Source organism: Oncorhynchus clarkii, chromosome 33 (genome assembly GCF_045791955.1).
Source record: "Oncorhynchus clarkii lewisi isolate Uvic-CL-2024 chromosome 33, UVic_Ocla_1.0, whole genome shotgun sequence".
Taxonomy (NCBI): Eukaryota; Metazoa; Chordata; class Actinopteri; order Salmoniformes; family Salmonidae; genus Oncorhynchus; species Oncorhynchus clarkii.
This window is the reverse complement of record NC_092179.1, coordinates 9417931-9479902: the sequence shown is the minus strand read 5'-3', so window position 1 is coordinate 9479902 and position 61972 is coordinate 9417931. Positions and strand designations below refer to the sequence as shown.

Genomic DNA, 61972 nt, shown 5'->3' with positions numbered 1-61972 from the left:
TATTTTAGTGTTCCCTTTATTTGAGCAGTGTATTAAGTATAGTTTTACCTTTATTTAACTAGGCAAGTCAGTTAAGAACAAATTCCTATATTCAATGAAGGCCTAGGAACAGTGGGTTAGCTGCTTTGTTCAGGGGCAGAACAACAGATGTTTACCTTGTCAGCTCGGGGATTCGATCTTGCAACCTTTCGTTTACTAGTCCAATGCTCTAACCACTAGGCTACCTGCCACATAATAATAATTAATAATGATACATTTTTGAATGTTTTACTATTAATGAAATCACTGAGGAGGATGGTCCTCCCCTTCCTCAGTGGAACCTCCACTGATACAAAAGTATGTGGACACCCCTTCAAGTTAGTGGATTTGACTAATTCAACCACACCCGTTGCTATTAAATCGAGCACACAGCCGTGCAATCGCCATAGACAAACATTGGCAGTAGAATAGCCTTACTGAAGAGCTCAGTGACTTTCAACTTGGCACCATCACAGGATGCCATCTTTCCAACAAGTCAGTTCATCAAATTTTTGCCCTGCTAGAGCTGCATCGGTCACCTGTAAGTTCTGTTATTGTGAAGTAGAAACTTCTAGGAGCAACAACGGCTCAGCTGCGAAGTGGTAGGCCACACAAGCTCACAGATCTGGACTACCAAGTGCTGAAGCGCATAGCGTGTAAAAATCATATGTCCTCGGTTGCAACACTCACTACTTAGTTCCAAACTGCCTCTGGAAGCAACATCAGCACAAGAACTGTTCACTGGGAGCTTCATGAAATGGGTTTCCATGGCCGAGCAGCCGCACACAAGCCTAAGATCACTGTGCGTAATGCCAAGCGTCGGCTGGAGTGGTGTAAAGCTCGCCGCCATTGGACTCTGGAGCAGTGGAAAGGCGTTCACCATCTGGCAGTCCGACGAATTAATCTGTGTTTGGCAGATGGCAGGAGAACACACTCTGCCCCTATTCATAGTGCCAACTGAAAAGTTTGGTGGAGGAGAAATAATGGTCTGGGGCAGTCTTTCATGGTTCGGGCTAGGCCCTTTAGTTCCAATATAGGGAAATCTTAGCACTACAGCATACAATGACATTCTAGACAATTCTATGCCTCTAACTTTGTGGCAAAAGTTAGGTGAAGGCTCTTTCCCGTTTCAGAATGACAATGCCCCCATGCACAAAGCGAGGTCCATACAGAAATAGTTTGTTGAGATCGTTGTGGAAGAACTTGATTGGCCTGCACAGAGCCCTGATCTCAACTCCATCGAATACCTTTGGGATGAATTGGAACGCAGACTGCAAAAGCCAGGCCTAATCAGCCAACATCAGTGCCAGACCTCACTAATGCTCTTGTGGCTGAATGGAAGCATGTCCCTGCAGTAATATTCCAACATCTAGTGGAAAGCCTTCCCAGAAGAGTGGAGGCTGTTATAGCAGCAAAGGGGGGACCAACGACATATCAATGCCCATGATTTTGGAATGAGATGTTTGATAAGCAGGTATCCACATACTTTTGGTCATGTAGCGTATATATACACTACCGGTCAAAAGTTTTAGAACACCTACTTATTCAAGAGTTTTTCTTTTTTTGTACTATTTTGTACATTGTAGAATAATAGGGAAGTCATGAACTGTGAAATACCACATATGGAATCATGTAGTAACCAAAAAATTGTTAAACAAATCAAAATATATTTTAGATTTTAGATTCTTCAAAGTAGCCACCCTTTGCCTTGATGACAGCTTTACACACTCTTGGCATTCCCTCAACCAGCTTCACCTGGAATGCTTTTCCAACAGTCTTGAAGTGGTTCCCACATGCTGAGCACTTGTTGGCTGCTTTTCCTTCACTCCAACTCATCCCAAACCATCTCAATTTGGTTGAAGTCGGGTTATTGTGGAGGCCAGGTCAACTGATGCAGCTCTCCTTCTTGGTCAAATAGCCCGTACAAAGCCTGGAGGTGTGTTGGGTCATTGTCCTGTTGAAAAACAAATGATAGTTACACTAAGCGCAAACCAGATGGGATGGCGTATTGCTGCAGAATGCTGTGGTAGCCATGCTGGTTAAGTGTGCCTTGATTTCTAAATAAATCACAGTGTCACCAGCAAAGCACCCCCACACCATCACACCACTTCCTCCATGCTTCACGTGGGAACCACATGTGGAGCTCATTCGTTCACCTACTCTGTCTCAAAGACACGGCAGTTGGAACCAAAAATCTCAAATTTGGACTCATCAGACCAAAGGACAGATTTCCACCGGTCTAATGTTCATTGCTCGTGTTTCTTGGCCCAAGCAAGTCTCTTCTTATTATTGGTGTCCTTTAGTAGTGGTTTCTTTGCAGCAATTTGACCATGAAGGCCTGATTCACGCAGTTGATGTTGAGATGTGTCTGTTACTTGAACTCTGTGAAGCATTTATTTGGGCTGCAATTGCTGAGGCTGAACTTATCCTCTGCAGCAGAGGTAACTCTGGGTCTTCCATTCCTGTGGCAGTCCTCATGAGAGCCAGATTCATCATAACACTTGATGGTTTTTGCGACTGCACTTGAAGAAACGTTCAAATTTTCCAAATTGACTGACCTTCATGACTTAAAGTAATGATGAACTGTCGTTTCTCTTTGCTTATTTGAGCTGTTCTTGCCATAATATGGACAAGTAGGGCTATCTTCTGTTTACCACCCCTACCCTGTCATAAAACCAACTGTTAGGCTCAAATGCATTAAGAAGGAAAGAAATTCCACAATTGAACATTTTAACAAGGCAGACCTGTTAATTGCAATGCATTCCAGGTGACTACCTCCATGAAGCTGTCATCAAGGCAAAGGGTGGCTACTTTGAAGAATCTCAAATCTAAAATATATTTTGATTTTTTTTAACACTTTTTTGGTTACTACATGATTCCTTATGTGTTATTTCATAGTTTTGTTGCCTTTTATTATTCTACAATGTAGAAAATAGTAAACAAATAAAGAAAACTCTTGAATGAGTAGGCGTGTCAACTTTTGACTGGTACTGTATATGTTAAATGTTGGCTACAGGAGCATTAGATAATTAGCTATGAATGTATTTAATTTTTGGGGGGTGGCACTTTAAGCACCTGCCCCTCCAAAGGTCTGTGCCTGGCCCTGCTCATATGGTTCTACAGTTATTGTATCTGAATATAAAGCTAGAATTCTGACCAATAGGGTTGCTCTCTATATCGCCAGTCTGGTGGACTTTGGAGAAAATGGTTCCTCTCACCCACACTGATGATCACTGTGGGCCAGGGAATGTGGAAAAATATCAAATAGCCCTCTTTTTCTCGCAAACTGCACAACAGATCTCAAATGGAAAGGCCACCTTATTTACAAAGCCTTTATCAACTCTTTATGCAAAAAAATATATATAAGCAAAGGAAACTAACTAAGGATTCTGTTGATATGAAATCTTTGGACAGGTCAATGGACATTTCCTCTCAGACCAATTTACAGCCAATGACATTTAAAATGTTCAAATCCATCCGACCTCAGTAAGATCAACCTTATCCAAATAGTGTGCACATAACAATATCATATACTTTACATATTTTGTACATATATGTTTTATTTAACCGTTATTTAACAATGACGGCCCACCAAAAGGCAAAAGGCCTCCTGCAGGGAGGGGGGCTGGGATTAAAAGTTTAAAAATTTATAAAATATAAATCTAGGACAAAGCACAGACATAATAAGACCACAACGTAGCAAGGCAGCAACACATGACAACACAGCATGGTAGCGACACAACATAACAACAACATGGTACAAACATTATTGGGCACAGACAACAGCACAAAGGGCAAGAAGGTAGAACATCTGATTATCTGACTAAGATTGCTGCATTTTTTGTTGATGTGATAAAATTAGGCTACAGAGAGAGAGAGAGAGACTATGCTCTTGCACTTGTCCGCAATCTGTCTTAAAATAGTAACCAATCATTACTTTCAATACAATACCATGATATAGCAATTGATTATTCAAATGACATTGTAACCTAATTACTTATTTGTTCACCTTTTGAGTCTAGCCTACGGTGTTTTATTTCATTTTAATGACGGTAGAGGGCCCTAGTGTCTTCCGCTTCCATCTGCATCAAATGCAACGGTATGCAGCGCGCCAATATGCTATCAAAAACAGAAGTTCAGCAGCTCCACTCCGTGTCTTGCAGCTGACCCTCGTTTGGCGATACCTTGACAGTGCGGGTGGTTGACCACAGTTCAGTCTGCTTGGATCAGAGGACAAGTAGATGTGTCCACCTTGCGCTCCTAAGACTCTTCGGGAACGCTGGGTCCGAATCTGTTGGATTCGAGTGAAGACATCGCCTCTCCTTGTCACAAGCTGTAGAAACATTGATGAACTTTTGTTCCTCCATCGCAGCTGTTTTCAGAACAAGGATTGTTTTACATTGACCAGTCGTTTGGTGAGTCAATCTTTTATTATGAGATTAAGATTTTTTGTTTCAGAATGGAATGACATTGGTCTCCAAAAGTAACCTAACTGAAGTCACTTGGTTGTTCATATGGCTACATTAAATGAGAGCTAAAACTGTAAAAACGACGTTAAGTAAGTCAGCTTACTTTATTTAGTTTCATATCTATTTATCATTATTTTTCTAAAGTAATTATGCAATCTCCCGTTCTATTTCACGTCAGTAGCATGTCAATGTCACCTGTAGACTAATGATGTGACACATCTCCTACCTACTTGTAGCCGACAACTATGATATGTTTTCTGCGGCTCATATTGGATAGGAACAAATAATTCAAGCACAATCTGTCACATGCAGCCTAGTGGTTAGAGTGTTGGGCTAATAACCAACCGAGAGGTCGCTGTTTCGGATGCCCGAGCTGACAAAGTGAAAATCTGTCGCTGTGCTCTTGAGCAATAGGCGCAGTGAATCAAATTAGGGTTATGTGACAATAAAACATCTATACACTAAAGAAAGGGCCAAACGCATAAACAATGGATCAAATTCAGCCCATTATATTTTCACATGCAAAGAGAACGGGGTTTCTATTATATCTGTAGGCCAATTAAAATGCTCAAGGAAAGACATTACTTGAAGCTGTACTTTGTTTGTTCATAATATAAAACATGAGCAATGGAGTAAACTTGTTTTTTTGTTTGGTAATAATAAGGCAAGACAGTTGTAGTAAGCCCAAAAAGGAATGTTTAAGTCATATTCTTCCAAAAACAATGGGTATGTCATTAATTGAAACAACTAGAAATGTTACATACTGTGGCTGTTAATGTAGAAGATAGTCTAATATGTCAGTTACCCCCATTCCCTGTGCAAGCCAAGCAGTGAGAATTATCACATTGCTGCTGCTCATTTCACATTCATGTCATCTAGGACTTGAGCTGGCTGTGTGGAGTGTTGTGTAACAGATCTGATGTTCTCAGAGTACACACACACACACACACACACACACTCAGACCAGGGTTTGCACAGGATTGGCGAGGGGACTGCCGAGAGGCAGCCACTGCTTAATACCATAAGCTCAATGTGACAGAATGAAATAATGGAATTTTACATTGTGAGATCTTTCAATGTGATGTGCCCTTCAACTTACCACCTGGAAAGATTGGAATGTTATTGTATTATATTATCCAGGCAGGGTGCAGCCTACTGAAATACACACAATTAGTGTTGAACCTTTTCACCAGCTTCTTCAACAGGTACGGAAAAGTGAACATTGAAAATACATCTTTGCTAATGTCATTTGCCACATTGACTCTGATAAAACAGTGCACACATCAGGCAGGTTTTTAGTGTCCCTTTGAAAAAGCGGTGGTTTTTGGAGGTCTTTCTTTAGCGTGTGGTGCACTATGCTCAAAGCACTGACTCAGGTCTCCACCCAGGGTTTGGAAGCATTCAGCCTGTAATTCCATCTACTGAAGTAACTACGACACCACCCACATTCACTGCTGACTCAACATTAAATGACATAAATGGCACTGGGGACTGGGCATGGGCACAGAGCTCTGGCTTTGGCGTGGAAAGAAAAATAAATGTGCTTATTTGGAGTGTTTAGGCAAGGTCTCGAGTGTACAGCCCTCAGGTGAAACACCAGCACGTTGTATTTTCCTCGTCCTCGCTTTTAACAGGCTTTGATGGTTCTTAAGCAATGAATCTTAAAGTTGTGTAGAGCATAGATTTACAGAGAGGCAATGCACCTATCGCCCATATATCTCCCCTCCCCTCCCCTCTCTCTCACACACATCACCATACAGTATGCTCAGATCTCACTATCGCCCAAGGCTCTTTGCGGCAGGATTCGTTATTATTTTTTAAACTCCAGATGTGTTTAATTTGTCACCAAGTCTGCCCCGGGCCTCATTCTCCCCTGACCACTTAGCAGCCACTTAACGCAATCCATCACAGGACTTATTGAGCCTATTCATCTGGCCTCCCCTTTATTACAGATAGAGTGTGGGCCAAGGGAAGTGGCAATGACGTTAGCAGGATGAGGAAGTGTGTGTGTGTGTGTGTGTGTGTGTGTGTGTGTGTGTGTGTGTGTGTGTGTGTGTGTGTGTGTGTGTGTGTGTGTGTGTGTGTGTGTGTGTGTGTGTGTGTGTGTGTGTGTGTGTGTGTGTGTGTGTGTGTGTGTGTGTGTGTGTGTGTGTGTGTGTGTGTGTGTGTAAGTGTGTCCGTCCCGCCTTGGTTCTACTTGACCAAGGTAGGTGCTCGGAAGAGCTCTAGCCTCACGGATGGGGAATATTGTTTAAATGTTGTTGCAACGTTGTGATACATGTGTCTCCAAAGCGAGACAGCCGTTGAAGCCAGACGGATAGACCGGGGTGTTCCAGTCTAGAACCTTCAGCTTCCCTTGGCAGGAGAGAAACATTGTGAGATAGATGATGCTAATTTCTCACTCTGGAAAGAGAGAGAGAGACGGAGCTTGGCACTGCAGCCCATGGTGCAGCAGCATAAGGCTGTATAAACCCAGAGTGGTGGTGTGGCCTCAGAAAGAGGTCTCCTGGGTCTCTCTGTTTATTGGGTCTGGATGGGGAAATGGGGGGATAGATGATGGGAGGGGAGCGATGGAGAGGATGACCTCAGCAATGTTGACTGAGACACTCGTTTGCCACTCAAGCCCCTTCGGGAGGCTAGGACAGGGCACAGACGGTGCACAATCATACCATATAAGGGCTCAATTTGAGAGGGAAGGCTAGGAGAGTGCTGTGTGACTGTACACAACAAGACAGTGAGGGGGTGAGTGTTATTGAGGGATGGCTGTCGATGGCACCAGTGCCAGGGTCTGAGAGAGATTGTGATTGGATAATGGGAGGTAATTCACCGCACTTCGTGATCTCAGCCAACCTGGAGTGAAATAAGCTGGCTGTGTCTCAAATGACACTACTCTAGTCAAAAGTGGTTCTCTATGTATGGAATAGGGTTCCATTTGGAACGCAGACAATTTCACTCAGTATATATGGTGTACTGAGCAGCACCCATTTTCTAAAGGAGGGGGAAAAACAACGCAATTGGAGCTGCCAGCCCAGGACGTAGACATACATTTGTACGGTGTTAATTAAACAGTGTTCATTTCGTAGTTGAAGAGAAAATGTGCAGTCGTTTCCCGTCATTCCTCATAAAAAGGTGAACGCATAGTACATCTATGCGTGATGTTTGGAGTTTATTTCTGTCCGTTATCTTCAGCGCCAGCAGCAACACAGATCGGCTGGTTTCTCGCTAAACAGATTAGTGCTGAATTGACTGTTATTTAGAGAACGGAATCATTGGCTTTATTTCTGAATGAATAATTTCAGAAGACTGCCCTCCCACATATGCGCGCGCTCTCTCTCTCTCGCTCTCTCTCTCTCTCTCTCTCTCTCCCAGATATTAATGCACCTGCTAACAGCCTGCCACGCAAAAAAAGGTGTATGTGACGCATATCAGTGGTGATGCTGTTGCTCGCGGTAACGCTTCTGCAGATGGGCCTCATCCATCCTTCAGTTGGTGTGAGCGTGTGTGTGTGTGTGTGTGTGTGTGTGTGTGTGTGTGTGTGTGTGTGTGTGTGTGTGTGTGTGTGTGTGTGTGTGTGTGTGTGTGTGTGTGTGTGTGTGTGTGTGTGTGTGTCAGGGCTAAGCCATTGATAAACAGGAGCCACAGCACCCTGACACATCCACAGCTTCTCGGAGAGGTTCACATTGCCTCTCCCTCCCCAGTGATATGGAGCTCCTTTTATATAATAAGAGATTATCAGAATGATGAACTGCCTGTCAGCACGAGGATGGCCAGAAAGACCTGCAGCCACCTGTTCCCCTGAGCCAAAATGGCTTACAGCGCATTGAGGGTCTTTAAATTAGCACACCATTGACAGCCATTTGACAGCCTCAAAGTACATTACACCTGATTTCTCATTACGAAGAAAACTACAGAGAATATAACACTTATACCCATTATACATTTATTTCCTGCATTAGACATAAACATGCTTTTCTCGGATCCAGAGACCTCATCCCACATAAACCGGACAACCACGAATCGCGTGCCTTTTCCATTTTTACGACTCACTGCCTTGGGAATTGTATATTATAGGCTTCTCGTCTGTCATTTCACATAGCTTCAGATCCCAGCAGGAAATAAACTACCGGTCAAAAGTTTGAGAACACCTACTCATCCAAGGGTTTTTCTTTATTCTTTACGATTTTCTACATTGTAGAATAATAGTGAAGACATCAAAACTATGACATAACACATATGGAATCATGTAGTGGTTTCTTTGCAGCAATTCAACCATGAAGGCCTAATTCAGTCAGTCTCCTCTGAACGGTTGATGTTGAGATGTGTCTGTTACTTGAACTCTGTGAAGCATTTATTTGGGCTGCAATTTCTGAGGCTGGTAACTGTAATGACCTTATCCTCTGCAGCAGAGGTAACTGTGGCTCTTCCATTCCTGTGGCGGTCCTAATGAGAGCCAGTTTCATCATAGCGCTTGATGGTTTTTGCGACTGCACTTGAAGAAACGTTAAAAGTTCTTGAAATGTTCAGCATTGACTGACCTTCACATCTTAAAGTAGTGATGGACTGTCGTTTCTCTTTGCTTATTTGAGCTGTTCTTGCCATAATATGGACATGGTCTTTTACCAAATAGGGCTATCTTCTGTATACCCCCTACTTTGTCACATCACAACTGATTGGCTCAAACGAATTAAGAAGGAAAGAAATTCCACAAATTAACTTTCAAGAAGGCACACCTGTTAATTTAAATTCCAGGTGAATCATGAAGCTGGTTGAGAAAATGCCAAGAGTGTGCAAAGCTGTCATCAAGGCAAAGGGTGGCTATTTGAAGAATCTCAAATATAAAATATATATATATTTTTTTTTGTTAACATTTTTTTGGTTACTGCATGATTCCATATGTGTTATTTCATAGTTGTGATGTCTTCACTGTTATTCTACAGTGTAGAAAAGAAAAACCCTTGAATGGTGTTCTAAAACTTTTGACCGGTAGTGTACATCTAAGTTGATTTGTGACAAGCTGTTTCATATTAAAGCCTTAAAGCCGTATTTGATGGTTTGCTTTCCCAGACATCCCAGCTCCCGTGTCTTGAACTGAGGATGGGTCGCTGATCCCGGAACACGCTGTGCGATCTATCAGCTCTGTGATTGGTCCGTTCTGGTTCCGGTCACTACCTGCTGCCATGGCGAAGAGCCCTGAGGTGAAGCTGGCCGTTTTCGGAAGAGCAGGAGTGGGTAAATCAGGTAGGAGGACCGCTATCTGTCTGCTTGCCTGCCTCCCTGCCTGTCCGTTCGCTGTACAGCACAGTATGTGTATGTGCCTAATGCCTATCTGTTGGACTGTCTACACGATTTTCTGTCTGTTTCTCTCTGTCTGTCTTCCGGCTGTCTGTCTTTCCATGTTTGTGTCTTTGTCTTTGTTCATCTATTGGAGTGCATCAGTGAGCTATGGCTTGTGGGCTTATTTTTGTTAGAAGAGCAGTATTTGTTTTAGTTCCCATGTTTCAGTGATGTTTACACTAGAAACAATCTACTAAAATAACCGCTGATTGTTGTTCTGGTCTGAAGTACCCTTACTTTACCCAAGCCAATTCAACACATTCTGAATCACCGTTGCAAACTGCCTGAACGCTCCTGTATAGACTAATGCACATGGCAAACGGGGCACCATATGTAGTATGCTGTTTAGGACGATGTCTGCAGTAGCTAACAAGATAATGAAGAGCATATGTCTCTTGCACGGCACAAATGAAGACCGATTGCTCTCCATGGCGTTTGAAAATATTTCTTTGAATGTTATCCATGTTTAATCATCCCATTATGTAACACTGATGTCTGTGAAGGTCAAATCAGGGACTGTTTTCCATGATAACCCATATAGTATTGTACACTGTACAGGCAGGCAACAGGATGTACTTCGCAATGGACACGTGTTATTAACCACTAATAGGTCATGTGGAATAAGGAGTACCACTTCTATAAAAGGGAAGTACGCGTTTTACAGCCCAGCCCTGTACCTTGCAAGACTATACACACATCATCCAACTATGACAGAGCGTGGTCGTGGTCCAGACCCAGAGAAGGGTCAATACGGACCGAACAACATCTCATTTAGTTATATAAAAGTAAATACATCATTTTTAGACCGCTTTCAAAAATCACACCGGGTGCCGCGGCCTCTCTAACTCAGCAACCTCTCGTTCTCTCTCGACGCAACGCTCACCTCTACCAGTGCCCCCCGTCTATTCCAATCGCGAGGTTATATGCAAATACATGAGGCTACGGAACCTCGGGACAAGCAGGCAGACAGAAACAGAAGAATTTGACCGCGGTTTAACTGTTAATAACGCAGATAGGAGCTTAGTTACAAGTATCTTTAGTAATATGGCTTTTTTTTAAATTATTTTTTTATACACATTTTCGCCGAAAACAGTATTTCCAAAGACGTGTAGACAAAACGTAATTCTTCCCACCACCAGCACAAAACCAATGTGCCTGATATGCATTGAGTCCGTAGCCCTCGTGAAAAGTGCCAATGTTGCATAGTAATATCGATCCAGTGTATACCCTAACCACGGAGGTGAGAACAAACAAGGTTAACCAACTCAAAGTCCTTGTCAATTCCCTGACAGCCCAACTACATTTATTGGGAGTGTTCACTGAGGATAGCCTGGGTTTTGTAAAAACACAACAACAACAAAATTCTGAGCTTATTTGGTTAAAGAATGCATGCATGAAGTTGCTGACACCTTGCTTGAAGCTAAAACAAAAAGATGAGCTCAGAGAAAAGATCAAACAGATCCCACCGTCACCGTTCCACACCAATGAGGAGAATGACATTTTAGCTGAAGATTTATTAACTTCATAACTTGGATGAGGCCATTCAGAATGCATCATGCATTTCATTAGCTGTGGATGAATCAACAGATAATACTGATAATGCCCAGCTTCTGGTGTTTGTCAGATTGTATAATGAAACGAAGAAGGAATCCTGTGAGGAGCTGTTGGGCTTAACAAATCTAGAAACACACACACACACACACACACACGATACCCCATAAGGGATGCTGACAAAAAGGGGGAGAGATCTGAAGTCAGTGGTCTCTATCAGTACAGACGGAGCTCCCGCCTTGATAGGAAAAGAGAGGGGACTGTTTGCACGTTTGAAAAAGGACCACCCTAAACCTGACATTATACCACTGCATCACCCATCAATCTGTGCTGTGTGCCAGTCTGGGAAAAGAGTATTCTGAGGTCATGACAACGATGATGAAACTTTTGAGAGCAACATCATCCCGATAACACCGCCTGCTACGAGGCTTTCTAACAGAGGCCAATGCCAGTTTTGCACAACAATATCATATTGCTCAGTGAAGGCAGGGTTTTGGAATGCTTTTGGGCCATTCGGGAGGAAATCAAAGCCTTTCTTATCAGCGCAAAAGAGTGATAAGGCAACCCAGTTTCCTGAGTTTTTGGAAGATGAGGAAAAGATGGAAACAGTTGCATTTTTGACAGACATCACATCACACCTTAATCAACCATGTTAAGCTGCAGGGACAGAACAACACAGTGTGTGATATGATAACAGCAGTCCGGGCTTTCCGGGAGAAATTGGAGCTTTGATGACTCACTGTTGGAAGAGAACTGCTGCTGCTCATCCAGAACCCCTTCATGGTCACAAATGTGACAACGTTGTCAGATAAGCAAAACAAATCAGATGGGTAGATGTTGCAAAACGACAAAATGGAGTTGATTGCGCTGCAATAAAATGTGTCTTTGAAGGAGCAGGCTGGTGGTTGTGACCCTGTTACTTTCTGGGGGAAAGCCGGTGCCTGCAGCTGATGTCCATGTTCTCAAGAAACTGGCACTACACATCCTGACCATGTTTGGCTCCACATACAGCTGTGAATCAGCCTTCTCCACAATGAACTTTATTTTTTTTAAACAAATACCACACCGGGCTCACCGATGAACACCTGCAACGTTATCTGAGTTGCCCGCACACCATTTGTGCCAAAGTTCAAAGCATTGGCAGGAGACAGAAAGCACAATTTCTCTCATTGATGCAAGAGCCAGGCCCAGAGTGGCATACACATGAATATTGCATGGCCCACAGTGACTTTCTGATCATTCAGATGATTATCTTCAGTTCTCCAGAAAACATGCAGTGTGTTACATGTAAGTATTATTTAATCATTCAAGGCCCATGTACAATGGTTCACAGTGCTTAGACAACTGTGCAACCATTTTTGTTCTTCAGCAATGATGCGCATGTTTACATTCAAAATAAAGAAGTTGTAATTCGTTTTATCGTCTCATTTCATGTATTTAATGCACATTTTACATAGCAACATGTTTCGTAACGCTGTAGACGACTCTGTTTGTTACTACGCTGTACCACAGTGCCAATAAAGAGCGATATCCATCCGGACCTTTGCCACCGAGGGAAATTTGTGTCACTGGACCTCCTGAAGTAGTCGTTGAGTAGCCCTGTCCTGTGACGTTCTTGTTGCCATTGCTAACCTGATGAATTAGACATGTGCACAAGAGATTTACATCTGATCATGGCTCGCAGAAACAAATGTTCAAAACCACATGACTCTCAACACAATAAATGAGAGAGACGTACTGCTCTCCAGCACAGAGTGTACTGATAAAAGTCTGAGGAAATTGGGGGCGAGGAGACGTTTAGGCTAGCAGCTTTGTGGCGTATCAGGCACCAGTTTGTACAACATTTTCATTTGAAGATTCCATCCAAACTTGAAAGAAGAGGTCAGACGGATCAGTGTGGTTCTCAGAAGTCCAGCCGTTGCAACTCTCAAACTGACGTCTTTGACCAAACAGTTTGCGGATGACAGCTTTAAATTGGTGACAGCCGCCTCCAACGTCAATTACAAGAGAAAGTTACTGCCTAGTGAAAGGAATATGACGAAACAATGGCACTTGGCCATTGATTGGCCAGATTCCGATGTCAAATATACGTGTTATGTTTTTCAACCATATCGGCTTACTTACATTCAGAAAGACAGGGGTTATTAGTGGATAAGGAGAGCGTTTGAGTCAGAGAGAAGGTGGGTGTGATTGCTTTCGGAGAATTTATCGATAGCCAGGTTTAACCTGACAGAACCACTGCGGTGTTTTCCGGAAGCTAAGACCCGGAGCTTAATTGCAAATTGACACTTGCATTAAGGATTTTAGGGTTAGAGTAGAACGTGCAGTAGGCCATTATTCTACTTTTTTTAAATTTTATTTATTTATTTAACCTTTATTTAACTGGGCAAGTCAGTTAAGAACCAATTCTTATTTACAATGTTGGCCTACCCCGGCCAGACCCTAACACGGACGACGCTGGGCCAATTGTGCGCCACCCTATGGGACACCCAATCACGTCCGGTTGTGATACAGCCTAGTTACCAACGTAATTAGGGCAATAAAAATCTATGTTTTGTCATACCCTTGGTATACGGTCTGGTATACCACAGCCGTCAGCCAATCAGCATTCAGTGCTCGAACCACCCAGTTAATAATACATGTAAATATGATAAATATTACCACATTTGCAAGGGGATGATTCATCTTGTCTCTTCAATAAGTAACATAGATTCTCGATGTGGTACATAACATCAGATTACTCAAACCTCGTTCAGGGCTCACAAATATGGCTGTTTATGATGACGTTAGTCAGGATGACATACACAGTTACACACATCCCACAGACTATATGGCTGTTTATGATGACGTTAGTCAGGATGACATACACAGTTACACACATCCCACAGACTATATGGCTGTTTATGATGACGTTAGTCAGGATGACATACACAGTTACACACATCCCACAGACTATATGGCTGTTTATGATGACGTTAGTCAGGATGACATACACAGTTACACACATCCCACAGACTATATGGCTGTTTATGATGACGTTAGTCAGGATGACATACACAGTTACACACATCCCACAGACTATATGTCTGTTTATGATGACGTTAGTCAGGATGACATACACAGTTACACACATCCCACAGACTATATGTCTGTTTATGATGACGTTAGTCAGGATGACATACACAGTTACACACATCCCACAGACTATATGTCTGTTTATGATGACGTTAGTCAGGATGACATACACAGTTACACACATCCCACAGACTATATGGCTGTTTATGATGACGTTAGTCAGGATGACATACACAGTTACACACATCCCACAGACTATATGTCTGTTTATGATGACGTTAGTCAGGATGACATACACAGTTACACACATCCCACAGACTATATGGATGTTTATTTTTTAAGCCACAGTGCTTGTTGACACAATGCCCACTTAACCCGGAAGCCAGCCGCACCAATGTGTCGGAGGAAACACTGTGCGCCAGGCGACCATGTGAGCGTGCACTGCCCCCAGCCCACCACAGGAGTCGCTAGTGCGCGATGGGACAAGGACATCCCTGCCGGCCAAACCAAATCCTAACCCGGTCGACGCTGGGCCAATTGTGCGCCGCCCCATGGGTCTCCCGGTCGCGGCTGGCTGCGACAATGCCTGGACTTGAACCTAGAATCTCTAGTGGCACAGCTAGCACTGCGATTTAGTGCCTTAAACCACTGCATCACTCGAGAGGCCTTCATAAGGTACTTTATTAGAGTTATTGCAGTATGAGTTGGCACAAAAACATTCTGGCTTCAGTGCAAACCTATCGCCCCCTTCCTCAAAAGGAATCTCCTTACATTGGAGTGCACAGTACGTCTTCTGCCTCTGTTTCCAATAGATTAATGTTTTCCGTGGTGACTTTCAGACTGTCAGCATCACCTCCTTTTCCTTCTTGGTTTCCTGGAGACAGGATGATATTAATGGGCACTATTTCTGTAAGGGAATGGGAGCGTGACTGCATATTAAAGTTACACATGCACAATCACTGGATTGTTGGCCAGCAGAAAACATTTACTATGATAAACAGAAGATTGGTTGGTTCAGGAAAGGGAAGTTTCTTGGCTTGAAAAGGACGGTGTGTGTACATGTTTGTGAGACTTGGTCGGTTTGGATTGGTTGGTAAGACCCGGGTTTAAGTATTGTCTATCCCTGATTGGTTGGTTCAGGGAATGGCAAGGGACATTTCTTGGCTTGAGAACTCTGTGTGTTCGTGAGACTTAGTTTTGATTGGTAGGAAAGATGTCTTGACTTCCTTAGACACACATAGACCAAGGTCTAATAAAGCAACAGAGTATATTGACAGACTGTGTGGATGGAGTCTGTTCCAGGACTTCTCAGACTTTGGTATATTGACTCATTGGAGAGATGCTGGAGTCTGGAGATGCTATTTGTCAAACACACACACACTGGCAATCACACAAACTGGCACACACACACACACACACACACACACACACACACACACACACACACACACACACACACACACACTCTTGTGTGATGTGAGGTGTCAGCGTGGCTCCGGCAGCGTGGTGTGTTTTTTGGGGGAGTCCAAATAAAGTGGAAACAAGGTTTATTGAGTGCGAAATGTGGCCCCATAAAAGGGCCCGTCGGCTAGCCCCCCGAACATCCTGCCTCTCTCTCCCTCCGCTCCCTCCATCCCTGCCTAATGGAGAAGAAAAGATAACAATAATGAAGTCTCCTGCTCGCTGCTCTCCTCTTCTCCTCTCAGCCCAGAAATATTGCTGTTTATGGTTTCCAACCCAACACCTCAAGGAGACCATGAATCAGCTTAATGCAAGTGTCTTGTATAAGAGATATATATGTAAACAGTCTTTCACATCGAAAGGGCAAGGATGAGGAGTTGGGCCTTTGGAAAACAAAGAAACTGGCAGGTATTGCTGCCCCGAAGATGAACGCTCACCATATTTTAGGTGGTTATATTATAGACCACACAGTCAGTCTGTTGCTCAGCACTGAGTGTGTGTTATTTTGTTGTAGTCAGATTTTTTTTACGACATTCTGGGAACAGGACCCCCCACAGGTCTTCATGACATGTCCTTCTAACACACATACATACAGTACCAGTCAAAAGTTTGGACACACTTCAAGGGTTTTTCTTAATTTTTGACTATTTTATACATTGTAGAATAATAGTGAAGACATCAAAACTATGAAATAACACATATGGAATCATGTAATAATTATTATATTCAGCCCAAGGGCACAACGGCCACTTTGGCTGCAAAAGGCCTGGATTTTTTTTTTAAAGGGCATTATGGCCACACAAGAGGGATGCCGCCGGGAAATTCGAGGCCTGGTGAGAGTATTATCATGGGTTTAGTTGTCAAATTGTGAATGAGAGACTGATGAAGTGTGTGCAGCCTGCGCAAGAAACAAAGCAGAGCTCATGCCTTTCATGCAACTTTTTTCAAATCATCATTAGAGTCTCGTCATGTAGCCTTAGAATGTCATAAAAATCTAAACATATAGCCCGACATTTGTATAACAACTAAACTTGCATAAATAAATTAAGCATATAGGAGGACCCGTTTATTTGTTCACCGCTCAACACAGAATAGCTGCATGTACACACTCCCTCTGAAACCATTTGGAGAAAATATCCTTTCTATTTTATTCAGCTATGTTCAATTGTATTCTTCAAACTATAAAATAACATAAAAATAATGCCACAGAATTCTAAACTAATCTTGTCTGCTAAATTAACTAGTGTAGACCACAGCCATATGGCATACCCAGATCAGGGACAACTCAAGAGTAGGCTGAAATAGACTGCATTTTCTTTGTATCATGTTTCTTTAGACCTGTCTAAAATAAATAATGGATTTATTGTGATGGTGTAGGCTATATTCAATAGATTTATTAGATTACTGGTTGCAGCACCGCCTGGTATGGCAACTGCTCGGCCTCCGATCACATGGCACTACAGAGGGTAGTGCGAAAGGCCCAGTACATCACTGGGGCCAAGCTTCCTGCCATCCAGGACCTCTATACCAGGCGGTGTCAGAAAATTGTCAAAGACTCCAGACACCCTAGTCATAGACTGTTCTCTCTGCTACCGCACGGCAAGCGACACCGGAGTGCCAAGTCTAGGCCCAAGAGGCTTCTAAATAGCTTCTACCCCAAAGCCATAAGACTCCTGAACATCTAGTCAAATGGCTACCCAGACTATTCACATTGCCCCCCCCCCCCCCCCCCCCCCCCTCTCCACAACACTGCCACTCTGTTGTCATCGATGCATAGTCACTTTAATTAACTCTACCTACATGTACATACTACCTCAACTAACCGGTGCCCCCGCACATTGACTCTGTACCGGCACCCCCCTGTATATATTGTTATTTCTTACTGCTCCTCTTTAATTACGTGTTACTTTTATCTCTTATTCTTATCCATATTTTTTTTAACTGCACTGTCGGTTAGGGGCTCGTAAGTAAGCATTTCACTATAAGGTAATGCCTGTTGTATTCTGCGCATGTGACTAATAACATTTGATTGTATTTTGATTTGATTTGACTCTTTAAAATGTAGAGGTTCCTAAGGTCTGCATCAGTGGAAGCCAGGAGATGCTAAATGTGTTTATGTTAGTTAATTAATGGTCAATTACCATGAGACCGGCAGTGATTTGCTTGACAATCTCTGGCTGACAAAATGTAATGACGGCCACAGCCCTACCAATAGCTCTTTGGTGTGCACTGAACAGCCCTGTGCAAGAACCTACAAGAAAGTGTGGACCGGTTTGCATGCTGTTTGGAATACCCTCATTATATTTAGGATGGCACAGTGGGTAATAAGCTGTGATTCATCATGGACATTATTCCACTGCACAGGTGCACTAATTACCAATCATTGCTGGAATTTTCATTCCTGAGATAAGAACCTCGGAGAGGTTTACAGGTGTCTCTTAAAAAAACAGGCGTGATTAGAAGTTTCGGGCATACTTCTAAAATCGAGAGGCGAGCTAAGTTCCTTCAAGGCTTTCAGTGATATGTACCCCATACGTGTTGGCACAGCTACAGAAACAGTGCAATGCTGATCCATGTAGTGTGTTTATGCGACTTATGCATCCAGTATGTTATCTAGGCATTTAGATTTAGGGGCTAAAAGAGATCAGAGGGTGGTTATGGGAAATGTGGGAATTTGGTAAGCTGGTCTGTTTATTAAATGGTGTGTTTTCCAGAACCCTGACAAACAAAGCAAATGAATGCATTATTTATGTTTGTTTTTAATGTCCAACCATCGCTTCATCATTTGGTCAAGTGGTCTTTATCGCACTTTATCTCACAAAACACCTAAACCCTACACAGTTCATACAAACACAGAGTGCACTAAGTACTGTAAGTAAATTGTATCTCAAGGAGTGTTGTTGCCAAAGGACTGAGATTTACAGTAGTCCTACAAATGTGATACATCGATTGACTCCACAGGTAACTTGAGTTCAGACAGACAATGCTACATAAGCTTTTAGAATGTGAAAAACATTTCATAGAAAGTTCTGGCATTTCGGACCCACTCACACCACTCCTGTTCTGTTGATTTACAGCCATAGCGATTTGTAGCATAGACACATAACAGGGAGTAAATATTCTACAGTAGCCTATCTTCCAGACAGAGGGATTCATATTCAGGTTACATGCTGTAAGGCTAGATATACTTTGCAGGCGAATGAAGATGTCATTCGCATGCTATGGGTTGTTAAGGCCCTCCATTAATAACGTAAGACATTGTATTGCCAGTTATTCATTATGTAGCTCCTTGTTTAGCTTCACAGGTGTCGCGAGGGCTTGCAAAATTGCCTTTCTGCTGGCGAAAGCTCAAACAAAATATATGACTAAATCTTAGGAAACAGGATCCTGCTATTCCTTTGGTAAGCAAGTAAAACCAGAAGACTGTACTGTATGACTCGACACAGACCGTCAGTGCTTCTTCTGTCACCTATTTCTCCTCGGTAAGTAAAGGGACTGAGCCGGGCCAGCTAACATTACCATCCGTCATTTGTCCTGGTAAGAGATTGATTTGGCGAGAGAAAATGGGCCAAAGAAAAGAAGTGTAAATGAGGAGTGATGGGAAATGATTTCGGGTTAGACAGGCGAAATGAGGGTAGTCAGCCTGTTGGGCGTTGTTTGTATACAGTGCTGGAGTGTTAAGAAACTGAGAGGGGGAAGATACTGCAAGTGTGGCCAGGTGATACAGGTGCGTGCGTGTCTGCCTGCTTAGGAAGATCTGATCACAATGTGTATTTTAATCGTCTACACCTGTCCAAAAAATGTGAGCACAATCAGAATGTGGACAAGATCAGGACAAAGGGTTAGTAGCAGGTATAAACAAGGCTTACAGTATATGTATGCTTGCCACATATTGTCACACATGTTGCATCGACAATTCCAACCGCATCTCCTCTCCTCTTTCCTTCCTCCCTTTTGCTCTCTCTCTCTCTCTCTGAGCGTATTATCTACACCCCAGAGCATCATTTTGACCTCACAGTGGAACAGGATGTCCTCGGCGCTTACATCTATTTGAGCTGTCAAAAGACCTTGCTTTTCTTCTGTCTACCTCAGCATTCACACACACTTCCACTGAACCCACTCATCTCGCTCCTATTCTCTCTCTCTCTCTCTCTCGCTCTCTCTCTGGCGCAATTGCGTCGCAGGAAGATGGGCTTTTTGTACATGATTTATTTATTTATTAATCTATTTATGTATTTATTTTTTAGACCATGCACTAAAATGCTCTCTCAGACTATTTGTCCATATGTACGTAGGTCTACCCACTCCTCACTCCCTCGCCTTGCTTGCCTCCAGTTCGTCACGCGTTCTCTATGCCGCTGGTCTCCTTAGTGGCGAGTGAGTCATCGTTAGCATTTCGCTCCCTTTTAACAGCCTTCCCTGCTGTGTCTCGGGAGAGTAGAACGGCTTTTAAAATGTAATGGTGGATCTATTAAGCATTTTCTTGTTGCTTTCTTTTGCTTTTTAAAGACGCAGGGCTTGTGAGGAAACGCTCGAGTAAATGTATTTGTTTTCCTGTGGCACGCTTTTGGCAAATTGAGTGGCTGTGAATGGCTGAGTTCCTAAGTGGATCTGTCCACCCTCTCAATAACACACTACACACACTCTAATGCTTGTCTTCAAGTGGGCACAACACACTCTAATGCTTGTCTTCAGGTGGGCACAACACACTCTAATGCTTGTCTTCAGGTGGGCACAACACACTCTAATGCTTGTCTTCAGGTGGGCACAACACACTCTAATGCTTGTCTTCAGGTGGACACAACACACTCTAATGCTTGTCTTCAGGTGGCCACAACACACTCTAATGCTTGTCTTCAGGTGGGCACAACACACTCTAATGCTTGTCTTCAGGTGGGCACAACACACTCTAATGCTTGTCTTCAGGTGGGCACAACACACTCTAATGCTTGTCTTCAGGTGGGCACAACACACTCTAATGCTTGTCTTCAGGTGGACACAACACACTCTAATGCTTGTCTTCAGGTGGCCACAACACACTCTAATGCTTGTCTTCAGGTGGCCACAACACACTCTAATGCTTGTCTTCAGGTGGGCACAACACACTCTAATGCTTGTCTTCAGGTGGGCACAACACACTCTAATGCTTGTCTTCAGGTGGGCACAACACACTCTAATGCTTGTCTTCAGGTGGACACAACACACTCTAATGCTTGTCTTCAGGTGGACACAACACACTCTAATGCTTGTCTTCAGGTGGGCACAACACACTCTAATGCTTGTCTTCAGGTGGACACAACACACTCTAATGCTTGTCTTCAGGTGGGCACAACACACTCTAATGCTTGTCTTCAGGTGGGCACAACACACTCTAATGCTTGTCTTCAGGTGGGCACAACACACTCTAATGCTTGTCTTCAGGTGGGCACAACACACTCTAATGCTTGTCTTCAGGTGGGCACAACACACTCTAATGATACACTCTAAAAAAAAAAAAGGGTTCCAAAAGGCTTTTTTCTGTCCCCATAAGTAGAACCCTTTTTGCTTCCAGGTAGAACTCTTTTGGGTACCTGGATCCAAAAGGGTTCTTCTAGCTGAATCCAAAAAAACGTTCTTTAAAGGGTTCTCCTATGGGGACAGCCATAGAACCCTTTTAGGTTATAGATTACACTCTGTCATTAGGTGCTGTCATTAAGTAGACAGAAAGATCTGTTCAGATCTCTCCTCTGGATAAATGTTTTAAGCTGATTTAATACATCACTAAATGTTTCCAGGTGTTGTCCGTAACACAATGCAGAACTGAAATATTTGAAGTCCAGTGTAACACAAGACAAAATCATAGGATTATGCAATTATGCATCATCCGTAGTAGGGTTATTTTTGGCTAAACATCTGGTTAAAGTTAGGAATAGTTGAGCAGTAGAATGAGCAGTAGAACACCCACTTTGTTTTTCGGTATTCTCTCTTTAAGTGTTCAAAAATGTATATCTAAGCTCAAGTATTTTTTAAATAAATAAACAATTGCATTCCTTGCCATCCATTTCCTGTGAAGTCATCTGTTTAGTAACCTCCGTGTCACAGGTAATATTCAAACGCCGATCAACTCATGCGTCTCAAATATTTCACACAATGTCAAATCATGTGTACTTAATCACCTGGGACAAACGTTAGCCAGGGTGAATACGAGTCGAACCCCATTGTTCATTGGCCAGATTAGAGATTCAATGGAGTATCAGAAACATTACGTCCTTCCCAAAACCGACAATATCCCGGGTTTTGGTCCTTTTGCGCCCTTAGAAAAGGGAGAAATCGTACTCTCCCAAGTGTCCTACTTTACGTTGCCGTAGGGGCCAGGAGTGAAAGGCTCTTTTTCTCATGCCCCCATTGTTTGTATGGTAATAAAGAGCTGGAACAGGTACAAAGTTGAGCGACACTGGTCAGACCCTCCTTCGGGGGATCTCCCAGTCATTCAAAGTAAACGTGAGAGCTTTCCTATACAGCGACCTGTTTTAATACAATCAAAAGCAATCTCCATTGACCTCCATGGTCCTTTAGGCCCATGAAGGAGTATTGAAAGAATCTGAGTTCTATTTGACTGAACAAGTGAGTAATTACACACCCATTTAAGGATATACAGTATATGCTACAATAAGGGATGAGGTGTATCAGGTTGAATAGAGTGCATGGTTATTTTTCATGTCCCGTGGCTAAACATTAACATCATTCTGTGCATTAAGCACTTCTTTAATAGGTCTACATGCTGTGATCAAACAGGAATGATTTAGCCTGAGGCCTAATCACCAGCTATTGCAGAGATAGCACGATTTATCTTTGCCTCTTCTGTGACCTCAGACTGTCTACGGAAAAGTACAGAGGTAGTGTATATCTATCTATAGTGTACGCCTGCTCTATTACAGTACACACAGTATAAGCCATATTTTCTAGACTGGTCAGGTTCTGATTGCAGTTGATAGAGAGCCAAACTTTCGTCATTGACTATCCTCCCATTGAAGAACATGTCCAAAAAAGTTTTTTCAAAAATGATCTGGCTTTCATTCGAACACTGTTGTCCAAAATGTTGTAAAACATTCCTCTCCTCTGTGATCGACTGCCTGCTCCGGGTTGCCGTGTCTGTCAGGCCGAGTGTGGTGCGTTCGATTGGATGATTTTTCTGTCCCTTCCTCCGATGAAGGTCAGGAAGCGTAGGTGTTGGTCTCCGTCTCCGAATTATATATAGCTTTCCTAAGAAATCCAACTTGGAAAATAGTTTGAGGTGCAGTATAGTGTCCATTTGTCAGGTGTTTTTTTGCTAGCTATCCAGCTTTGTTCAGTTCAAGGGACGCGAGCGGAAAAGTATGTAGGCACGGCCAAAGCTTACCCACACACCATGTTTAGGCAATACGCACGTGCAGAATATGTCAGGAACGGCCGCACGCGTCAACGATTTGAATGGATGTGAAGGAAGGCATGAATACCCTGGCGCCTTTATGAGGTTTTGATGTAGTTTTAGCACATTTTGGGATTTGAGGCATACAGAACATCATTAGATAACAAAAACATTTTTTGTTGATATTTTAGATTATACACACACCCTGACTGCACATCACTGGTGTGTGTAAACAAACACAGCATTTACATGATGTGCCAGTTTTGGAGGCAGGCTGCTCACACAGGTATTTAAAGGGTAGTATTAATTTTCCCCAGCTGCAGCTTTCAGGGGGGACATGCTGTGATTCATGATGGTTTTAAATGAAAGGAAGGATTTGCTTATCTTAGTGTTGTGAGATTGTGCAGCGCTTTGGAGTAACAGAGGTCATTTATTAGCTCTGTTTTTGGAAGATGATTGGTTTCAGAGTCTGGGGAAATGGCAGAGAAGGCAGTGCGTCACTCAGCGAGACATACTGTAGCTCAAATTAGTAATGAACAAATGTGTGTTGTTTGCACTTGATAGGATTGGCACTTCTTCTGTAAATATTAAGCCTACTAATTTAGCATGGTATGAAATGAGAGATTAATCAAATATCAATCACCTACCCTAATTTCTCATCTCTTTGGAGTTTGACTGTTTGGGGATTTGCACATTGTCATTATATTTGTTTGGGCCCCTATTAGTTATAGTGTACACGTTCTTATCACGAAACCAGGGACATGATACCCACTGATGAGCAGAGAGGTCCTGGAAAGAAAAGTGTTGACTCATGCAAATACAACTCTAGCTAGGGCCACTACAGTTAATTGGCAATAATGATTTACAAAATAATCCGAACCAGGATCTTCTTACTAGGGCTACAAACCATCATTGTCGCTGCCAACGACATTTGGCGAAGATGTAGACTGTCGTGGAAGTCAGCCATGTCTCTGTCCGATGAGGCTCTTGACTTTATAAGTTCCCTTGGCGTATCAATTTCCGTTTATCTAGCAACGCTGTAGTTGATGTCCCTACAAATCTTGTTTACCAATGTCTCTGGAGAGCCTTGTTACCCAGGAAACACAAACATGCCCAAGAGAGCGTCTGGCGGTGAAAGGGGCTCTGGGAAAGCTTCCGCTGGACGCTGAGACTGACACAGAGCGATGACCTCGTGTTCACAGGAAGTATTTTTTTTGCAGCATGGCTCGAGTCGGTCCCGACTCCTGCAGTCTATGATGTCGGAAAGGCTTGCTAACTCGAGCTGTCACTGTATCGCTGTGCGTATCTCTGTGTGTTGCCCATTTACCCACAATTACAGTATCATTTGTCTATTGAATAAAGAAACAAGCCTTGAGTGCCACTAATGGATTTCCAACTGCTCTTTACAATATAAAGGTCAGTCCAGTTCACTATATCCACCTTGTTAAAATGCCTGCTACATTTAGCTCAAGCTGCATATAAAGAGGCAGACAACACAAAGTGTTATAAATAGAAGCATAAACATGCAGTGTTTAATGGTAGTGTACAGGTTTGTGTTATTCAAAGGATAAATGAACTTGAGACGTACTACGAGACCGCATATTGGAATATTTCTACAGTATCCTGTACAGTTGAATTCTACCTTTACATTCCATACCATATATTTCCCGTAAAGCTGGTGACACGCCTGCTCGCATACTGTAGTTGTAATCATCATCCGCACAGTGGGCATTAGGTTTGTAAGTTCTTAGAGGATCAAATTGAATGAGCCCAGTCTATATTTGCCAGAACACACTTAGATAAATCGTAATTTTTGCTCTTTTTCTCTGAAATAAGTAATTGTAGCTACAGGCAGTTTCTCAAGAGTAAGACAGCACTTTCTTCAGATCATATTTGATGAACGGGCTATTCCAACTCAAACCGACTTTTGGCACTGCACGTACTGTCAAAGACCGACGACTGGTGCGATGGGATTGGACAATGGGAGAACAAGTGTGTATGAAAAAGCACACCTCCTCTGTTACACCTCGTACTAAATCGACAGTTATTTGATTTCCACCAGCTCTGGTTCCTCTGTAGGGCAGATCTGCTGGACAACAGCAATCAATCGTCATGGGGATCGCTGTAAGATCTATGGGGCCCGGCCTACATGCAACCCTAGCCATAATTGATCTAGAAATCCATTTGTCACATGAGAGGCGGATGGAATGTCACGGGGGGGGGGGGGGGGGGGGGGGTGCATGACGCATTGGACCTGCACCGTAGCCAGTGAGTTTTATTTTTCACATTCCATACAGTCATCAGTAGTGCTAAAGAATACATTTGTTTCCATGGTTGTGACCGCATACATTTTGAGATTGCTGAACACATTTGATGTGGGTTTTATATAGCTGAGGAACATTGTCTATTTTCTGGAGGAGTTAATTATAGGATATATATATATATTGGATGCTGTGTAGAGGAATGCTATTAAAACTACCCAAACAGTCACTCCAGTTAATGACTTACTTCCACTTTGATTGGATCTCAGCGCCAGGCCAGTTAATGTAAACCCTGAGAAAGCAGTGTCCCAAGTGGACCTGCAACAAGCATGACAGCTCTGTAGTCCTAAAACATCAAGAACTGAATGAAAGATTCATCTCAAACACAGAGGGGCGAAATGAATTATAAATACTTATACTGTGGAGGCTTAGCCTGGTAAAACCAGGCTTGTTAATAAACCAAGCTAGTGTAGACTACCCACCAGACAAGGCAGTTAACCCACCGTTCCTAGGCCGTCATTGTAAATAAGAATTTGTTCTTAACTGACTTGCCTAGTTAAATAAAGGTTAAAAATATATATATATATATTTTTAAACAGAGCTGGAACCCCGGGGCTGTGGGGTGTCTGTTTGGTGGCTGTGGTTGAATCAATAGGGACCTGTTCAATAAGTAACACTGGCACTGGTCTAGAACAAAGTCTTGGGAGCTGCTAATTGCTTCTGCTTTGTTTGTTATGAGATGAACATTCTCCCTCTGATGTTACAAAGGCAATTAGTTCAACCCGAGACAAAAGGAACCTGTAGCTAATCACTTCCCATGGTTGCTATGTTGACACGGGACAGCACACTTAAACTTAAAGGTCCTCCTCTCTCTGTTTGTCTTGGGCCCGTGGAGTAGGAGTGCTGATCTACGATCAGTTTAGCCTTTTAGATGATAATGAATAAGATTACATGGGACAGAGGGGACCTTTATCCTAGCACTCCTACTCTGACGCTTAGGCCCATGTTATAAAAACTGGTCATTTCTTTTTTGATCACTGCCCCGAGACTACATGTTGGGTGAATTCTCGAACAAGTCTGGGCTTGTTTTGTTTTTCAGTTTTATTGTGAAATCTGCCCTGATCTTCTTCTTTCCCAAGGCTCAGCCATTGATCTTAACGACAGCCCAGATGTAACAGTCCACAGTCCTCGCTCCTCAGCGGCTATTGATCTAGTAGTCAGTGTTGTCGGACTAATAGTGACTAGATATTGTGTAGCAGCCGCCGCAACATTCAGATGGGGAGGATTAAGCTCTTCTCCCCTTGGCCTGTGCTAATAAAATGCAGGTTTATAAGAGCTTTATCATCTACTGAATCACAGCCTGGCAGGAAAAGAGCGGAGTAGCCATTATTGTGTTTTTGAGCCCTGCACCATGTTTTTCATTAAGCTTGTGGTTTTAGACTAGGACTGATAAGAGACATTTACAGTGACACACTCTTGCTTTGAAAGGCGCTCTAATGGAAGCACACTGTCTGTAAAAGCTCTACTTTTCTAGGAATTCATCCGAAGCCTTTGGAGCATTTTGAGTCAGGTTAAATTTGAACAGTACGGACTTCAGATATTGTATCTTACCTCGAACAAGTCTTCACACTCCATTGCTTGTTCTTTCTACCTGGAATCCCAAGTGCTAAAAGGCACAATTACTTTGACCTAGACGCTCCCCGGGGAATTTCAGGCGAACAAGAGAAGAAGAATGTGTCTGTAGCCTAGTTGGACATCTCTGGCTACCTGCTGTTTTAAAATGACAAATGATCTTGTGCTCTGCGTTGATTGCTAGCTGCATGACTCTAGCGGCATGACTCTAGCTGCTGTTTGAGTTTACCTTAACCACATCAGTGGCAAAATGTGTTGCTTCCAAGCAGAGCCGAAGTAAGTCGAACCAGGTATTGAAAAGCCCAATTTAGTGAAGAACCACTCAATTACGTGACCGTTGAGAGTTCTTGTGAAACATACAGTAGATGTATTACATCGTGGCACATTGTGGCTGCGCTTTCACTAATGAAGGAAGGCTTTGTCAGAAGCTTCGGTGTTGCTTTCTGTAACACAATCGCCCCAACTGGTAATGTGTTGATTGTTTACTGTCTTCAACATGATGAAACTAATGAGAGGACAATTTAGTTTGGAATGGAGTGAAAATATTTAAATTAAATAAATGGTCAGTCAAAAGTGTCCCACAATTCATGCCCGTGAAATGACAAACTGTGAAACCTAATATTCAAGTAACTAACCATCTACAAACATCAAATAATCATTCGTAGGTCAAAATAACTGACTCCTAGTTTAGTTATAGGGGCTAAAAGAAGCGTGTCGGCGACACTCAACCTCAACATAATAGCCTTTCTATTATCCCCCTTTCAAAAGCAGGGGCTCTGTCGCTTGACAGGAGGAAACCGATACCCTCTGAGACTCAAGTAGGCCATCTGGGCCTATTTGAAGTCACTCAGGCACAAGACAGCCACAGAGAGAAGAGCAGTGCCACTTACACAATAAATCACAACCTGGGAGGGAGGCAAGTGATGCAAGGCACGCAGATACATACAGAACAAACAACCCTTTAATGCCTCAGCAACAGCAACATCATGCTAGCAACAATGCAACCTGTTGGCTGTGGATGGGAGTGCCTGAGTAGATGTACATATCCAAGCAATATTTCAAGACTTTGCTTCGTCACTATGCAACTGAGGGCATTGGGATCTGATTGAGTGCCTGGTAGGGGTGAGATCAGATCCTGAATAATGCAGGGCTTTGTAACCTTTCTCCATGTACAGTACATTATGAGATTCTGTGGCTCTGTGCTGGCGGGACCACGGGTGGGTGCCCTGGATTACAAGTTAGGCTTTTTGGGGGCTAATGGAAAAGCGAGGGGAAAAGCCTGTTTGTACCTGTCGTTTGGTCTGAAACGCTAATGAGGGCTCGAGTGAGGCCCAGGCAAGGGAAAGGAAAGGAGAGGAGAAAGGAAACCATGGGCCCACCCACCGCAGAGTTCCAGTGGGTATGGCTACCGGCAGACAGACCACACAGAGCGAGCTCTGGTTTCTCCCAGTCTTAATTGGATTACACGTTGGTGTGTGACGCTAAATTACCGGGGATAGATAACGGTATCAGCGAGGAAGCACAGTGGGAGCGTGTGGCCTGTTTAATGCAAATCAGACTGCAGTAAGCCAGGTTTGCAGTTCTGCACAGTGAGGTGGCGTCACTCGGTCATGAGTCTAAAGACACTTACAGACCCGCAGTAAACGGCAATAGAACCACGATGAAAATTCACCTACCGTGTGGAGAGGTTTGCAGTTCTGCACAGTGAGGTGGCGTCACTCGGTCATGAGTCTAAAGGCACTTACAGGCCCGCAGTAAACGGCAATAGAACCACGAGAAAATTCACCTACCGTGTGGAGAGACCAGTAGTCCCTGTGGTTGTCAGCTCGAATGTTGTCGTTAAAGCATTGTTTGTTTGACAAGAGGAACTCTGCACATTGGTCAACAATGTGTGGCGGCCACTCAAGACTACAGCTAATTTAATAGCTGGAGTGAGCATCACGAACCGTGGCGCTTGCAAAACTACTTGCATTGTACCGCCTGCCGCCATTCTCCCATTGAACTCTTGAGACCTTCGCCTTACAGTGGGTTTTCACTACCAACGAATTTGGCAGGAGAATTTCTGCCCCCATTAATTTTCAACAAGGGCATGCAGAGAAATGTGCAGGGGATTGTGGGAAGGTGAGCGGCGAGAGCCCTGCTAGTGGAGCGGTAGAAAAAGGTTCAGCTCTGCTCTACTTTATGCAAATTTCAAGCAAAACGTTGGAGCGAAGCGTTGTCAAGAGGAGGCAAATGGAATAAATGAGGGACAGTTGAAGGCGTCGTAAAAAAAGAAATGCGCCCCCCTCCCCAACATGAAACATATTTTCACCCTCCCCTTGTACTGTAAAAAACATTGAACACCCTCCCTCCTCATAGAATTAAGTCATAATAATGTTTACGACCACAAATAACAACAACTGTAGCAACGTTTAGAAATGTGGATATCGACTTTGCCTCTTCAGCATGCTTTTGTGGCACAGTCGATGCCTCGCAGGGATACGGGCCAGAAGGTTGAGGGTTTGCCGACCACTACAGACAAGCTCACTCTCCCTGCCTGTTTCATTAGGCGTACACTACGATCAGAGCAGGCTGCAGACAATGATCAGCTAGGGGGAAATGATATTTGTCAAAATAAATATATATATATATATATATATATATATATATATATATATATATATATATATATACACACAGTACACAGCTTAAAAGTGACTGGGATTGCACAATAAAGTTGGGGACTAATTTCCGTTGTGTTCCTATTTTCCACATAGATACATATACAATTACATAGACACATTACAGAGATACAGACAAATTAAAAGGTTATACTGTTCACACATTAGCTAGCTTTTGACATGCTTCTTAAAGGGGGTTATGGTTGGTATGGTTTTGATTTGCTGTGGTAGTTTGTTCCACTCAACAGTACCCGTGTTTAAAAATGTGTTCTTACCAGGTACTCTTTTTTAAACAATACCGGAGCCAGAGACTCTAATATTCACTATTTTAAATAATAATAATTTTGCACGCCCAATTTTTCAGTTTTTGATTTGTTAAAAAAGTTTGAAATATCCAATAAATGTCGTTCCACTTCATGATTATGTCCCACTTGTTGTTGATTCTTCACAAAAAATACAGTTTTATATCTTTATGTTTGAAGCCTGAAATATTGCAAAAGGTCGCAAAGTTCAAGGGGGCCGAATACTTTCGCAAGGCACTGTATGTACATGTAGGTAGAGTTAAATGAACAGAGAGTAGTAGCAGCATAAAAGAGGGGTCTGGGTAGCCTTTTGATGAGCTGTTCAGGAGTCTTATGGCTTGGGGGTAGAGAATGTTAAAAAGCCTTTTGGACCTAGACTTGGTGCTCCGGTACCGCTTGCCATGCGGTAGCAGAGAGAACAGTCTATGACTAGGGTGGCTTTAGGGCTTTCCTCTGACACCGCCTGGTATAGAGGTCCTGGATGACAGGAAGTTTGGCCCCAGTGAAGTACTGGGCCGTACGCACTACCCTCTGTAGTGCCTTGCGGTCGGAGGCCGAGCAGTTTCCATACCAGGCAGTGATGCTCTCAATGGTGCAGTCTTTTCAGTCTCACGATGGGGAATAGGCTTTGTCGTGCCCTCTTCACGGCTGTCTTAGTTAGTGTGTTTGGACCATGATAGTTTGTTGGTGATGTGGACAACAAGGAACTTGAAGCTCTCAACCTGCTCCACTACAGCCCCGTCGATGAGAATGGGGGTGTGCTCCTTCCTCCTTTTCCTGTAGTCCACAATCATCTCCTTTGTCTTGATCACGTTGCGGTAGAGGTTGTCCTAGAACCACACGGCCAGGTCTCTGACCTCCTCCCTATAGGCTGTCTCATCGTTGTCTGTGATCAGGCCTACCACTGTTGTGGTGTCATTGGCCATCTTGATGAATGTGTTGGAGCCTGGCCATGCAGTCATGAGTGAACAGGGAGTACAGGCGGGGACTGAGCACGCACCCCCGAGGGGCACCTGTGTTGAGGATCAGCATGGTGGATGTGTTGTTACCTACCCTTAACACCTGGGAGCGGCCCGTCAGGAAGTCCAGGATCCAGTTGCAGAGGGAGGTGTTTAGTCCCATGGTCCTTAGCTTAGTGATGAGCTTTGAGGGCACGATGATGTTGAACACTGACCTCTAGTCAATGAATAGCATTCTCACATAGGTGTTCCTTTTGTCCAGGTGGGAAGGGCAGTGTGGAGTGCAATAGAGATTGCATCATCTGTGGAGCTGTTGGACCCGTATGCAAATTGGAGTGGGTCTAGGATTTATGGGATAATGGTGTTGATGTGAGCTATGACCAGCCTTTCAAAGCACTTCATGGCCACAGCCGTGAGTCCTGCGGGTCGGTAGTCATTTAGGCAGGTTACCTTAGTTTTCTTGGGCACAGGGACTATGGTGGTCTGCTTGAAACATGTTGGTATTACAGACTCAGTCAGGGACAGATTGAAAATGTCAGTGAAGACACTTGCCAGTTGGTCAGCGCATGCTCGGAGTACACGCCCTGGCAATCCGTCTGGCCCTGCGGCCTTGTGAATGTCCTGTTTTAAAGGTCTCGCTCATCACATTGGCTACGGAAATCGTGATCACACAGGAACAGAATAAGACCCTCAATGTTTATTTAAAGGAGCATCAACCTCATCACCGTGCACTTTCCCCACCCTGTGACGTCCATAATAGTGTATTTCATCTAGCCTAATAAAATGCGTTCTTTCCCATGATATGAAAAAAAAAGTGCAACATACTTTACTTGCATAGAAAGGTTTCGAATTGGAGAGGAGGCAAAACACTTTTCTGAAGAACTGGGCCTGACAGGAGCATATGTGACCCACAACTGATCCAAATAGAATGACACGTTCAAATCACAGGGCTTTTGCGCATTCGTTCAAATGACAATTTTCACTGCTGCCTAGAGTAGAATTTTATACTCACTTGAAAACAATAATGCAATTATTCATTGTATTGTGGTGTTGTAGTCTAGTCTAGATATGATAATTATATTGTCCCTAAACAAGATCAATAGGGGAGCTTTTTGAGCTGCGTGTCTCATGTCTTCACTGTTCTTCATGCGCAATGATGCACCTGGCCTCTCCGCTGCCTTAAAGCTATTCCTATTTGTTGTTGTGGATTCATATTGAAAATGGATTAAATACTTTTATGTGGGGTGTGATGGCTAGTTAGACTATTGCAGATCTGTACAAATGATCTACCTACCAATATCACTATGAATGGTGGATAGAAGGCAGGATAGACAGACTAGTAGGCAATATTGATCTGTGGTATAGTAAAAGTTAGCGTGCGGAAAAGCATAGTGCATAAGGGAAATACCAAAAAACCTTGACAACGGGGAGGAGCATGCAAGCAAATGAGGAAATGTGGCTAGGATGGAATACATTGATATAGTAAAGCCTGCAAAAGAGCTCATGTAAACCAGGGGAAAAAAACATACTAGCCTCCCCTGTGCACAATATTTAAAAAAAACACACAACCCTGCACAAAGCTTGGCAATTTAAGATAGATGCATGAAATGTGTTGTTTCACAGGGTCAGCCATCGTAGTACAGTGCCCCTGGAGCAAATTAGGGTTAAGTGCCGTGCTCAAGGACACAGGCAGATTTTTCACCTTGACGGGTCAGTTATTCAAACCAACAACCGTTCAGTTGCTGGCCCACCGCTCTAACCGCTAGGCTACCTGCCACCCTACCCTATTTTGGACCACCCCAGTAAATTTAGAACTGTCCCTAACTGTTTTGACTGAGTGGACATCAAGTTGACAGATTTGAAAGCTTGCTGTGATTTGGAGCAGTGTTTTCCATTAGCGGCTGTCATTGGCTAATCAGCTGGGTAGTGTATACAGACTCAAGGCATTAGAATGTACCAGAGGCTACCAAAATAGAGCTCCTTCGGAAAAACATTTTGAACCCTGGTCGGGGGCCGCCTGGCTATTTTTATTTGGATGGCTACTCTATGTACTTGTGGAAAACACTTTTCTTTAATGATTTGAATACCTATTACATAGATAACATATTGGATGGAATTACCAAGTACTTAGTATATATTATGTACTGCCCAATACATCACTGGGGCCAAGCTTCCTGCCATCCAGGACACTCTACACCAGGCAGTGTCAGAGGAAGGCCCTAAAGCCACCCTAGTCATAGACTGTTGTCTCTGCTACCACACGGCAAGCGTTAACGGAGCGCCAAGTCTAGTTCCAAAAGGCTCTCAACAGCTTCTACCTCCAAGCCATAAGACTCCTGAACAGCTCATCAAATGGCTACCCAGAATATTTGCATTGACCCCCACCCCGCCCTTTTACGCTGCTGCTACTCTCTGTTTATTATCCATGCATAGTCACTTTCACTCTACCTACATGTACATATTACTTAAATTACCTCGACTAACCGGTGCCCCCGCACATTGACTTTGTACCCCTGTATATAGCTTCGGCATTGTTATTTTACTGCTGCTCTTTAATTATTTGTTACTTTTATTTCATATTTTTCACTTAACACGTATTTTTCTTAAAACGGCATTGTTGGTTAAGGGCTTATAAGTCAGCATTTCACTGTAAAGGTCTACACCAGTTGTATTTGGCGAATGTGACAAATAAAGTTTGATTTGATTTTGATTTGATCGTCACATCTCAACCTAATTGAATGGCAATTAGGTCTGCAGTGTCCCCGGTTATTGTCCCCAATTAGGTCTGCAGTGTCCCCGGTTATTGTCCCCAATTAGGTCTGCAGTGTCCCCGGTTATTGTCCCCAATTAGGTCTGCAGTGTCCCCGGTTATTGTCCCCAATTAGGTCTGCAGTGTCCCCGGTTATTGTCCCCAATTAGGTCTGCAGTGTCCCCGGTTATTGTATTTACTTGGAGTTACTCGACTGTCAACTGACAAATGGTAACACTATAAATAACACACTCTACAACATGTATTTTATCTCTCTTAATGTCAAATAAAGGCCTACATGCACTTAAAGTATCAGATCACAATCAACAGCCCTTCAGTAGCCTAATAAAGAGAGGAATGGCGTTTGCTGAACTTTTATGACGACCGTTTATTGCGCAGCCATAAAACATCAATCATTTAAAGTATTTTCCAACTGAAGTGAGGAGCGGGATTAATCATAGGTAGAAACCTAATCGTCCTCTGAAGCGGTTTTTACCTTTGTAAGACAACACTCTTCTAAACCACAGGGAAGTGGCTACAGCGACTACAGCCAATGGGCTTATCATTCTACAATAAGGACAGGAGGTCAGTGTTCCAATCCCGTGGCACATAAGGATATTTAATCATTTGAACTGGGACTCTACCTTCCGAATGACGATAGCGCTACCGTTCTACACGCTTTAAAAGGCTGGGTTATTTGGTGACCCTGCGCTGGGTAAATATTGGACAGAACACACGCTGGGTTAGCAGCTAGGGATTTTTTAATGTAGTCCATAGGTTATATTCAGGAGGCATGGCCTATTAGGGGCGTGGCTTTCACACGTGAGAGCAAATGTAATTCCTTTTCATGTTAAATTTGTACACTGAAAATACCAACAAATCGTGAATATTTTTGCACATTACATATTCTAATATACATTTCACAACATTATTATTTACATATCACAACATTGAGATGCAATATTAGGATATCTGTTATCCCAACATTGGGAAATGCATAGGCTCTTTAGGAACTCAAACACTTGTAATCCTCATTTAAGCCACAAAGGTATCAGTGTTCAACCTTAACATGTGATAACAATACAACAGAACAGATTCACATTTACTCTCACGGGTGGCCAAAAATAATTATCTGAAAAACACACCCCTACTAAGCCACCCCTCCAGTCTTCTGATCTGACCCACTGGGTCATATCTCAATAACCCAGCATCAATAACCCAGCACCCAGCATCAATAACCCATCAGTTATTAAAGAAAACAACCCAACTAAGTGTCCTAATGCCTGCAACCCAGCAATTGGGTCATCCAAACAACCCAGCATTTTTTAGAGTGTAGTGTTCTATTCCATTTCTATGGGAATGACTATCATTGGATAAAATGGCTTTTCACAATTATGACAACAAAGACACAAAGTGACTCTATATGGTAAAGATAGGGGTGAATGGTCATTAGATATTTGGGGAAGAGATGTTTGGTCTAGCAGGCTGAGTCTCTGAAACACACGGCATTTGAGGATGTAAAACAATTCAGACAACTAATACATATTTGTATTCAGATGACATGCTGCTGTATCTGTATGCACATGGTCCCTTTCAGGCCTACAATCATCTGTCTCTAATATATTCCTGCTTGTAAGTGGCTCTGATTAGATGTGCATATCAGAGCGAGGTTGTTGTTCCTCTGAACTGAAGAAATTGTTGCGTAATCAGATGAGCACTCTGTGCATCTGATACTGAGTGGGGAGAGTGTTCCATCCCATCCAAACTGATTATCTCTGTCTGTCAAGACATAATCCTATCTTCATGTTTTTGCTTGCTCTATATTTAAGTTAATTGAACGAATTTGATTACAGCGCAGTATGTTAATCTCTCTCTCTCTCTTCCTCCCTCCCATCTATCCCTCTCTCTACAGCTCTAGTGGTGAGGTTTCTGACCAGACGTTTCATCTGGGAGTATGACCCAACGCTTGGTAAGACACCCAACCTACTCATCCTGCTATCATAGGCAGCATTGAAAATAACCTGCACAACACTAGTCTTAGTGTGTTTTGTGCAGCCAGTAAAGCACTCTCCCTATGATTTTGGGTATCAAAGGCTTTATCTGACCTCAAAGGCTGTTTTGATCCGGAGATGGCTGTGCTGCGTTGGTCAAAGCCTTCTATCTCTGCGATTTATCATATCAAGATAGCAACCGAAATAATAATAATAATAATCACTCCCCATGGGGTAATATATTTCCCCCATAGCTCCTCCACACATCATACAGATTAATTTCCTGACAATATGCCTTTTAAGTCAGGCCTGTCCTCTCTGGTTTTTGTTTAAAGGAGAACAACATCACAACCCTAGCCTGGGTCGGGGATTTAAAATGCTATGAATGCTATGTGATTATGAGACAGGGAGAGAGGCGATGCCTTAAGTTTAAGGTTTAAGAGCGAAGCACCATTCATTCACGCCAGTCGTCGGTTTTACACTTTTCCAGAGAAATGTGTTTGACTATGACTAAGTCAAGGTGTGCCCATTGCAGTGTGTGGAAAGTAAGCGCTAATCTAAGGGAATGCACTCACTGCAGGAAGGCTACAGAAGATTTACAATCTAGATCTGTAGACGGTAGCATTTGATAGTAGCCACAGGCTAATCAGGTTCATATTTAGGCTAACTGACCACAGCGACCGTGCAAGGGGAAGGTCGTGTAGTAGGCCTACATCCTGTCATTGGCAGGAAAAGCCTATTGTGGCATGTTTTGCTTGAAGCTAGAACAATATTGGGGTTGTCCGGTTCATGGTTCGATGGCATGCTATGTACAGAGTCAGCCTCATTAGAAGTGGCACAGACCCAACTGTTGGCATGGGAAGCAGTAACATGATATAGGCATCAAGCCTCATTGCATGCAGACATTTCAATGTTATAGATGCTATATATACATACAGTATACTCCTACAAATACCAATGGTCTAAGATATGCTCATAGCATGCTGTCAAACAATTAGCTGGAAAAAGAATTGGATCCTGCAGATATTTCATATATTTTTTTCTCACTGCAAGCCAAGTCTCTGATTCCCATTGACAGTTTCCCCATTTTCCCTCTGAATGTGGTGTTCTTTTTGGTGCAGGCTCAAGTGCTTGTTATTCGAACAGCATTCAGGAGTATAAACCTAGTACCCACCACAGCTTATTTCCTGACATCATCACACAAGGGTTGAATGAAAGATGAAGGCTTTGGGCTGAGAGAAAGAGAGAGAGAGAGAGAGAGAGAGAGAGAGAGCTCACAGCTCTGTAAGAAACATGGACGTTGAGGAGAATATTGAATTACCACGCCGACAGATTAATTTCATGAAGTTTCAGAACAGGGTCTGGAAGCAATTTAATCATGTTTTTGCGAACAGTACCCAGTGTGTGTGTTTTGTAGGTTACACATATCCTTTGGTGGTTTATGTGAGTCCAGAAAAGTAACGTGATTTTAATAACGTGCCTTGTAGTCTGCTAAATTGGTTATTTCATAATATGATGATACAGTATAACAATGGAGCTCTCTGATTAAATCAACACCATGCGGCCATCTCAAAATGCCTGTCATGAAATGAACAGCAATCTGTTTCGATTGACATTCAAGAAGCACTTCGTTTGCGTACAGTAGGCGCAGTCTGCACACACAAACGGATTTGATGAAGCTATGATAGAAAGAGGAAATCTGGAGGAAATCTCGACCACATCTTTCTCTTGACTTCTAAGAGACGCCATCTGCTTTTTGTTTTATCAGCCGTGCAAAATGAAGCTGTTTTTTAACGACAGAGCTTTCCATTTCATCATCATGTTGGTAAATAATTCAACTGTAGGAATATGATGATCGCTGTTGAAACCTTGTGTTCTTTTTTTGGGTGTTTCCTCAATTGTGATCTGTATTGTCAGAGGTTAGGAGTTAGGATTAGGATTTAACCTGCACAAGGGGGATCAATGAAATATGAATCAGGAAAAGCATTTTTGGGATGGAATTTACACAATTGAATATACAAATACATGAACACACAGTATAAGCATACCCCTTTCTTTCCCATAATCATAGAATCTATGTGGGTGTATGCATTTTCCTGGCTCTGAAGCATTGTCATGCTTGTTGCCATGACACCGATATTTTGACAATGGCGGCATACCCTGCTCATTGCGGCAGTCTCGTCAGGAGACTCCCCCCCCCCAATAAAAAATTCAGAGTAATGCATTTCTATGGGTTTTCATATTTGATGGTCCTCTGTTATTGTTGAATTGTAAGCTATTTAGTTCTCTGACTCCACTCTGCCCAGCTAACACACGCAACCGCTAATATTATCTCCTCTCTACTGTAGAAAAGGAATGAGAGAATTCCATTCATTGTCACTCGCTGGGAGACATGTCAGCAGTGTAATTATGTAAATTGGCTTGTCATTAATACAAGAGGATACCTTTAGGTTCATGCATATTCCGAAAGTAGCTGTGAACAACAATGTATACCCCCTCTGATCTAATCTTATTTACCTCATGGAATGAACTCTTACCAAGTCAATCCTCAATAAAAACGGGCAGAGGAATCTACTATATAACTACTACCTCCTGGAAATCTACTATTAATCTCATTTATTGAGGTCATATGACATTGCACAATTAGGGGAATAAATAGCACAGATAGAAACAAATAGGAAAGCAGCTGCTTGGCTGAATCATATCATGGATGTTTGGCAATCCAGTGAGTTAAGTGAGCGGAACAAGAAAAACATTTCTACGAGTCGTAGTAGTTAACAAGTACAAACAGCTTGAGACGGGGGCTGATAGAAGTTGCTATTGACAGATCTGCTGATGTTTCCACTTAATATTCTGGTATGAGACGTTCTCTTTCGGCATTCTAAAATAACAACAGCAGCAGCTAGAGGCTCCAGGTTCTCGCTAGGAAATGAGTTATTCGCTGCCAGGAAAATGACTGTGGTGTTGGCCCTCCTTAAGATCTTCAGATATGTAGGGTGGACCATTAAATCATCCACAAGCCCTCCTGTCCATGCTGTCAATACACAAAAACACATAGTAGGTGTGTGTACTTGCGTGTGTGTGTGTGTGCAGGTGTGCGCTTGCACGTGTGTGGATGTGTGGCAGCTGAAATGGAACGTCCCGTGAGACTGAGTGTGAGACCCAGGCTTTCGCCCCTCGGAAAGGTGCTACCCTCCGACTATAGAAGGCAGTAAATCAACACCCTCACTCGGTTCTCGGTGACTAGCGGTCACTCGGTTCGGTGACATCTCACACGGACACAGCGTTTTGCGTCCCAGAGGGCGCCTGGGTAGAGGCAGGGATGATGACATGCACAGCTAGCTAACACCCCAACAGCACGTTCTGGTGTTACTGACTGTCATACTCCAGACCCCCGCCATCTTGAATAGTAGCCACCCACCATGCTTGAAGAAGTTTTGATGAGACACTGAGTAACAATCTGAAACTGAGCAAAATATGAGATTTACAAACACAACAGGCTTGCTAAATAATGCCGTGTTCTCCGGTGGAGACAGCAGTGAAATCTCTCTCTACAGGGAGATCTAAAGTGCCTTTTAGGGTTTTCGTGAGTTTACACAGATGTTTTTGTTTTTTACAAGAGGCAATTCAGGTGAATGACTCCTGATCGAGTTAAAAACAAAGAGGGTCATAGCCAGCGTTCACACCTCTATCTTTCAGCCACGTGTGTAAGACCTGACCACCTCTCGTCCTCTTGGTAAAGCTGCCCTGAAGCAAACCAGAGGTAATTCAACTTAATGGAGTTCATTGACCACCTAAACAACCAGGTGGGCTCAACTGTGCATGATAGACATAAACATGTTACCATCTTCTAAATGGGGTTTCCCATTTTTGTCCTTTCCAGAATCAACATATCGCCATCAAGCAACCATAGACGATGAGGTTGTGACCATGGAGATCCTTGACACAGCCGGACAGGTAGGAGCTTCAGCAACTTTGCACAGAAAACAACAACGTTTGTGTAGAGAAATGTTTATACTGTGACTGGCAATAGAATAAGAATCATTCATAGCCAATTGAAAATCCCAATTCAATCCTACTGTATAATGATGACTTCAGGGATTATTCTCAGTAGAGGTCCTAGCTAGACTAAGTCCTCGCTAGCGTTGCTCTGTGCTGTTCTAATCAGCCGTTGGGGTAAACACATTATACTTTCCATCTGGGAGAGAACCCAGCAGCATAGGCCTTCCATCCCAAGATAAATGTGCTGCCGCTGCTGCTAGTTTGAGTACGTAGGTGTTCTGCCTGCTGCTAATTTCCCCGTGACACGTCCAGTCAAGTCATCCTTCTCTCATTACATTGTATTCTATTTTGAGAGAGCAGGGAGTGGGAGTTTAGGTGAGGGCCTAACCGAACGTTGCTAGACCTGTCTTTCTTCAAGTTCAAAAGTCGGTCAGTTATATAGATGTCAAGTATCACTGTGTTTCATGTGAGTTATGCAACAGTTATTGTAACAGGGTTATTATTGCCAATAACAGTTGGTCAAGAATATCTCGGGCTCCTGCTTGCGCAAGTTTAAGACTTTTTTTCCTCACATGACCAGTAAGTTTTGTTACAGGACTGGCTGTTCCGACTTGATGAAATCAGGAGCAGCTGCTGAAATTTGCACCCAGTTCAGAAGGGTAGCCGATTGTTCAAATCTGGGGGATTTAACAAGTATTATGTTGAGAAAGGAGAAATAAAGCATTTGAATTCATTAGAAACATGTGCAGTCAATCATTTGCAGCTGAAAACTTAGTGGAAGTTTTTTTTAAAATAAAAAGCTCTGTTCAGTTCAGATGCCTCAATTGTCCATCACTTGTTCAATGAAGGCCCACATAGAGCTATTCTTTCTTTTCCTTGTGGATATGCCAGACAACAAGTGGGCCTATTGGTCAACATCAAATGTCAATAGTATTCTAATTAGCTAGCTAGTTGCCAAAAGATTGTTTCTAAAAAGATCCTTCCCTCCTGTATCTTTACCTCAGGAGGACACGCAGCAGAAGGAGAGCCACATGCGCTGGGGCGACGGCTTTGTTATCGTATATGACATCACTGACAGGGGCAGCTTCGACGAAGTGGCTCCTTTGCGGGGCCTCCTAGAGGAAGTCAAGAAACCCAAGAATGTCCCGTTGGTTTTGGTGGGCAACAAGGCCGACCTAGACCATGCCCGGCAGGTGGGCACAGAGGAGGGCGAGCGGCTGGCCGCCGAGATGGCGTGCGCCTTCTACGAGTGCTCGGCATGCGCCGACGAAGGCGGCATGGTGGCGGAAGCATTCCATGAGCTGTGTCGCGAGTTGAGGCGCCGCAAGGCGGTCCAGGGCAAGGCCAGGCGCCGTAGCTCCACCACCCACGTCAAGCAGGCCATCAACAAGATGCTGACCAAGATCAGCAGCTAGGGGGAGCCCGTGAGCACACTCCACAAAGAGGATAAACTCAAGACGAACTAAAAAACAAAGTGACTGATTTCAAGGGTTTAGATGTGTGGAAATATATCCTACAGCCATCCAACAGCCATCCAAGCTGCTAAGGAGCAGGAATATTAAATATATAATATTAAATTAAATTATGAATGAGTATCAATGCACAATCAACGAAGATTTGCATTGATACGGAGTGTGTCGAAAATCGCTCTTCATTCAATACTGATTCTAAAGGGGAATGCTTTTGGCTATTTTTACTTGCTCTTTGACCATGCTCCACAATTAAGGTCAGAAACACAAAGGGGAACATAATAATCACATGATGGAAACTACTTTGTCCCTGAGGGAGGTGAAGATGCTTTTGTTTCATAGCCAACTAGGACATTTCTGTATGCTGCCAAGGAAGAAGGTAGAGTCCATTATTCAGAAGTCCCAATTCTCTGAAATTCACTCTTCCTTCTTGAGCGGCATGGTGAATACCCCAGTTGTGTCCATAGCTCCACCAACTTTAAACAAAATATACAAAATAATGTCCGTCATGAACCCACCCTTTGTTTATCAGAAATGATGAACAAACGAGTTGTAGTTTCCTCTCCCTGTAGTTTGTTTGTGGGATAATGTTTTGATATGCTCTAGGCCAGTGTTTCCCAACCCTGGTCCTCCAGTACCCCCAACAGTACACATGTTTATTGTAGACCTAGACAACCACATCTGATTCAACTTGTCAACTAATCATCAAGCTCTCAATAAGTTGAATAAGGTGCTTTAGTCCAAGGCTACAAGGAAAACGTGTACTGTACACGAAGACCAGTGTTGGGGAAAATGTACCTTTAAATTGTAAACTATGTATAATATTGCCTTTATCATTGGTCTCAAAGGAGTGTACAGTACATAACCCAGAGGCATACAAAATGGTGGACATGTCTCCTGTATTTTAACCAAATGCTGTTTCTTCTCCAATGTACCCGACCTGTCTCTGAGTTTTGAGAATGGGGATAAAATGGACAAATTTGCTGTGCAATTTTAATAAACATTAGATACATGCATATCCAAAACGAGTTTGAAAATGTATCTTTTCTGATTCATCTTCAACAGTATGTTGTCATGCAATAACAAATGTCATTGTTTGTTATTTTGACAGTCTAACAAAGAGCAGGTATTTTAGAGCAGGTACGCCAAATAAAAATGTTTTTTTTCCTTCACATTTTCAAACAGTCCATCTATGTTTTCCAATGGAGCTATACATTTGGGTGAGGCTTTTTTCTCGACCTGAGTAGCCTCGTTTCACTGCCAAAAATCCAATTAAACCATCAAGTGTTCAGCGAAATAACACAATGTCAAATACAGGTAGCCTAGTCAAATAATTAACATCCAATCACATCAATCAAATGTATTTATAAAGCCCTTTTTACATCAGCTGATGTCACAAAGTGCTGTACAGAAACCCAGCCTAAAACCCCAAACCGCAAGCAATGCAGATGTAGAAGCACGGTGGCTAGGAAAAACTCCCTAGAACAGTAGGAACCTAGGAAGAAGCCTAGAGAGGAACCAGGCTCTGAGGGGTGGCCAGTCCTCTTCTGGCAGTGCCGGGTGGAGATTATAACAGTACATGGTCAAGATGTTCAATCGTTCATAGATGACCAGCAGGGTCTAATAATAATAATCACAGTGGTTGTAGAGGGTGCAACAGGTCAGCACCTCAGGAGTAAATATCGTTTGGCTTTTCATAGCCGATCATTCAGAGTTAGACAGCAGGTGCAGTGGAGAGAGAGAGAGTCGAAAACAGCAGGTCCGGGACAAGGTAGCACGTCCGGTGAACAGGTCAGGGTTCCATAGCCACAGGCAGAACAGTTGAAACTGGAGCAGAAGCACGACCAGGGAGACTGGGGACAGCAAGGCGTCATCAGGCCAGGTAGTCCTGAGGCATGGACCTAGGGCTCAGGTCCTCCGAGAGAAGAGAAAGAGAGAGACAGAAAGAGAGAAAGAAAGAATAGTTAAATTCACACAGGACATCGGATAAGACAGGAAAAATACTCCAGATATAACAAACTGACCCTAGCCTCCACATAAACTATTGCAGCATAATTACTGGAGGCTGAGACAGGAGGGGTTGGGAGACACTGTGGCCAACCAGGCAGGATATAACCTCACCCACTTTGCCAAAGCACAGCCCCCACACCACTAGAGGGATATTTTCAACCACCAACGTACTACCCTGACGCAAGGCCGAGTATAGCCCACGAAGATCTTCCCAATGGCACAAACCCGAGGGGGGCGCCAACCCAGACAGGAAGATCACGTCAGAGACTCAACCCACTAAAGTGACGCACCCCTCCTAGGGACGGCATGGAAGAGCACCAGTAAGCCAGTGACTCTGCCCCCATAATAGGGTTAGAGGAAGAAGAGAGAGGGGAACTGGCCAGGCAGAGACAGCAAGGGTGGTTTGTCACTCCAGTGCCTTTCCGTTCACCTTCACACCCCTGGGCCAGACTACACTCAATCATTGGACCTACTGAAGAGATAAGTCTTCAATAAATACTTAAAGGTCGAGACCGAGTCTGTCTCTCTCACATGGATAGGCAGACCATTCCATAAAAATGGAGCTCTATAGGAGAAAGCCCTGTCTCCAGCTGTTTGCTTAGAAATTCTAGGGACAATAAGGCCTGCGTCTTGGGATCGTAGCGAACGTGTAAGTATGTACGGCAGGACCAAATCGTAAAGATACAGTGAGGGGAAAAAAGTATTTGAGGACTGAAATCCTGCAGCGCCCGCAAGGTCCCCCTGCTCAAGAAAGCCCATATACATGCCCGTCTGAAGTTTGCCAATGAACATCTGAATGATTCAGAAGACAACTGGGTGAAAGTGTTGTGGTCAGATGAGACCAAAATGGAGCTCTTTGGCATCAACTCAACTCGCCGTGTTTGGAGGAGGCTGCCTATGACCCCAAGAACACCATCCCCACCGTCAAACATGGAGGTGGAAACATTATGCTTTGGGGGTGTTTTTCTGCTAAGTGGACAGGACAACTTCACCGCATCAAAGGGACGATTGACGGGGCCATGTATCGTCAAATCTTGGGTGAGAACCTCTTTCCCTCAGCCGGGGCATTGAAAATGGATTGTGGATGGGTATTCCAGCATGACAATGACCCAAAACACACGGCCAAGGCAACAAAGGAGTGGCTCAAGAAGAAGCACATTAAGGTCCTGGAGTGGCCTAGCCAGTCACCAGACCTTAATCCCATAGAAAATCTGTGGAGGGAGCTGAAGGTTCGAGTTGCCAAACGTCAGCCTCGAAACCTTAATAACTTGGAGAAGATCTGCAAAGATCTGTAAAATCCCTCCTGAGATGTGTGCAAACCTGGTGGCCAACTACAAGAAACGTCTGACCTCTGTGATTGCCAACAAGAGTTTTGCCACCAAGTACTAAGTCATGTTTTGCAGAGGGGTCAAATACTTATTTCCCTCATTAAAATGTAAATAAATTTATAACATTTTTGACATGCGTTTTTCTGGATTTTTTTGTTGTTGTTATTCTGTCTCTCGCTGTTAAAATAAACCTACCATTAAAATTATAGACTGATCATTTCTTTGTCAGTGGGCAAACGTACAAAATCAGCAGGTGATCAAGTACTTTTTTCCCTCACTGTAGATAGGAGCAAGCCCATGTAATGCTTTGTAGGTTCGCAGTAAAACCTTGAAATCAGCCCAAGCCTTAACAGGAAGCCAGTGTAGGGAGGCTAGCACTGGAGTAATATGATCAAATTTTGGCGTTCTAGTCAAGATTCTAGCAGCCGTGGTTATCACTAACTGAAGCTTATTAGGTGCTTTATCCGGGTAGCCGTAAAGTAGAGCATTGCAGTAGTCTAATCTAGAAGTGACAAAAGCATGGATACATTTTTCTCAATTTTTTGACAGAAAGTTTCAGATTTTTGCAATGTTACGTAGATGGAAAAAATCTGTCCTTGAAACAGTCTTGATATGTTCGTCAAAAGAGAGTTCAGGGTCCAGAGTAACGCTGAGGTCCTTCACAGTTTCTTTTGAGACAACTGTACAACCATCAAGGTTGTCAGATCCAACAGAAGATCTCTTTGTTTCTTGTTTCTTGTTCTCTTTTTTCTGTTTTGTCCGAGTTTAAAAGTGAAACATTTGCGTCCATACACTTCCTTATGTCTGAAACACAGGCTTCCAGTGAGGGCAATTTTGGGTTTTCACCATGTTTCATCGCAATGTACAGCTGTGTATCGTCCGCATAGCAGTTACTCTCTTGCTGGAATCCACTAATGGTCCATATGTAGCCAAACGTAGCTGCTGCTCATTCCATTTGCTCAAAAATTTATAAATGGTTAAAAAAGTAAGGCCCGCGTCCATAGAGACACATACCAGCTCAACTGGCAGCACTGCTACTACCAGCAGTACTACACCTGCACCAGTTGATGATACAAGTTGTTCTGCTTCCACGAGCACATCCAATGCTATCATCAGTAATTCTTCAGTTGTTGTTAGCCCAGACCATGGAAGAGGCGCAAATATGATGAGAACTACATTGATTTGTGGTTCACTTATATTGGGAGTAGTGCCTTTCCTCAGCCACAGTGTGTTATATGTGCAAAGTACTATCTCACAACTCGATGAAACAAAACATGCCAATTTGAAAAATAAGCCACAGGAGTTTGAGCGAGAATTAAGATGGCTTTCGAGTAGTAAGACATGTATAAAAGGGCTAGAAGCATCTTATATGGTTGGTTACCGAGTGGCTAGGACAGGCAAGCCCCATACTATTGTGGAGGACTTAATTCTTCCTGCTGCCGCGGATAATACTGGGACAATGCTGGGGGAAAGGCCAAAAACTATACAGACAATGCCTTCATCAAACAACACTGTTTCACGATGCATCAGTGACATGGCAGGATATGTTTTGAAACAATTACTGCTTCGCATACAAGCCAATGAATTCTAAGCGTTATAGCTGGATGAGTCAACAGACGTGGCGGGCCTGACACAGCTCCTGGTATATGTCTGTTATGTTTATGGGGGGTCAATTAAGGAAGACATCCTCTTCTGCAAACCAATGGAAACCAGAACAAAAGGAGAGAATATTTTTTAAAGTACTGGACAGCTTTGTGACATCAAATGGACTTTGGTGGTCTAGATGTGTTGGTATCTGTACTGATGGAGCAAAAGCCATGACAGGGAGACATAGTGGAGTGGGAATGTGCGCGCAAGCAGTTGCTCCGGACACCGGAGTGTCCTGCAGCATCCACTGAGAGGCTCTTGCTGCCAAGGGAATGCCTGACAGCTTGAAAGACGTTTTGGACACTACAGTGACAATGGTTAACTTTGTTAAAGCAAGATTTCTGCACTATGCAATGATATGGGCAGCGACCATGTAACGCTTTTACAACATACAGAAGTGTGCTGGTTATCAAGGGGCAAAGTACTGACAGTTTTTTTTAATTGAGAGACGTTCTTAAAGTTTTCTTTACTGACCATCATTTTCACTTGTCTGACCGCTTGCATGATGGCGAGTTTCTCACACGACTGGCCTATCTGGGTGGTGTTTTTTCTAGGATAACAGGGACTCTCCGTAACTATATTCAATGTGCGGGACAAAATTGAGGCTATGATTAAGAAGTTGGAGCTCTTCTCTGTCTGCAAGGACAACACACAGGTCTTTCCATAATTTTATGATTTGTTTGTGTGCAAATGAACTCAAGCTTACGGGCAACGTCAAATGTGATATAGCAAAGCACCTGAATGAGTTGGATGCTTAATTACACAGGTACTTTCCAGAAACTGATGACACAAACAACTGGATTCATTATCCCTTTCATGCCCTGCCTCCAGTCCACTTACCGATATCTGAACAAGAGAGCCTCATCGAAATTGCAACAAGCGGTTCTGTGAAAATATAATTTAATCAGAAGCCACTGCCAGATTTCTGGATTGGGTTGCACTCAGAGTATACTGCATTGGCAAATCTTGCTGTTAAGACACTGATGCCCTTTGCAACCACGATTCTCGGCCCTCCCTAGCATGAAAACTAAATACAGGCACAGACTGAGACTCTCTCCAATACAACCCAACATTGCAGAGTTATGTGCATCCTTTCAAGCACACCCTTCTCATTAACCTGTGGTGAGTTATTGATGAACAAATAAGGTTTTATACGTAAGAAGACTAAACAAAGACAAAATGATTGATTATTATTATATTATTATTTGTGCCCTGCTCCTATAAAGCTCTTTGTCACTTCCCACGAGCTGGGTTGTGACAAAAACTCACACTCATTCTTATGTTTAATAAATGTATTGTATAGTGTGTGTGTGTGTGTGGCAGGCTTACGATGATGGCAAAAAAACAACATTTGAGAGTGGTGCTATAGGGGTTCACTCATGCTGACCCTGGTGCTAGAGGGGTTACGCAGCTGGATGTTGAATGTTTGAACGGGGTACGGGACTATAAAAAGTCCTGGGAAATGTGAAGGGAAATGGTACATTTGCATAATACATGTCAATCATAATGAAAGGTGCCCTCCATGAATCGAACCACAAGGGAGCCACTCTGGAAGGCTACAGGGCAAAGGGCTATTTATGTTAATGTTACTTCAAACACTGCAATCCATTTCCCAATACGTTAAATATGTCAAAAACATGACCACTTTTACCACAAAGTAATGTGTAATTCAAGTGACCCAAACTACATTTTATTGCTTGGGCAGTTAAGGAAACACAATACAAAACGCAAACCCTGTAGTCCTCAGAGAGAAAACACACAAGTCTTGAAGAGTTTGGGTGGTGTTTAGTCTCAGGGCGGACAGGCCTAATTACAACGTAGTGAATCTCTCAAAATAACTACACCAGAGGACCACAACAACCCCAGTGCTCCTCTCTCTGGAGTGCCTAACAAGTAGCACACATCTGGAGACAGTTAGCTTCTCATCACGTGACAGGTATAGGCCTAAAGATAGATTTATAGATCGCAGACATATGTACATTTGTCCATCCAATGACTGGTTGAATACTGCAGGCCTGTAGAGAGATTCATAGTTTGCAGATCAAATCAAATCAAACTTTATTTGCCACATGTGCTGAATACAACAAGTGTAGACTTTACCGTGAAATGCTTACTTACAAGCCCTTAACCAACAGTGCAGTTCAAGAAGAAGAAAATATTTACCAGGTAGACTAAAATAAAAAGTAACTATAAAAAGTAATACAATAAGAATAAGAATAACTACTATATACAGGGGGCACCGGTGCCGAGTCAGTGTGCAGGAGTGCAGGCTGGTTGAGGTAATCTGTACATATAGGTGAGGGCGAACTGACTATACATAAGTGTTAAGGGAATTTTTATCAATGATGACTAATTATGTATACATTTCAATCAGGACTGACTAGTCCAAATGCTATTATGTACTGTACATATATGAATTTTCTCTCTTGCTCCCATTCCCAGTTGTATATAATATAGTCAGGAGTTTAGTAACAATGACGGTCTGTTTCTTTGTACAAATGAATGAACTATCTCCAGACTGTCTAGAATGCTGATTTACAATGACTGACCTTGGCTTCAGGCGAGGAGGGAAGGCTCGAGAACTATATCAAATCAAATCAAATCAAATTTTATTTGTCACATACACATGGTTAGCAGATGTTAATGCGAGTGTAGCGAAATGCTTGTGCTTCTAGTTCCGACAATGCAGTAATAACCAACAAGTAATCTAACTAACAATTCCAAAACTACTGTCTTGTACACAGTGTAAGGGGATAAAGAATATGTACATAAGGATATATGAATGAGTGATGGTACAGAGCAGCATAGGCAAGATACAGTAGAGGGTATCGAGTACAGTATATACATATGAGATGAGTATGTAAACAAAGTGGCATAGTTAAAGTGGCTAGTGATACATGTATTACATAAGAATACAGTCGATGGTATAGAGTACAGTATATACGTATGCATATGAGATGAATAATGTAGGGTAAGTAACATTATATAAGGTAGCATTGTTTAAAGTGGCTAGTGATATATTTACATCATTTCCCATCAATTCCCATTATTAAAGTGGCTAGAGTTGAGTCAGTGTCAGTGTGTTGGCAGCAGCCACTCAATGTTAGTGGTGGCTGTTTAACAGTCTGATGGCCTTGAGATAGAAGCTGTTTTTCAGTCTCTCGGTCCCAGCTTTGATGCACCTGTACTGACCTCGCCTTCTGGATGATAGCGGGGTGAACAGGCAGTGGCTCGGGTGGTTGATGTCCTTGATGATCTTTATGGCCTTCCTGTGACATCGGGTGGTGTAGGTGTCCTGGAGGGCAGGTAGTTTGCCCCCGGTGATGCGTTGTGCAGACCTCACTACCCTCTGGAGAGCCTTACGGTTGAGGGCGGAGCAGTTGCCGTACCAGGCGGTGATACAGCCCGCCAGGATGCTCTCGATTGTGCATCTGTAGAAGTTTGTGAGTGCTTTTGGTGACAAGCCGAATTTCTTCAGCCTTCTGAGGTTGAAGAGGCGCTGCTGCGCCTTCTTCACAATGCTGTCTGTGTGAGTGGACCAATTCAGTTTGTCTGTGATGTGTATGCCGAGGAACTTAAAACTTGCTACCCTCTCCACTACTGTTCCATCGATGTGGATAGGGGGGTGTTCCCTCTGCTGTTTCCTGAAGTCCACAATCATCTCCTTAGTTTTGTTGACGTTGAGTGTGAGGTTATTTTCCTGACACCACACTCTGAGGGCCCTCACCTCCTCCATCTCGTCGTTGTTGGTAATCAAGCCTACCACTGTTGTGTCGTCCGCAAACTTGATGATTGAGTTGGAGGCGTGCGTGGCCACGCAGTCGTGGGTGAACAGGGAGTACAGGAGAGGGCTCAGAACGCACCCTTGTGGGGCCCCAGTGTTGAGGATCAGCGGGGTGGAGATGTTGTTGCCTACCCTCACCACCTGGGGGCGGCCCGTCAGGAAGTCCAGTACCCAGTTGCACAGGGCGGGGTCGAGACCCAGGGTCTTGAGCTTGATGACGAGCTTGGAGGGCACTATGGTGTTAAATGCCGAGCTGTAGTCGATGAACAGCATTCTCACATAGGTATTCCTCTTGTCCAGATGGGTTAGGGCGGTGTGCAGTGTGGTTGAGATTGCATCGTCTGTGGACCTATTTGGGCGGTAAGCAAATTGGAGTTGGTCTAGTGTGTTAGGCAGGGTGGAGGTGATATGGTCCTTGACTAGTCTCTCAAAGCACTTCATGATGACGGAAGTGAGTGCTACGGGGCGGTAGTCGTTTAGCTCAGTTACCTTAGCTTTCTTGGGAACAGGAACAATGGTGGCCCTCTTGAAGCATGTGGGAACAACAGACTGGGATAGGGATTGATTGAATATGTCCGTAAACACACCAGCCAGCTGGTCTGCGCATGCTCTGAGTGGGCGGCTGGGGATGCCGTCTGGGCCGGCAGCCTTGCGAGGGTTGACACGTTTAAATGTTTTCCTCACGTCGGCTGCAGTGAAGGAGAGTCTGCATGTTTTGGTTGCGGGCCGTGTCAGTGGCACTGTATTGTCCTCAAAGCGGGCAAAAAAGTTATTTAGTCTGCCTGGGAGCAAGACATCCTGGTCCGTGAAGGGGCTGGTTTTCTTTTTGTAATCCGTGATTGACTGTAGACCCTGCCACATACCTCTTGTGTCTGAGCCGTTGAATTGAGATTCTACTTTGTCTCTATACTGACGCTTAACTTGTTTGATTGCCTTGCGGAGGGAATAGTTACACTGTTTGTATTCGGTCATGTTTCCGGTCACCTTGCCCTGATTAAAAGCAGTGGTTCGCGCTTTCAGTTTCACGCGAATGCTGCCATCAATCCACGGTTTCTGGTTTGGGAATGTTTTAATCGTTGCTATGCAAGATGCTACTCCTATGTTGTTCCATTCCATGTTCTGTGTTTTATTAAACTTACCACCTGCACCTGCTTCTCGACTCCCAGCATCTACGTTACAGAATACTGCCTCCACCAATGGAAGGAAATCAGAACATCTCCCAGACGGTCGACGAACAGGGATACCTACTTCGTCAACACCACGACCAGCTGGCGCAACTGGGGACGGCTATGGAAGAGGTCTTCGCAGTGTTCAACGTGTCGAACATACCCGAGAGGCGTTGCCTTCAACTAGCCGAGGATACTCTACCACCAGTTGAACTAGCGAGCACGCACACCAGCACACCAGCCCATTCAGCAACCCACCAAATCTCAATGTGCAACCACAAAATTCAAAATACAAACTCACGTAGTTCTGTCATTAACATCACATAGATATCCCTCTGGTCGTCTGACAAGCATTGCTAACACTGTGGGATATACAGATGTGGGATCTTAATTTGATCACCCTATTGCAGGAGAACTGTACTGCAATGCATGAAATGTAAAACTTGTAGTGTGTTGGAGGTTTTAAAAAGACTTCTGAAGTTTATAATTTCCACTTTCTGACTTGATTTTCCCTTATGAAGAATGTATCAACCGCTACAAAACTGTCCAATAATTATAATCCACATTTCCTGTTGCTCCAGCATTATTTTACATTTTTAGGGAATACCATTCAGAACAATGCTGACATGCCAGTACACAATGTGAAGCTGACATTCAAGGCAAACATGACCGTTTCCACGCATGCTGTCAAACCATACTTTGCATCATAGCACAGTCAACATTTTTCATAAAATGTTATATTTCATTGAAACCACATCAAAGTAGGATGACCAAACTAGGAAAGATTACTGTTGCTTCTATAGTTGAAGTCGGAAGTTTACATACATCTTAGCCAAATACATTTAAACTTAGTTTTTCACAATTCATGACACTTAATCCTAGTAAAAATTCCCTGTTTTAGGTCAGTTAGGATCACCACTTTATTTTCAGAATGTGAAATGTCAGAATAATAGTAGAGAGAAGGATTTATTTCAGCTTTTATTTCTCTCATCACATTCCCAGTGGGTCAGAAGTTTACATACACTCAATTAGTATTTGGTAGCATTGCCTTTAAATTGTTTAACTTGGGTCAAATGTTTCGGGTAGCCTTCCAAAAGCTTCCCACAATAAGTTGGGTGAATTTTGGCGCATTCCTCCAGATAAAACATAGTCAGTTTTGTAGGCCTCTTTGCTCGCACACGCTTTATTAGTTCTGCCCACAAATGTTCTATCGGATTGAGGTCAAGGCAAATTGTCTATCGGATTGAGGTCAAGACTCCAATACCTTGACTTTGTTGTCCTTAAGCCATTTTGCCACAACTTTGGAAGTATGCTTGGGGTCATTGTCCACTTGAAAGACCCATTTGCGACCGAACTTCCTGACTGATGTCTTGAGATGTTGCTTCAATATATCCACATAATTTTCCATCTTCATGATGCCATCTATTTTGTGACCTACACCAGTCCCTCCTGCAGCAAAGCACCCCCACAATATGATGCTGCCACCCCTGTGCTTCACGGTTGAGATGGTGTTCTTCGGTTTGCAAGCTTCCCCCTTTTTCCTCCAAACATGATGGCCAAACATTATGGCCAAACGGTTTTATTTTTGTTTCATCAGACTAGAGGGCATTTCTCCAAAAAGTATGATCTTTGTCCCCATGTGCAGTTGCAAACCGTAGTCTGGCTTTTTTAATTGCGGTTTTGGAGCAGTGGCTTTTTCCTTACTGAGCAGCCTTTCAGGTTATATCGATTATAGGACTAGTTTTACTGTGTATATAGATACTTTGGTACCTGTTTCCTCCAGCATCTTCACAAGGTCCTTTTCAGTTCTGGAATTGATTTGCACTTTTCGCACCAAAGTACATTAATCTCTAGGAGACAGAACGCGTCTCCTTCCTGAGTGGTAAGACGGCTGCAAGGTCCCATAGTGTTTATACTTGTGTACTATTGTTTGTACAGATGAACGTGGCGTTTTGGAAATTGCTCCCAAGGATGAACCAGACTTGTGGAGGTCTACAATTTGTTTTCTGAGGTCTTGGCTGATATCTTTTGATTTTCCCATGATGTTAAGCAAAGAGGCACTGAGTTTGAAGGTAGGCCTTGAAATACATCCACAGATACACCTCCAATTGACTCAAATTATGTCAATTAGCCTATCAGAAGCTTCTAAAGCCATGACATAATTTTCTGGATTTTTCCAAGCTGTTTAAAGGCACAGTCAACTTAGTGTCTGTAAACTTCTGACCCACTGGAATTGTGATACAGTGAAATAATCTGTAAACAGTTGTTGGAAAAATTACTTGTGTCATAAACAAAGTAGATGTCCTCAAAACTATAGTTTGTTAACAAGAAATTTGTGGAGTGGTTGAAAAATGAGTTTTAATGACTCCACAACTGTCACGTTCTGACCTTTATGTTCTTTTGCTATGTCTTTGTTTTAGTATGGTCAGGGCGTGAGTTGGGTGGGTTGTCTATGTTCCTTTTTCTATGTGATGTTTTTGTGTTTGGCCTGGTATGGTTCTCAATCAGAGGCAGGTGTCGTTCATTGTCTCTGATTGAGAATCATACCTAGGTAGCCTTTTCCCACCTGTGTGGTGTGGGTGATTGTTTTCGGTCTTTGTGAATGTCCCCAGACAGGACTGTTTTGTTTCGTGTCATTCTCTTTGTTATATTTGTTTTAGTGTTTTGTGTTTAATAAATTCATCATGAACACGTACCACGCTGCACATTGGTCCTCCATTCCTTGCTACTCCTCCTCAGAAGAGGAGGAAGACGAGCGTTACAGAATCACCCACCAACCAAGGACCAAGCAGCGTGGTAACGGGCAGCGGCAGAAATCTCAAGACTCCTGGACATGGGAGGAGATTTTGAACTGAGAAGGACCCTGGGCACAGGCTGGGGAATATCGCCGCCCCAAGGCAGAATTGGAGGCAGCGAAAGCTGAGCGGCGGTGGTATGAGGAGGCAGCATGGCAGCGCGGCTGGGACGAGAGGCAGCCCCAAAAATGTATTGGGGGGAGGCACACGGGGAGTGTGGCGAAGTCAGGTAGAACACCTGCGCCATCTCCCCGTGCTTACTGTGGTGAGAGGTGGACCGGGCAGGCACCGTGTTATGCCGTGAGGCGCACGGTGTCCCCGGTGCGCAAGCATAGCCCGGTATGTTACATCGCAGCGCCTCGTATCGGCCGGGCTAGAGTGGGCATCAAGCCAGGTGCCATGAAGCCGGCTTAGCGCATCTGGTCTCCAGTGCGTCTCCTCAGGCCGGGGTACATGGCACCAGCCCTACACATGGTGTCCCCGGTTCGCTGCACAGCCCAGTGCGGTCTATTCCACCTCGCCGCACTGGCCTGGCTACGGGGAGTATCCAGCCAGGTAGGGTTGTGCAGGCTCGGTGCTCAAGACCTCCAGTGTGTCTCCACGGTCCGGGCTATCCGGTGCCTCCTCCACGCACCAGGCCTCGGGTGGCAGCTCCCCGCACCAGGCTGTCTCTCTGTCTCCTTCCTCCAGGTGCTCCCGCCTGTCCAGTGCTGCCAGAGTCTCCCTCCTGTCCAGCATTGCCAGAGTCTCCCTCCTGTCCAGCATTGCCAGAGTCTCCCTCCTGTCCAGCGCTGCCAGAGTCTCCGTCTGTCCTGAGCTGCCAGAGTCTCCCTTCTGTCCTGAGCTGCCAGAGTCTCCCTTCTGTCCTGAGCTGCCAGAGTCTCCCGTCTGTCCTGAGCTGCCAGAGTCTCCCGTCTGTCCTGAGCTGCCAGAGTCTCCCGTCTGTCCTGAGCTGCCAGAGTATCCCGTCTGTCCTGAGCTACCAGAGCCGCCCGCCAGTCAGGAGGAGGAAGACGAGCATTACACCAACCTAAAGTGTATGTACACTTCTGACTTCAACTGTATATTAATCAAGTTTGATCATAAAGTTACTGGTAAACTCCCCCGTGTCAAACAAAACATGCAACAATTTTAAAGATTTGACTTGTTCATATAAGGAAATCAGACAATTGAAGTAAATAAATTAGGCCCTAATGTATGGATTTCACATGACTGGGCAGGGGTTCGGCCATGGGGTGGGCCTGGGAGGGCATACCCACTGGAGAGCCAGGCTCAGTCAATCAGAATTAGTTTTTCCCCACAAAAGGGCTTTACTAGAGACAAATACTCCCCCCCCCTTTTATTGTCCCCAGCTCAAGGTGCACCTGCTTCTTGATATGCCACACCTGTCAGGTGGATTGATTATCTTGGCAAAGGAGGAATGCTTAACAAGAGGGATGTAAAAAAATGTGTTCACAAAATGTTAGATAAATAATACTTTTGTGCGTGTGGAAAATGTCAGGGATTTTTTTTTTTTTTTACAGCTCATGAAACATGGGCCCAAAAATATAATTAAACGTTTACCCTATCCATCTATGGCAAAGTTACTTATATGTTTGCCCTTTCATCTGTGTCTGGTGTTAGCTAGTTACTGGCTAGCTAGGTCTTCATCTGTGTCTGGTGTTAGCTAGTTACTGGCTAACTAGGTCTTCATCTGTGTCTGGTGTTAGCTAGTTACTGGCTAGCTAGGTCTTCATCTGTGTCTGGTGTTAGCTAGTTACTGGCTAGCTAGGTCTTCATCTGTGTCTGGTGTTAGCTAGTTACTGGCTAGCTAGGTCTTCAGCCAGCATGGAACCAAAGGGGGGAGGGGGGGTTATTCAAAACTCTGACACAGTCGTCAAGTGAACATCTGTCACTACAGATGTAACAGTATAGACTTTACGTCCGTCCCCTCGCCCCGACTTGGGCGCAAACCAGGACGCTCTGCACACGTCAACAGTCACCCTCGAAGCATCGTTACCCATCTCTCCACAGAAGCCGTTGGTCAATTTCTTCAACAGATGATCAGGTCTATATAATTACCAAACATATATTAGTAATGGAAAGGAAACACAGACTCTTTGTTTAAGTTTTAAAATGATCCTTTAGTAATACAATTGCAGACAGAAGTTGGTTCAGAGTACAGTACATGATAGCTCTCCCCAGGTTCTGCAAAGTGTCTAAGACATCCTGTAACTTATATAGCCTCCCCAGTTTCCCTTACGTGACTTTCCCTGGCAACAACATTTTAATAAATCTAACCTCCCAGTGACAGCAGCAACCATCTTGTCAGCAATTAAAAGCTCAGAAGTGGGTTTGACCGAAACTTGACCTTTCATCACAAGTATAGGGTCATAACAAGGTGAACGAGTCTAAGCATCTTCTGACAGGTGGCTGTTTTCATCAGGCCTGCGGCAGCCTTGTGTTCTCAGAAAACCAGTCGTATTCTCAGAACCTCAGATAGCCACGGTGGGGCCCAGACAGAAGGAGTATGAGCATAGGCGGTTTTTGCCTTCTGATAATGTCTGAAGGGCACAACACTCAAAACAGGTTTTAACACACACACAGAGGTCTCCTGAGAGGAGAACTTACGGTTTATCATAATACAATTTATTAACCCTTTAAAAGGTATGAAGCCTTGGTTTTAACCCCTTCTCTGTAAACTGCATTATAAGAGACATGCGAAATGGGGGTTGTATATTTTTGACAGCATTGGTGCAATTTCAATGTTGTTTTGAGTTGCTTTGTGTATCACCAAATTAGCTTGAGATATTTGAACTGCAACACTGCATCCACATTGCTTGACATAGGCATTTCAAAGAGCTGTCAGTCAAGGCGAGCTCATGAATATAAGCTCCCCGCCCACTCAGCCTCTTTTCAAACTTCCTGGTAGTTAGCCATGAGAAGAAACAAATCTTATGGGTGATATTTTAATAACGCAAAATACTGTTTTACATGGGAATCAGAATGACTGTTAGGGTCCTTTAAATCATAACTAGCGCGCTTGTAGAACATGGAATCTAGTCGAGTGGAAAGTAAATCTGTGACTAGTTGATCCTGTGGGCTGCAGACATCTCATCTATATGTATGGCCTAGTTATGAAGATTCTCAGGACTCTGGGGGTAAGCCCACCTGCTGTCATTCAGCACAACACACTCCAGTGGCAACACTTCCTGCTAATACAGTAGAACCCTGCTGTGTTTGCCTTGGGTCCATTTTACCATATTTATCTCTGCAGGCAGATAACACTATTTTAGAATCCCAGCGGACTCTAACAGCTACAGGAGGCTTGGGGGTGTGTGTGTGTGCGTGCGTGTGCGTGTGTGCGTCTCCCTTTTCACCCTCATGGTATCTTTGGCATAAAATGTATGTCAACAGCGCAGATACAACAGTGCCACATCAAAGTGCAGTTTTGTTTCATGTTTCTGCCATCTGGCCTTGAACTCAAACTGACAATTTTGTTGCTTCATTTGTATCACAAATAATGTTCCATGTTTCAATCACAGTTATTATAACTCTGCCATCCATTGGCAGGGTCAGGCCATGGTAAAATTGGTCCCTTTGGAATGTCTGTTTCTAGTACGAACAGCTACTGGTAGCTTACATGTTATTAGAATTGCAGTATGAACTGAGCTGCCATGTAAATATGTTGTCATCTTTAACAATTGCATGTCTATGACTTAGTTCAAGTACTACTGTCCTGGGTTCTGCCCAGTGACCTATTGTGAAAAGGACTTGGCTAAATCTGTCTACTTTTATTACTCTAGGCCAGTCAGAATCCCCATGCTGGACATCCTGTTTAACTAGGGAAAATTGCAAACATTTGCAGAACCACAGCAATACGTTTGCAATCAAATGTAGGAAATGGAGTATGAACATGAATGCATGCAAGCACACAAGCAGCACACACATATGCATGCATGCATGCATACTCAACACACACACACAAAAACACATTTCATGCTCTCATACAATTTCCACAGTCTCCAGACCATTAAGATGAAAAACGTTATATTATGAAAGTGTGTTTGTGTTTGTGTGTGTGTGGAGGGGGGGGGGGGGGGGGTAAAAAAAACAAAACAGAAAGGATAACAGAAGAGATACACAGTCAGGAGAGGAAATGAAATCACTATGGTCAGGGTATAATGTTCCGTCAATAACAGACAGACTATGTGAATTGATATAGGCCACATCGAATAACAGCTACTGCAGCTCTTCCTGCCCCCTTTCATGGAAAATGAGTGCTGCAGACAAAATACACAGGAAGTTATCTTGAATTTACTTCAACGACAGACTGTTCTGTTCTGACATCTTGATGAATGCCTAATGGAGATGAGAATTCATGTCATCTTTGACAAGTTAGTCATATAATACTACAGGTTATTCTCACAGAGGGACCACACTGGCATTCAGTAGCGTGCTGTTCAACAGGAACGATTCACCAATGTAATGCTTAATGACTGTCATATTATACCTTCATACTGTGTCAGAATAGCCCTGATATATCATAATATATAAGCATAACACATTTGATAAATCCCATTGCACAATATCCATTCCCTAGGCTTTTATACAGTCATGTTATAATGACCGGCTATTATCATGTCATCTTAGGTATAGATGGTAGGAAGCACTGAAGGACGGTGGCTTAGACAAGAGCGTGTAGGGAGGCTACGGACAACAGGCAGAGGAGGAAATATTTCCATCTCATAAATGCAGGCACATAGAGAGAACCACAACAATTGGTTAGAGGATAATTGGAATCTTGGTGGCCTTCCCTTTAAAACTCTTAAATGTTCTCTCTCTCTCTCTCTCCTTCTCTCTCTCTCTCATTGCAGTTACCATGACAACCAAGGCCTTCCCTTGATTCTAACCTAAGGAGTTTCTCCCCCCCCCCCCCCTTTCTCTCTATGGTGACCGACACAATATGCAGATCTGGGAGATAGCGTAGGTACACACACGCACACACACATGCCCAAGAGTGGGAGGATCTTATCATATGAAAAGATCCCTGTGACGCATGTTCAGACCTTGAGGGGCAAGTGTGGTTGGGGACTAGGATGAGAGGGACAAAAAGACTGGCATTTCTACATCGTTCACAGGTGGGTTCACTAAAATACCTTCCTTTGGAATGTTACAGTTTTGTTCTCCTACTCTCACTGTGTCTACTATATACTGTCATTGAGCAGATTCTGAATGAACAATCAGCATTTGTAGCATTAAGTGGGAATTTTGGATAACTGCACATAGGTGTGGATCATTTCCAAATATCAATGTATTCAGATGTGATACATGAATCAATATTAATTTCACTGAGACCTGAAAAATAACAATCGTGAACAGCTGCCGTGCAATCCATGATCATGAACACCTAGAGACCAGAAGTGGTGTTTAGTTGAATACTGACAATAGAGAAACATAGTCGATTACAAAAAAAGACCTAGTCCTTGTAATTTAAGTTGACAGCATGCTGGAAGTACTCTGGTTGAGCAATCAGAGAAGCCTGTTGGAAATGTAGGTTTGGATTGGTTTGTTTGGGAGCAGTGCCTTCTACTGACAGACTAAAATCACTGCAAGCACACACTTTTTTTCCCTGTGGATTTTAGATAGATAGTAGATACTCTGTTCTGTTTTCTGGTGGTTTCCAGATACAATTATCATATTAGTTGCCACTAAAGCAACTATAATCTATTTATACTTAAAATATGTTTCTTATTTTTATGGAAAAGTCAACCAGTCCATGTGTGTCTATCTGAGGGCCATGGGGGCCAGAGGCAGTGCTCAGTGGCAGATGGGTGACTAGATAGACTCCCTGAAGAATGCAAGTGCAAGACCACGCTGGCCCAGCACAGTGATAATCATTCATCACAGATCTAGAGGGATGGAATGTAATTATAGGTGGGAGGAGCAATAAGAGGACAGTCTCATTGTAATGGCTGGAATGGAATGAATGTAATGGTATCAAACACATCAAGCATATGGAAACCACATACTGTATTTAACTCTGTTACATTAATTCCATTCCACCCATTACAATGAGCCTGTCCTCCTATAGCTCCACCCACCAGCCTCCTCTGAATGCAATGCACATATTTGTTTATGGCTGAGTCTCAATCTACTCATTGGGCTCTTAAATCATGTCCCCCCCCCCCTCCCCAGGTGCACGTATTTTTCCCTGAAAGAGTTAGTTATTTGAATCAGCTGTGTAGTGCTAGGGCAAAAAACAGTGTACCCAGGAGGGGCCCCAGGACCGAGTTTGGGAAACTGTCTTAAGTGACCTACATTCTTTCATCTGAAAGACCTGGTCAGTTCCTCCTGGTCTGTAGGGAAGGAAAGGAGACAAGGAAATGAATCTACCTCAGATCCCTCAGCTTGACAGAATAGGCTGGGTGGATATAGGTCTACGGTGGATCACGAGTTCAGAAAGTCTAGGTCAAATCAAATCAAATCAAATTGTATTTGTCACATACACATGGTTAGCAGATGTTAATGCGAGTGTAGTGAAATGCTTGTGCTTCTAGTTCCGACAATGCAATAATAACCAACAAGTAATCTAGCTAACAATTCCAAAACTACTACCTTATAGACACAAGTGTAAGGGGATAAAGAATATGTACATAAAGATATATGAATGAGTGATGGTACAGAGCGGCATAGGCAAGATACAGTAGATGGTATTGAGTGCAGTATATACATATGAGATGAGTATGTAAACAAAGTGGCATAGTTAAAGTGGCTAGTGATACATGTATTACATTAAGATGCAGTAGATGATATAGAGTACAGTATATACATATACATATGCGATGAATAATGTAGGGTATGTAAACATTATATTAGGTAGCATTGTTTAAAGTGGCTAGTGATATATTTTACATCATTTCCCATCAATTCCCATTATTAAAGTGGCTGGAGTTGAGTCAGTGTGTTGGCAGCAACCACTCAATGTTAGTGGTGGCTGTTTAACAGTCTGATGGCCTTGAGATAGAAGCTGTTTTTCAGTCTCTCGGTCCCAGCTTTGATGCACCTGTACTGACCTCGCCTTCTGGATGATAGCGGGGTGAACAGGCAGTGGCTTGGGTGGTTGTTGTCCTTGATGATCTTTATGGCCTTCCTGTGACATCGGGTGGTGTAGGTGTCCTGGAGGGCAGGTAGTTTGCCCCCGGTGATGCATTGTGCAGACCTCACTACCCTCTGGAGAGCCTTACGGTTGTGGGCGGAGCAGTTGCCGTACCAGGCGGTGATACAGCCCGACAGGATGCTCTCGATTGTGCATCTGTAGAAGTTTGTGAGTGCTTTTGGTGACAAGCCGAATTTCTTCAGCCTCCTAAGGTTGAAGAGGCGCTGCTGCGCCTTCTTCACGATGCTGTCTGTGTGGGTGGACCAATTCAGTTTGTCTGTGATGTGTACGCCGAGGAACTTAAAACTTACTACCGTCTCCACTAGTGTGGTTCTACTCCACTTATTCTGTGGTCCCAAAAAGAGACGGAGGGTTTCGACTTATTCTGGACCTCCGCAACCTCAATAGGTACTTAAAGGTACTGAGGTTCCACATGCTGTCCCCAGCCTGCGTGTTGCAGGCCGTGTACAGGGACCAGTGGTTTGTGATGCTGGACCTGAGGGATGTATATTTCCATGTTCCTGTTCACCCAGCTCACTGGCAGTACTTCTGATTTGCTTTCGAAGGGAGGGCTTACGAATTCCCGGTTCTTCCCTTCGGCCTCTCCTTGGCACCATGCACTTTCACAAAGTGCATGGACGCTGTCCTGGCACCTCTCACGTCCCGATGGTTGTTGATCCTCAATTACCTGAACAATTTTCTGATCTGTGCCCCAATCAGGACCCAGGTCCTGTCAGACAGAGACATGCTCCTGTAACAGTTTAACTTTAGACCGTCCCGCGGC

General features: G+C 43.5%; 1 protein-coding gene across 1 annotated transcript; it reads left to right on the top strand.

Moving 5' to 3' along the window:
• Nucleotides 1-4173: 4173 nt before the first annotated feature.
• Nucleotides 4174-42345, top strand: LOC139393260 (ras-related and estrogen-regulated growth inhibitor). Its single transcript, XM_071141741.1, has 5 exons — nt 4174-4433; nt 9552-9725; nt 35771-35827; nt 39733-39806; nt 40856-42345. Exons 2-5 carry the CDS (start codon nt 9665-9667, stop codon nt 41264-41266), a joined length of 603 nt encoding a protein of 200 aa, XP_070997842.1. The 5' UTR covers nt 4174-4433; nt 9552-9664; the 3' UTR covers nt 41267-42345.
• Nucleotides 42346-61972: the final 19627 nt, after the last annotated feature.

Bases quoted from the DNA above. Each gene is read 5' to 3' on its own strand.
- LOC139393260 (XM_071141741.1), top strand. From the start codon at position 9,665: ATGGCGAAGAGCCCTGAGGTGAAGCTGGCCGTTTTCGGAAGAGCAGGA. The intron at 35,828-39,732 runs GTAAGACACCCA...TGTCCTTTCCAG, and splicing joins GGAGTATGACCCAACGCTTG to AATCAACATATCGCCATCAA. The intron at 39,807-40,855 runs GTAGGAGCTTCA...TCTTTACCTCAG, and splicing joins TCCTTGACACAGCCGGACAG to GAGGACACGCAGCAGAAGGA.